Source organism: Pinus tabuliformis, chromosome 5_2 (genome assembly GCF_031772625.1).
Source record: "Pinus tabuliformis cultivar Carrire ecotype Pingquan chromosome 5_2, CPIR1, whole genome shotgun sequence".
Taxonomy (NCBI): domain Eukaryota; kingdom Viridiplantae; phylum Streptophyta; class Pinopsida; order Pinales; family Pinaceae; genus Pinus; species Pinus tabuliformis.
Genome location: NC_142306.1, coordinates 520928893 through 521000981, shown reverse-complemented (window position 1 = coordinate 521000981; position 72089 = coordinate 520928893). Strand labels below are relative to the sequence as shown.

Sequence of the window (72089 nt, the reverse complement as noted above, 5' to 3'; positions counted from 1 at the left end):
TCCAAAGAGGGGCATGATGAAGCCCACTGCTGGAAATTGCATCTCGAATTAAGGCCTAAGAAACAAAACAACAAGGGAAAACAAAAGATGACTGCTACAACACAACATGACCTTGGTTCAGATTCTGGTGATGAGACGAAAATTTCTGCCATGGTTACAACAGGAAAAGAAACTGTTGCAAGAACTAGTTCATCACATAATCAAAACAACACTCCAAATGAAGAGTCAAGAATAGAGTTGTTTCATATAAGAGTGATTTCAAATCATACAAAGATTGATGCATTATTTGATAGTGGGTCACAATCAAATTTGATTTCAGAAGACTTGTTTAAAAAAAATAAACCTTGAAACTGTACCTCATCATAAGCCATATCCATTGGGTTGGATAGTTAGCAATGCAAACTTACAGGTTACAAGGAAGTGTTTATTCAAGTTTGCCATTACTAAAAAGTTCATTGATGAAGTTGAGTTAGATGTAGTTCCACTTGACATCTCGAGAATAATTTTGGGTAGTCCTTATTTGTATGATAGGAAAGTAGTATTTTATCGCCATGAAAAAAAATACATATTGCTCAAGAACGGGGTGGAGTACATAGTGAGAGCCCATCGCAAAAAACTAAACATTTCTTTGGTTAATGCAGGGCAAATGAAGAGACTAGTAAATGCAAGTAAAAATTTTGTGCTCCTCATGATCAAGAAAAATAATGATATTGATTATGAACCTTTTGAAAGTTGTGATGATAAATTGAAATCTTATTTTTTTGATGTGGTAAGCAAGCGTGACGAGATGTTTCAGGAACCAAAGGGGTTACCTCCCGAGAGGGGAATTCAGCATGAGATTCAGTTGCAACAAGATGTTCCACTTCCGAACATTGGCATGTATTACATGTCTATTATGGAGAGCTTGGAAATCAAAAAGCAAATTCAAGAATTGTTGAAAAAAGGTATCATACGCCCATCTACTTTGCTATGTGGTTCATCCATTGTCTTGGTGCCAAAGAACAATGGAACTTGTTGCATGTGTTTGGATTTTTGTGCACTGAACAAAATCACGGTAAAGAATCATTATACACTCCCAAGAATTGATGATTTGCTTGATCAGTTGAGGTATGAAAAGTATTTCACTAAGTTATATTTACGAAGTGGTTATCATCAAGTTAGGATAGTTGAAGAAGACATTTGGAAAACCGCATTTAAAATTAAACAAGGATTGTTTGAGTGGCTTGTTATGCCTTTTGGTCTTACAAATTCTCCAACTACCTTCATGAGGGTAATGAGTGATGTATTGAGATAATTCTAGATGATTTTGTCATTGTCTACTTAGATGATATCCTCATCTTCAGCAATTCAATATATGAACATGCCATGCGTGTAAACAAACTACTTGATGTCTTGAGAAAAGAACAATTGTTTTTAAATATGTAAAAGTGTGAATTTGGCAAGACTTCTTGTTAAAATTTGCAACTAGGGCCAAAATCCATGTGGGTCATCTTATTCATGGTTGATAATATTTTTATTAGACTCCTCTCGTCGAGAGGTGTAGGATTGATCTAAAGATCATCCGATTCCAATAAGTATTTATGCAGCTATGAATTTATTTTGATTATGGAATAATTATCAAGTCTACCTACAACTCATGTAGGCTCAGAAGCCCAACAATTGCATCTATTCAATTATCATCAGATGTGTATAAATATAGGAGGACTTTTCCTCATTTGGACTCACTCAACTCATCACTTATCTCTCTCTCTCTCCAGCGCAGTAAAAGAGGCTCTTCTCTCCTGCGTAGTTGGTGACTCTTCTCTCACACGTGTGGAAGGAAGCTGCTAAACTTGAAGCTACAACTGTAGATTCAAAGTTTGACTAGCGTTGACCATCAGATCTCCTCCTCTGAACTACGCTATAGGTCCATCTGAACCTCCTCTAAAGGCCGCATTTTTTGGTGAAGGAATCAAGCCGATCCGATAGTTGGTTTGCAAGATATCGACTGCCCTAGTTTTGATGATGAAGCCACTAATGCTGATGCTGTTGATCTAGGGTTTTCTACTGCTGATATAAATCAGATTTTTGTACTATTTCTCTCTGCTGAATTATTGAAGATAAAAGAAGATTTGATCAAACGGTTTCCCCATATTGGGGTTTGTCCCTGGCTAGTCGCCACATCTTGTGTCTCTTGTCTTGGCTTGTTTTCAATTGATCGTTTAATGTTCTATTTGCACTTTACTTATGCACATGTGATTGCTAATCTGTGAATAATAATAAGAAAGAGAAGTAAATTTCTCTAAGCATAGAACATACCATAAATTAACATGGTATCAGAGCTGAGGTGAAGACAAAGCCTGAGCAAGAGCAAGAGCAATCACCGGAGAGGATTGGCAAGGCTATCCTAAAAGAACTATGGGGTCCTCAACACTCTTCCCTGCCGAAGACAAGCTCCGTGAGAAAGTTGACTATCACGGATGGAAGATGTCTATCGATCTAACCTTAGAAGATCAAGGAGTGTTGGACCATGTGAGAGGCAATATTGTTGAGCCTCCATCAAATGCACCCGCTGCTGCAAGGAACAAATGGAAAACCGGTGAAGTCAAAACAAAGAAGATCATCTGGGACTCTATCGACAAGCGCTTGGTGGCCTACATCTCCGATCTAAACACCTCCAAGGAAATCTACGATAGACTGGTGAGTTTATTTAAAGTTAATGATGCAAATCAAGTTCTGTTTCTTAGAAATAAGCTGAAGGAAATTAAGAAGGGCAAAGATGAGAGTATGCAAGCATACTTCTTAAGGATCATCGAGATCAGGAACAATCTCCTATCTATTGGGGAGACTATTACTGATAGGGAAATGGCACTCACAACTCTTGGAGGATTACCATACGAATGGTACGTGTTAGGAATACTCTTCTGAACAATAATGTAATTCTTGGTTTCGAGGAATTAATGGCTAGATGCATTCAAGAAGAAACAAGAGTAGAAGAGCAAGAAATGCCCATGCCTAAAGGTCCTCTTGCTGCCTTTTCTTCTCATGCTAAGAAAATAAATAACTCCGGGACTAAATCAAAAAGAAAGGTTGGACCTAAGTGTGGAAGAAAAGGATGATGTTACATTTGCGACAAACCAGGTCACTATGCGAAGGAGTGCCTGATAAAAAGATCGCACACTGGGACAATGATCAAAATTCCTCTCATGGCAATCAAAAGAATGGGAAATCTAATACCAAAGGTAAAAGGAGTGCTAGTAATCAAGGCAGAGGACAACCATTCAAGAAGGTGAAAAAAAAAAATTCCAGGTATCAATCCAATATTGTTGAAAATAAGCAGGATGAATATTATTTACCAGCTGCTCTATCTACCTCTGCTCCTTCAGAGTGAATGGGAATTTGGCTCATTGATAGTGGTGCATCAAGGCACTTCATTGGTTACAAAGAAGTTCTCCATAATCTAATAGAGAAGGAAACTAACTTGGAAATTGTCCTTGGAGATAATATGAAATATCCCGTGAAAGGTGTAGGCAATGTCTCTCTTAAATTGAATCAAGGAAATACGATCCACTTACAAGATGTATTATATGTACCTGAACTTAAGAAGAACCTAGTGTCCATCTCAGGAATGGAAGACAAAGGCTACAAGGTGACCTTCAACGATGGCAAGGTATGTATATGGAAAAATAATGTTAAAGATGCCTTCACTCTTGGGTTTCGAGTTGATTCATTATATCAGGTCGGTGGACGTTCGCTAGGTGTCATGTCTTGTGACACATCTATTCAGTCTGAACTTTGGCATCGAAGGTTTTCCCACCTTCATTATAAAGCTCTACCCAATGTAAGACAAATGGTAACAGGGATGCCCGAATTCCGAGTAGAGAAAGAAGGTGTATGTCCAGGATGTGCTGAAGGAAAGCTCAAAAGGGGACCATTCCCCTCAAGCCAAAACAAGACCTCTGATATATTACAATTGGTTCACTCAGACATATCTGGTATGATGCCTGTGAACTCCTTGGGAGGATATTTATATTCTCTTACTTTTATAGATGAGTATTCTCAAAATACTTGGATATACTTCTTGAAAAGGAAGGATGAAGTGTTCTCTTGGTTTCGACACTTCAAAGCCGTGATTGAGAATCAAACCGAAAAGAAGATCAAGATCTTAAGGACTGATAATGGGATTGAATATGAGTCTAACAAGTTTCATGACTTTTGTAAAGAGGCTAACATCAAGAGGAAGACTACTACACCATATACTCCTAAACAGAATGATGTGGCGGAAAGGAAGAACCATACGATTGTGGAGGTTGTTCGTGCCATGCTCTATGATCAAAGAATTCCGAAGTTTCTATGGGCCGAAGTTGCAAACACCGCCATATATGTACAAAACCAATGCCCTCAACAAGCATTGGGTTCCAAGACTCCTGAAGAAATGTTCACCGGTAAGAAACCTGACGTATCTCATTTTAGAATTTTTGGAAGCCCTGTATATTTTCATGTGCCGAAGATGATTCACTCTCTTGTGGGATAGGATGATTCGCTCTCCTGTGGACAGGATGATTCGCTCTCCTGTGGACAAGATGATTCGCTCTCTTGTAGGACAGGATGACTCGCTCTCCTGTGGGACAGGATGATTCACTCTCCTATGGACAGGATGATTCGCTCTCCTATGGAAAAGATGATTCACTCTCTTGTGGGATAGGATGATTTGCTCTCCTGTGGATAGGATGATTCGCTCTCTTGTGGGACAGGATGATTTGCTCTCCTGTGGGACATGATGATTCGCTCTCCTGTGGATAGGATGATTCGCTCTCCTGTGGACAAGATGATTCGCTCTCCTGTGGGACAGGATGATTCGCTCTCATATGGACAGGATGATTCGCTCTCCTGTGAACAAGATGATTTTCTCTCTTGTGTAGCAGGATGATTAGTTCTCTTGTGAGGTCTGGATGATGTGTTCTCCATGACAAAATGTAGCAGGATGATTTGTTCTCCTGTGAGGTCTGGATAATGTGTTCTCCATGACAATTGTAGCAGGATGATTAGTTCTCCTGTGAGGATAGGATTGATTAAGTTCTCCTGTCGAGGCATCCTACCCATGTAGTCAGGGACTCATGGGAAGTACCTCTCATCTGATCAATGAGCAGGGAAATGAAGTTAGGGACCATAGGAGTACCGATGGATGCATTGTTGTATCTACCGCACTCCCTATGCTAGGATGACCTTAATTGATTTGGGATCAATGATACTGGTCAGGGACCAGTGGTAGGAGTGGTACCTACTATGATGCTGACTTTGGGTTGGTTAAGACTGGTCTGGGACCAGTGGTACGCACTCTGAGATTGAATTTGAGTCAATGGAGGATGATACTGGTCTGGGACCAGTGGTAGGAGTTGTACTCACTATGACGCTGACTTCGGGTTGGTTGAGATTGGTCTAGGACGAGTGGTACATACTCTAATACTGACTTTGAGTCAGTATGATGCATCCTCCATCATTTCTTCTTCTTCATAATTCTGACAAAAGCAGAGCAGAAGATAACAAAACAGAGCAGAGTAGAACAGAACAAAGCAGAGTAGAGCAGAATAGAGCAAAGCAGTGCAAATCAGTACAAGGTAGAACAAAACAGAGCAGAACAGGATATATCAGTACATGGAAGAATAAGGCAAAGCAGAACAAGCATAATAGAGGAGAGCAGGGCAAGGGTCAAGTTGTACCCGGCAGTGCATTTGATGGATGAATAGTAGCGACCGATAGACAGATTGCAGATGGAGTTCTCCCAAGTTGAGAGGGAGTGTTAAAATTGGCAACTAGGGCCAAACTCCATGTGGGTCATCTTATTCATGACTGATAATATTTTTATTAGACTCCTCTTGTCGAGAGGTGTAGGATTGATCTAAATATCATCCGATTCCGATAAGTATTTATGGAGATATGAATTTATTTTGATTATGGAATAATTATCAAGCCTACCTGCAACTCATGTAGGCTCAGAAGCCCAACAGTCACATCTATTCAGTTATCATCAGATGTGTATAAATAAAGGAGGACTTTTCGTCATTTGTACTCACTCAACTCATCACTTCTCTCTCTCTCTCCAGTGCAGTAAAATAGGCTCTTCTCTCTTGCGCAGTTGGTGACTCTTCTCTCGCACGTGTGGAAGGAAGCTGCTAAACCTGAAGCTGCAACTGCAGATCCAAAGTTTGACCAGTGTTGACCATCAGATCTCCTCCTATGAATTGCGTTGTAGGTCCATCTGAACCTCCTCTGAAGGTCGCATTTTTTTGTGAAGGAATCAAGCTGATCTGACGGTCGGTTTGCAAGATATCGACTGCCCTAGTTTTGATGATGAAGTCGCTAATGCTGATGCTGCTAATCTAGGGTTTGCTACTACTGATGTAAATCAGATTTTTGTACTATTTTTCTCTGCTGAATTATTGAAGATAAAAGAAGATTTGATCAAAGGGTTTCCCCATATTGGGGTTTGTCCCTAGCTAGCCGCCACATCTTGTGTCTCTTGTCTTGGCTTGTTTTCAGTTGATCATTTAATGTTTTATCTGCACTTTACTTATGCACATGTGATTGCTAATCTATGAATAATAATAAAAAAAAGAATTAAATTGCTCTAAGCATAGAACATACCATAAATTAACACTTCTTTGGTGTATTTGGGACACATTGTTGGAGGAGGTGAGATGAAGATCGAACCCTGTAAGGTTGAGGTCATTCTGAATTGCCCCAAGCCCAACACAGTTATAGAGGTAAGAAGATTTTTAGGGGCAACACAATATTGATGCTATGTGATTCGTTCTCCACATTTCACTAGTTTCAATCCCACTTCTTCACCCCTGTGAGCATCACCCGATGCAATGAGTGCTAAGTGAACTATTCAAAAATCATGAGAAATTAGTCAGTTACGACTACCTCTCATGGAAATGGTCATACGTTTGAATGACTTACTTAACGCAGTTGAATCCCAAAAATGATATCTAATATAATGCACTGCGTAAATCCCCCATACTTAAATTCAAAAAGAGTCAAGGGATCTCTACTTGAATGGTTCATGAGGCACAATACTTGCTAAGGTTTTGCAAATGGGGTAGCAAGCTAAGTGGGCTTGATTGTGGGAAAAACTCCACAGTTAAGCGCGCTTGAGCCAGAGAAGTTCTGGGATGGGTGACCTCCTGGGAAGTCCTGGTTACCGGGTGCAAGCCCCGGAAGTGATGATTGATGCTATGTGATTCATTCTCCACATTTCACTAGTTTCAATCCCACTTCTTCACCCCTGTGAGCATCACCCGATGCAATGAGTGCTAAGTGAACTATTAAAAAATCATGAGAAATTAGTCAGTTACGACTACCTCTCATGGAAATGGTCATACGTTTGAATGACTTACTTAACTCAGTTGAATCCCAAAAATGATATCTAATATAATGCACTGCGTAAATCCCCCATACTTAAATTCAAAAAGAGTCAAGGGATCTCTACTTGAATGGTTCATGAGGCACAATACTTGCTAAGGTTTTGCAAATGGGGTAGCAAGCTAAGTGGGCTTGATTGTGGGAAAAACTCCACAGTTAAGCGCGCTTGAGCCAGAGGAGTTCTGGGATGGGTGACCTCCTGGGAAGTCCTGGTTACCGGGTGCAAGCCCCGGAAGTGATGATTGATGCTATGTGATTCGTTCTCCACATTTCACTAGTTTCAATCCCACTTCTTCACCCCTGTGAGCATCACCCGATGCAATGAGTGCTAAGTGAACTATTCAAAAATCATGAGAAATTAGTCAGTTACGACTACCTCTCATGGAAATGGTCATACGTTTGAATGACTTACTTAACGCAGTTGAATCCCAAAAATGATATCTAATATAATGCACTGCGTAAATCCCCCATACTTAGATTCAAAAAGAGTCAAGGGATCTCTACTTGAATGGTTCATGAGGCACAATACTTGCTAAGGTTTTGCAAATGGGGTAGCAAGCTAAGTGGGCTTGATTGTGGGAAAAACTCCACAGTTAAGCGCGCTTGAGCCAGAGGAGTTCTGGGATGGGTGACCTCCTGGGAAGTCCTGGTTACCGGGTGCAAGCCCCGGAAGTGATGATTGATGCTATGTGATTCGTTCTCCACATTTCACTAGTTTCAATCCCACTTCTTCACCCCTGTGAGCATCACCCGATGCAATGAGTGCTAAGTGAACTATTCAAAAATCATGAGAAATTAGTCAGTTACGACTACCTCTCATGGAAATGGTCATACGTTTGAATGACTTACTTAACGCAGTTGAATCCCAAAAATGATATCTAATATAATGCACTGCGTAAATCCCCCATACTTAAATTCAAAAAGAGTCAAGGGATCTCTACTTGAATGGTTCATGAGGCACAATACTTGCTAAGGTTTTGCAAATGGGGTAGCAAGCTAAGTGGGCTTGATTGTGGGAAAAACTCCACAGTTAAGCGCGCTTGAGCCAGAGGAGTTCTGGGATGGGTGACCTCCTGGGAAGTCCTGGTTACCGGGTGCAAGCCCCGGAAGTGATGATTGATGCTATGTGATTCGTTCTCCACATTTCACTAGTTTCAATCCCACTTCTTCACCCCTGTGAGCATCACCCGATGCAATGAGTGCTAAGTGAACTATTCAAAAATCATGAGAAATTAGTCAGTTACGACTACCTCTCATGGAAATGGTCATACGTTTGAATGACTTACTTAACGCAGTTGAATCCCAAAAATGATATCTAATATAATGCACTGCGTAAATCCCCCATACTTAAATTGGAGAAATTTTATTGCTAATTTTTCTTCCATTGTAGCTCCATTACATGCATTGATAAGTGTGAATAAAGTCTTCCATTGGGCAGATGTACAACATAAATCATTTGAAGCTTTGAATCAAAATATAAGGTCAACACCGGTATTGGCGCTTTCGGATCTTAGACAACCATTCGAGATTCAAATGGATGCAAGCGATTATGCCATGGGAGCAGTTCTATTGTAGCATGGTAAGCCTATTTCATTTCATTATGAAATATTTAATGGAACTGTAACTAACTATCCCACATATGACAAAGAACTTTATGCATTGGTACAAAGTGTTAAGAAATGGAAGCACTATTTGATGGGGAAGGAGACCATCATCCATACCGACCATCAACCATTGCAGTATTTACATTCACAGTTAAAGTTGCAGTATTCACGACATTTCAAATGGATGGGTTTTCTACAAAAATTTCATTTGGTTATCAGGTATAAAAAGGGAATCTACAATAAGGTAGCTAATATGCTTTCAAAGCCTATTGTAAATTCATCTGTTATACTCAAGCATAATTATGCTTTGTATGAAAGTTATATAGAACAATATGCAAATGATAGTGACTTTCAAGAAGTATATGCAAGCTTGAGTCAAGGAAATCAAATTGAAGAGTTGGATTATCATGTACATAACAATTTGTTGTATCACTTGGGAACGTTGTGTATTCCACAGGGAGAAAGAAACAATATCATAAGGGAGGCGCACACTTCATTGATTGCTGGACACTTTGGTGTAGGCAAGACAATAGCGAATCTTCATAGGTATTTTTATTGGCCATGCATGTTGGATAATGTTTCTCATTTCATAAGAGGATGTTCTTTATGTGCTACAAGTAACTCTAGCTATAGGAAACCTAGTTTATACACTCCACTTCCAGTACCTTCAAGTCCATAGGAGAGTATCTCAATGTATTTTGTAGGAGGTCTTCCATTGTCAAGGAAAGGTCATGATTACTTATATGTAGTTGTAGACATGTTCAACAAGATGTGCATACTAACGCCATATAAAAAGTAAATTACAAGTGAACAAACAACTCATCTTTTCTTCCAAAACATTTGGGTTCATTTTGGTATTCCTACTTCTATTGTAAGTGTTCAAGATTCTCGATTTGTTGGGAATTTAGGTCAAATTTGTGGGACATGATGGACACAAAGTTAAAGAAGAGTACTGCCTTTCATCCACAAACAGACGGAGAAATTGAGGTGGTCAATCGAATAGTTATTCATCTTCTTAGAGGATATTGCAACAAACATCCTAAGTTGTGGGATGAACAGTTGCATTACATACAACATGCATACAACAGAGCAAATCATTATTCAACAAATACATCGCCATTTGAGGCATGTAATGGGAACTTGCCAAGATCACCTTTGGACTTCATCTTTGAGAAAGATGTCACCATTGATGGTCACAGTGATATCGATAAGGCAAGGAAGTTCATAGAGCAAATTCAGTTGATACATCATACTGTGCAAGAACAACTTGAGAAAAGCCAAAGAAGCTACAAGGTAAGGCATGACAAACACCAGGTTGATCATAAATTTCAAGTTGGCGACAAAGTTTGGTTATATATTAGCAAAGAGAGACTTCAAGGGGAAGGTGAAAATCTTAAACCAATCCGTTATGGTCCTTTTAAAATTCTGGAAAATATTGGTAATAATACATTTAAGCTTGATTTACCTCCTTATATGCAAATATAATCTATTGTTAATGTTGAGAATTTGAGATTGTTTGAGCCTCCTTTGATTGATGATTAAGGAGAGCATGTTCATCTGCCATCAATAGATGATTTTTCACCAGAATATCTTGATGAACTTCAACATGATCTCATACTTGACAAAAGAACTAGGACTTCAAAGAGAGGGGATGTCGAATACCTTAGAGTGGGACTCAAGGGATAAAAGCTTTCTCAAGCCAAATGGTTGCAGACCAAGAAGGTGAGGGAGTTGTACCCTCACCTGTTGAACAATTGATATTATCTTTTGGGGTCCAAAAGGATTTTAGTGGGGAGGAATGATAAGGTGCTCAGTGTTTAGCTCAAAAATCAAAGTTCTTAGAATGAATCAAAACCTGAACGCCCATGTCTGTCTCGAAAAACAATCCTAATGCAGCTTGTTTCATTGAAAACTGAGTTCGCATAAGAAAGTTATTGTGTTTTGATCGCTTTGCTAAACATGTGAAATTTGCAAAAAAAATGGCCAGTCACTGCATAATGAGCAGTCCATACTATTGACGTGGCAGTGACTAGGCATGGTCAATGCTGGTCAATGGAGAATCAGGGATGGACAAGTGGCAACGTTTGGTTGGGTTGTACAAGTGATGTGTTGCCATGTTTCTATTGGTTTAATTATTGACCAATGGAAGAATGACACGTGGCAAGCCTAGAGGCCGCCACGTGGCACCTCCCAAAGGTCTGGTTAGAGGTCTATACAATGGAACAAAATTATGGTTGGAGGTTGGGTCGAACCCGTGACCTCCGGCTTACCGTCCCCGCGACATTACCAACTCCTCTACACTATGTTTCTTAACCAATGAGTTCACGGTTTATATTTAAAGACAAGTGGTTTGGAGGTTGGCTATTAAGGGAGGGCCAGTTTGTAGGTTAGCCCTCCCCCATGTGAACGTAATATTTCAAACCACAAATAGTTTGCGTTAACCCGATGGCTCAGACAAACTGTTACCGCGATGGTTAGCAGTCTCCACATGTGAACGCTATCACTATAACATCAAACTATCAGCACTCCAATGGCTTTGCTCCAACGGTTAATGCGATATTAATATTGCATGTGAACAACCCATTAAAACAACCAGATATAACGTTATAGTTAACACTGAGAGCATATTTATGTTAACTAATCTAGGTTTATATTAATTAAGCGCAGTTTAACAACCAGTTAATCCTTAGTTTAATCTGGCAAAGGTTTTGGCGGTGCCCCCAAATTCAGGCCTGCCTCCAAATTTAGCGTGCTAACTTGATTCATTCCATATTTAGGAGAGATTTTCTAGGAAAAGACTGTACGAGTCATAGGGAAGTCAATTTGCAACCAAATTGAGCTCAAAAAGAGGTGTTCTTGGATAATTTGGACATTCTGAACACATTGGTGCAGGTATCAGGAGCCATAGATCTTTGTAAAACAAAATTTTTCCACATTGAGCTAATATAAAGGCCCAAACCACGGAAGCTGGACCAAGGAGATGTAGCCTTGGAAGGGTGAAGTCCTTCATAAAAAAACTGTGTTAAAGTGTCTCTTTGATGGTTTTCTATACTTTGAATGTTTGCTGTTCAGTACTTGTTTTTGAAGCTATTTTTTTCATGAATGTCATTTTAAACTTAAGGAAATTTACTTGATTGTATGCACAAACTACTGAGGAAACCCCAGTACAAGAAGCAATAAGAAAGCACCTGTTTAGAAATATGTAATTGTTATTAGCACAACAACACTAATCATACAAAAACAGATCAATTTTCTTCTCAGATCTTATGGTTAATGCAATATACATATAGTAGGGGTTTTTAGCTGAGGCTTTCCCTAGAAAATTATTATGTTATGTGTGATAGAAATTCTTCCTTTTCTGCTTCGTGATTTCATCGATCAATTTTTGTTTCCACTGATGAGTAGAGTAGATTCAAGTCAGTTGTTTTAGCATATCACAATATGTAGTTTGAATCTACAACAAAATTCTACATTGAGGAACTTTAGGGTATGACACCAACAAATAATTGAGAGATTTCCCCTAGTCGTCTCCTTTTAAGTGACAGTTCCCTCCAAATGGATCAATCTTGATAGCATTATAGTAATATTGAATTAATCACAAATTTACTTTGAAAGATATATAGCATAGCCAATAAACATAAACTATAAAGTCGACACCAAAGCTTCATAAAAATAATTTCATTTTGGCAAAATGATATCAATAATTTACAATGATTTGGGAGGAGAGTGAGCTCTCTATTTATTGATGAGGCCTTCAACATATCTCCCAATTTTTATCCTTAGTAACATTTATGAAACTTCAAGAAAGATTGAGTTTTCATCCAAAAAAGGCTCGGAGGCTATGTCATTACAAATAATTAGCTTTACATTGCTTCAAACCCTCATAAGAGAGGTGATTAAGTCTTCCAAAGGAGGTAGCACCTTTAAAAATAATTCCAATAAAAACTCAAATAATGCTTCTTAATCTTCAAAATATGTCTCAAATGAAGGCCCATGCATATAGCACAAGTCAAGGAACTTCCATGAAGCATGGGAGTGAATTTCCAAGTCCAAAATTGGGTCAAAACCCCCCAAAAATAAAGTGATGTCAAACATAAAATAATGAATGATTTGGCTTGAGCATGCAATGTTCCCTTGAAATATGGCTTGAGTTGAATTGGAGGAAAATTATGTGTCCTTAGGAGGCCCAACACTCTCCTTAAGATGCTCATTGTTCCTTGATCTTAACCTTTGACGTCCCAATGTCTAGGAAAAGGTGAACGCCTCCTTGCTTTTGGTCCAATCATTGTTTTATTTGTGATTTACAACTGAGTTTTCATATGTTTGAATTGGCCTTGGTCCATTGGAGTGACATTGACTTGAAGTGACCCTTCCTTTTCTCATAAGATGTTTCACATTCTTTTACCCCTCATGGCTGCCGCAAGAGAAATCGACCCCCCTTTAATGAATAACTAATGCTTATAATGGTGTTTCGAGACAAGTATTTTAAATTTTTTGATTTAGAGAGGATTTGGACCTCCTCCTTGCCTTGGAGAATGTGGGATGTTGCCTTGGGGAGAGAAAATGCATCGTGAACTGTGAGACTTCCATGAAAAACAATGGCCATGGCCATGGCCAAAGAGGTGTGCATACATAAGAGAAATTGTCTTGTTAGTACACATTCCGACATTGCTTGTAAATAATAGTATCTTTAAAAAATTTGCAATAGAAATCAATTAAACATTTAGGAAAATATACTCTTATGTCACTAGTGAATATCCCTATCTATTTGGGTTGTTTGATGGATTAGTGACCAAACAAGTTTGTAAAATAATTAACATTTTAATAAACAGAATGATATTGAGAAATCAACTTTTTGTATGGAAAATAAATAGGTAGAAAACGCATTTAAATGGCATATTTTTTGTTGAAAATAGCCCAGAAACTTTTATTAAATCTCATAAGATACCATTGAGACAATGAACAAACCTAAAGAGATAGAATAGATCATTGCCAAGCCTTATTCTACAAAGGCCAAAAGGCTCACTGCACGAAGATGACTATTGCAGAACCATAAAAATGATATTTAGACACAATAAAATAAAAGTTAGAAGAGCGAAGAAAGAAGGAATAATGGAGACGAGAGTAATGCTGTTGCGTGTTGAAGACAATGCAAGAGTTAATATGGATCTATGTTGATTCTTAATAATATTATTTATGTTTATATTGAATTTTAAGACATTAATACATCATATTATGACCCTTTGTTTTATATTATTCCAAGAGGTCTCCTAGACTCCTCATGACTATTCATTTTCACTAGTGCTTTGCACCTTCCACATAAGTGAATATTCCAAATTTACATAATACCTAATGATTATGTTTCCAACCTTCCATCTCATAATCTGAAGGGGTTGTATATGAGTCCAAAGAGAGAGTTGAAATATAGAGGTGGAGAGAAACTAATGGTTGTATATGCTCTCTAAATTTAGTGGTTTAAGGAAGACCATAAATTGAATGGGGTAGCAGAAACTAAAGTATTCTACTGGTGGTGGTTTAAGGAAGATCACAAATCAAAAGGGTAGCATAATCCGAAATATACTACTGATGGTAGTTTAAGGCTGACCACTGACTCTGGAACTTGGCTTGAAGCAGTACTTGGAACATTTTCGAATATGGCTAGAAGCTGATGTATTCTGCAAAATGGAAGTCCCTAATGATGGTTTAAAGATGACCTCAAGCTATTGACATGGTGGGTTGAAGATGACCTCAAGCTGTTGACATGGTGGTTTGAAGATGACCACAAACTATTGTATAGCATAAATAATAAGTATTCTTATAAGTGGTGTTTTATGGAGGAGCAAAAACCAAATTGTGCTCATGGATCATGAGTCTATCTATTGTGACAACTTTGACTCTAGCTCCACGTGCTGGCTGTTGGCTCTGATTCTGGATGTGGCTTAAGCTCACTTGATATGACTTCAAAACTAGTATCTAGCTATCAATTTCCACCTTGTGAGATATGTGAAGATGATAATCTCTCCATTGCAATATGTATTGATATAAAAGAATGAATTGTACAAGATGGCTGACATAGCTTCTTGGCTATTGAAGAACATTGCCGAGAAGTGATCCATTTACTGTGAATCTTTGCTCTTGCATGGTTCTTGTCATTGGAACATCTAATTAAATGATGATTATGATTTCTACTATGCTCACAAGTGTTGAAGAATGTAAATAGTGTTAGTCTTTATAATTGAATTTGAGTCATGTATCTATACAAAGAAAGAAAAGATAAATTATTTATAAAAATAAAATTTATTGACTTATTAAAGCATGGGTTTCATGCTTGAGTCAATGGTATAAAGGTCAAAGCACCCATTGAGTTCTATAGTATTTTTTTGTTTAAGTCAAAGTCAAATTTATTATGTAAGAAACCCTTCTTGGGTTCATGGAAAGAAATTTATTTTTTCATATCAAACCCTCCATCCATCAAGTCGGCCTCAATCTAGTTTCAACCTCATGTTACAAGTTAGATCCTCCTAATTATTCATGTCGACCTCATTTATAGTCAGAAACAACTATAAATACCCATGTGAGCTCGACCTAGCTGAGATAGAGGACAAAAGTTCAGATATATAAAATATGTCAGTGAAGTTAGGATTATCTATAGGATCAAAGTAATGGGTGATTACAGGATTGAGGCCCTAAGTGATTGCAAGACCGAGGCACTAAGTTATTGCAGGAATGAAGCATGACGTAAATACAAGACCAAGGCATGACAATATTGCAGCACTGAAACATGGCATGAATACATAACTGAGGCATAACAAGACCACAAGATCAAAGCATAACATGACTACAAGACCAAAGCCTATTATGATCATATGACCCAAATAAGGTACAACTGCAAGATTAAAGTATGATATGACTACAAAATCGAAGCATTATGTGTCACTTAGGAACAAGGTTGACTTGATGGATGGAAGGTGTCCTTGGTCTAGGTAATAAGGGTCTTAGTCATCTCAACTTGATTTAAATCTTCTGAAGGAAGAGTTCTTGACTGGGTTTTCCCCTGCATAGGGGTTTTGCCTTGGCTGAGTGCATACATCTAGTGTCTCATTGTTTTTATGTTTTTGCTAGCTGTTTGATGAATAATGAAATAATAACTATAAGAAGAAGAATAATTTAATTAAGAAAACACAAGCATCTATCAAAAGAAAAGAGAAATCAATATCTGATCTCATTGCCCTAGATTTCTCAACATGGTATCAGAGATTGGTTCATTTACTAAAGGGAAGAAAGGAGATCACAAGGTCTAAAAGTCACGACAAAGAAATTTGGTCCTAAGAAGAAGAAAATCTAAAATTTGAGAAATCTAAAAGAGATCCTAGACTACACTTTTGGACATAGGAATAGAAACTAAGTATTAAACAAGAGCCCTATTTTGGAGAACTATGAGGTTAGATACGTATCCCTCTCAAAATCCAAGCATCCTAATAGGAAAAGAAAAACATTGATATAAGCATATAAAGCTTGTGAATATAATGTATAATACTTGCAATTAAGAAGAATCATATTAGTGAGGATTCAAGAATAATTACAATCATCAACTACAAGAATATTTACAAGCTTGAGTAGTCACATAAGAAGACCAAGGCCTGTGCATTGAAAGGCTTGCAAAACAAATTATTTAAAGAGGCTTGTCTACAATTCTCGTCCAAACAAAGAAGAAGAACCTAAGAACCAAAAATAATAGTCATCTTTGAGCACATCCAAAGTTTGGAAAATACCCTATCTTGAAGCTTCCTCGATGTTTGACAACCTCATTACCTATAGAATTAAAGAAAAAGGAACTCAATGCTTGAAGAACCAGATCGAAGAAATTAAGTAAGTTTGTTATTGCTCCTTATCTAACAAATGTGTATGCAATGTATCATCGAAAAAAAGTTATGTAAGTTTTGAGGTATGCATAACTTGCTTATTTTTTGAAGTTGTTTACTAGTATGTTTCTAGGAATGACAAATCCTCATTAAAGTTTGATAATATCTTGAATAGTACGTATGATAGTCACTCTCTCATTTACATGTTCTTAGAAACTTGATCTCATAATGGTCAAGGGATAGTCCATAATATATAATGATCCTTGACAATAGTAAAATTAAAGGTGTCTAGATTTTGTAGCTAAAAACTCTCTCTAAATTCTAGATAACCATTACACAATTGTACTTGCATATTTTGGTTGCATTTGTCAAGAAACATTGCGGGGACTTAAATATAGATGCGATCATGTTTAAAGAAGGAGTTATTTCATTAAGGATAACCTACCAGGTTTGTAAAATGAGTAGCTCAAGGTATGTATAAATATTTATAATAAAATTTTCTTCATATTACAAATTAAGGTCATTTTGAAAATTCGTTACTAACCTTTTCATGTTTAGGTTTTTTGAATCATAAGAGATTCTTAGGGAGATTAATCGTTAGATTGAATGTACCCTAGTTATATTTTTTATTTTTTGTGAAACCTTAACCCTTAGGGTTAACTGTAAAATCCTAGGCTTTTTGTGTTTAGCGTATTTTGAAACCATAGTCCTCTTAGGGTTGTTAATAAAGTCTAGAACCAATGATGAATTTCTCTGTTTATGGTTTTGGTATTGTTATGGAAAAAACCCTTATGCTTTAGGGTTTGATGTTATTTTCCAAGTTGTAAACGGAAACCTTAGATCTTTAAGATTTTTGATAAGTTAGGGTTTTCTATTTATAAGTAAAAAATCTATATTTTCAGGTTTTGGTAAATTAAGGTTTATAAGAAAAACCCTTGTTATAGCTAAAATGAGATCCTAGGAATGAAACCCTAGGTATGTATTCTTCCGCATAATCAAAACCCTAACTTGATTAAAATTGATGTATATCTAACTTTGATGTATTGATGATTGTGTCTTGGGTTTACCTAGTAGGTAATATGCACATTGAATATGTATGCTAACATAATTGTTACTCGTGCTTTAGTTTGTGAAATCTAGGGTTTTTAACAAAACCCTAATAGAGATTGATATTGTTTTGTGATTTTGATAGAATCTAGGGTTTGCTACTAACCCTAGTAAATTCTGACATAAAATCATATTGTTGAAATCTTAGATGAATAGTAGGATTATTATTTGATTGAATTTTTGAGGCTTTGGGAATCGAAGATGAAGTCTAAAGTTTATGACAAAACCCTAGCAAGAAGTTAAAGTTTAGTATGTAAAAGAATGTAACCTTTGTTGATTATAAACCTAACTAGGTTTAGGTATCTGATGTCTAAAGTTTGAATGTTTTGATGCTTCCATTATAATAATATGACTTTGATATAGTTAAACTTCATGTTTGTATTTTGGTTGTACTTGCTATTAAAGGTTTTGCAGGTACATGATCTTCAAAATGTTGAAGATATTTGTAATTGAAGATATATGATAGTAATGATGAGCATGATGAAGGAATCTATAAATGATGATGATCAAGATGACCTTGATTCCATAAGAAAGAATGAAGCATTGAGAGGTTGAAGTTTCTTCAATGTTATAAAACCTATTGATCTCCCCAAGTTAAGAGGGAGCCTGGATAGAAGAAAAGATATATCTCCCCAGTTGAGAGGGAGGGCATATTGTGACAATCATAATATCAAAGTAAGAATGAAACTACAAATGAATGTTCATGAAAAGGACTTGAGAAGTGTTGAGACTGTAGTTAGTGCTGATGAAGAAGTGAAAGAAGAAGAAAACTTCTGCCAAGTTGTAGTTGGATACTTGATGACGATATAAGAAACATTAGGATGATTTCAGACCCCAAAGGTTTGTGTTTACTTTTATATATATTTGAAAGTTTATTACTAATTGGGGTTGTGTAGGTACAAGTAAATCTCTCCATAATAAGGTTGAAAACTTTGGAAGCATGCTTGGATAAAATGGATATATATGATTTATTTTACTAGGGAGATATGAAGGATATAATGCCAAGATGCTTGGGAGGACATATGGCTGACGTATGTGTTGATGTCTAGATCTCGAAGAGGGAGGGTGGCGTTGGTCATGGAGCTTCGACCTTGGATACACACCTAGATCCCTGGGTTGGTGGTAGATCTTAAAAGCCTGCTGGTACCTAGACTGGCTAAAGCTTGAGTCCCCTTAGTCCCACCCAGATAGAATACCCTGGTCAAGTATTTAGTCTGCAACACTGAGTGTGCTAGAACTCTTCGTAGTTCATATCATTTTGAGATCTTCCATGTAATGGATTTGAGACTTCTGCAATCTGCATTATGTGTGGTTGTATCTTCCAGATCCATCGCATTTTATTGTTTTTATGCATCGACGTTTCGAACCATCCTCTGTGGTTCATCATCAGGATTTAGATTTGTGAAGAAGTCAGAGAAGGATGAGGATAAATAAATAAACGTTAAGATAGGTGGTGTAAAGAGCCGACAAGTTTTGTTTAGAATGAGGTATATTAATTAATTTATAATTGATCTAATTTAATTTCAATTTGAATTTGCATCTAATTATGATCTTTGTTTTTGAATTAATATGTTTTCATTTAATTTATTTGATTCATATAATTTAATGATTAAATTTAATTCAATTCTATTTATTTAATTTATTATTAATTTGATTTAAACAAAATTTTATTATGATTTAATTGTGTTAATTTAATTTTAATATAATTTATTTTAATTTAATTTAATTTAATTAATCCTATTTTGATTTGATTTTTATTTTTATTGTATTTTATTTTAGTCAGATTGATTTAATTTCATTTTTATTTTCAATTTAATTTATGATTTTATTTTTATTTTCCATTTAATTTTTATATTCTGGTTAGGCTAACTAAAAGGATTAGAAGTTTTAATTTATTTTAATTTTAATTTGTTTTAATTTCATTTAATTTTAATTATATTTTAATATAATTTATATTAAATTAAATTAAATTAAATTAAATTAAGTTTTAATTTTAATTTTAATTTATTTTATTTGAATTTAATTTAGTTAATTAATTTTATTTTATTTTATTTTATTTTTATTTTTATTTATTTATTTATTTATTTTTAACTTAATCATGATTTATTCTAATTAATTTAGTTATAATTTGAATAATTAATTAATTATATATATAAATGTTTTGTTTAATTTAATTTACTTTGATTTAATTTAATTATGGATTTAGTTTAATTTAATTTATATTAGTTTCATTAAATTTTGATAGTGAATGAGCTTAATCTGATTAAAGATTTTAAGGAGAGAAACAGGAGGACCAAGAAGCCAAGGGGGGGTCGGGATAAGACTAGGAAGTGGTGGAATCCTCTGTTAGCGTGGGAATCCAATTATCACTTATTTTCCAACCGTCATCACGATTTAGGTTATTGGGGTGTTTTCTTATTTCGATAGCTTCTCTAAATTTCCTATGGTGGTAATGCTCAATTTTGGCCATAACATAGGAGTTTTCGATGCAAATGTGATGATTGGTTTTACTAGAGTGCTCAGCCAAAGCTGAGGTTTTGGAGCGGTTATGGTTGATGTCAGCAGCATGTTCTTGAATCCTAGTTAATATAGATCGGCTGGTTTCACCAATGTATGTTTTGCCACATGAACAAGGGACCAAATAGACCCCTTTGTGGTGTTTAGGGTCAATAGGATCTTTTACTGATTTAAGACATCTGTTAATTGTTTTCATAGGTTTGAATGTGGTTCTTATGTTATTCTTTCTTAAAATGTGTGAAATCTTATTAGTGGTGCCTAGAATGTAGGGAAGGTGTACTATACCATGTACTTGTATATGCATGTAATTATGAATATGCCCCTAGTTAAGAGGGAGTGTTGAAAAATGTAACTAGTGTTGATATTCATAATTGAAATCAAGTCATGTATCTATCCAAAGAAAGAAAAGATAAATTATTTATAAAAATAAATTTTATTTACTTATTAAATCATGGGTTTCATGCTTGGGTCAATGGTCTATAGGTCAAAGCACCCACTGAGTGCTCTAGGATTTTTTTTTTAAAGTCAAAGTCAAATTTATTATGTAAGAAACCATTCTTGGGTTCATGGAAAGAAATTTATTTTGTCATATACAACCCTCCATCCATTAAGTCAACCTCAAATTACAAGTCCACTCCTCTTAATTATTCATGTCAACCTCATTTACTGTCAGAAACAACTATAAATACCCATGTGAACTCGACCCAACTGAGAGAAAAAATAGAAGTTCGGATATATAACACAGGTCAACGAAGTTAGGATTATCTACAAGATCAAAGTAATGGGTGATTACAGGATCAGGGCACTAAGTGATTGCAAGATCGAGGCACTGAGTTATTGCAAGACCAAAGCATGACATAAATACAAGACCAAGGCATGACAAGATTGCATGACCAAAACATGGCATGAATACATAACTGAGGCATAACAAGACTGCAGGATCAAAGCACAACATGAATACAAGACCAAAGCTTATTATGATCACAGGACCAAAATAAGGTATGACTACATGACTAAAGTATGATATGACTATAAAATCGAAGCATGATGTGTCACTTAGGAACAAGGTTGATTTGATGGATGGAAGGTGTCCTTCGTCTAGGTAATAATGGTCTTGGTCATCTCAAATTGATTTGAATCTACTTAAGGAAGAGTTCTTGATTGAGTTTTCCCCTCCATAGGGGTTTTTCCTTGGCTGAGTGCCTACATCTAGTGTCTCCTTGTTTTTGTGTTTGGTAGCTGTTTGATGAACAAAGAAATAATAGCTAGAAGAAGAAGAAGAAGAAGAAGAAGAATTTAATTAAGAAATCACAAGAATCTATCAAAAGAAAAGAGAAATTAATATCTAATCTCATTGCCCTATATTTCTCAACAACAAGGTTGAAGATCGTAACACTAATTTTTTATGTGGTTAACTTGGTGACAATGTTGGCATTGGAGAATTTGATGTGGAAGTGGAGCAAGTGAAGATGAAATTTCTTGAAGGAACCCAACAATCTAAAACTAGATTGGTTTGCAATAGTTTGGAATGTGAAAGGTCACTTCCTTTTTATATCCATGACCAATTCTATGCTTGCTGTTTATAACTTCTTCCCAAGGTATGATGATGAGCCTGGGAAGTGCAACCTGAACTTTTGTATCTACATATGAATCTTCTCCTGACACGGAGTCATTGATTTGATCAAGTGATGGTTGCTGATAGTAATCAATCTTAAACACATAATTGTTCTTAACAAGAACTAGTTCAGAATGTTGATTCCTTTGCTATAGTTCATCTTGATGGAGTTGTAATTGAAGCTAGAGAAACTCAATCTTTTCATGTGAAAATTGTAAACAAGTTAGAATTTAGGTGAGAGCGCCTCTGCCAATTTTGATTATGTCATCAAAAATAGAGTGTATCAGAGCATTTAATAACTTTATTAGTTCATCAATTTGAGCCATTTTTCAACAATTCAATCCTAACAAATAAAGGGTGTCATATTCTACTAGAAATGCACTTGTTTACAATTCAAAAAGTAAACTTACAAAATGAATATTTGCAGGTTATGATTATTAAAAAATATCCTATGAAAATACCACCAAAACTCTCAAGTTGAATCAATTCATTTTTCATCCTTGGCAGAGAACAAGAGACTCACAAACTTCCCTTTAGATTTCCCTCACACAAATTCTCTCACGAACAACTTCAAAAAAGCAATCAAGATTTCAATTTCATATCACTTCTCCCTTGGAAAAAAGGCTCTGAAAGGGGAGAACATGGCATAGGAGTATCCCCCTCTCATTTTTAATCTTTCTTCAACGCTTTAGAGTTATAGGAGCAAACACTGTGATGCATTGATTGGATGATATTCTTGAAGCAATGGCAAGTTGCAATTATGCATTGAATAGAAGTAATCAAAAAATTTGTGGGTACCAAATAATACAAGATTGCTAGGAAAATTGGGGAATGAAACCATAAACGTGAAACACGTTGCATAGGGTGCCAAATAATACATGATTCTTAGGTAAATTGGGGAAAGAAACCATACAAGGGAAACAAGTTGCATTCTTACTCCTGATAATCCTTTTCAAGTAATATTTTAGGTTAATGATAAATCAAAGAAAACTATCTAAAATATCAACAAAACACAATGTAGCAAATGTGAAGCACATGGTACTATAAAATCCAATGTGCTGTAGGGATATTCCAATTACTTGACTGGTAAATTAACATTAAAGAAAACCATAATTCGGTACAAGGAAATTCACTATTTTTCAAGTAACTGAATGTGAGCCCTGTTAAATTTACCAAACTTTGAAGATCACCATATTTCCTACCTAGAATCATGGATGCACCAAGCCTTTATGGCAATTCACAATTCCATGGATTTATCCCATCTATCCCCATTCAAAAGGAATATCATCCAACCTAAAAATCATTAAATTGGATTTTCAACCAACTGAAGATTTGTATAGGTACAAACTCGAGATAAGATAAAATTTTTGCATGGACATTGAAGTTGTGCAAACAAGAAACTGAGCCTGGGGACCTTAGGACGTAAGAGGCTGTTCCTAGGAAGGAACATTGACTCCCTCGAAATTATTCTTTCAGTCTGCCATATCAACAAATTTTTGATCTCCTAAGCAACCTTTTAGCTCTAGAACCCATTTAATATCAACATATGGCACAAAGTCCAGAATTTTGGAAGAGTTTTTAGCATCAATTGTTTAGTTCAAAAACTATGAATCAATAATTGAAGAGCCCACAATATCAGAGTTTCTCATGAAATCCAATTCTTTAATCACCTCATCAAAATGAATCATCGTTAAGCACAACCATGTATTCAAAGTACAAATGGAGTCTTGTAATTGAAATGTATATAGGCCACCACCACACAAGCATTAGGTCACCACAAGGGCATTGGATATGAGTTTTCCCTTGTTAAAAATACCTTCAATTCACGAGGTGTTCTACAATTTCTATACCGTCTTATGTTAAATTTAATAACCTAATAGCTATTTATTTTAACAGACTTGTGATGGATTCGGCTTGTGAAGGCCAGAACAGAGAAAGATAGGTATGACATGCTCACATAAGAGGTAGATGTGACAGACTTCTGAGCAAGACCTACAGTGTTCTGATACCACTATTAAAACACAAAAAAATAGAGAACAAAGAAATAAAGTGTTTGATCTACTATCATTCATACGATACATTAACATATCATACATTAATACATAAATACATAAGATATGTTAGAACCATTAATCATGAATGATACATTAACATATCCTACATTAATACATAAGATATGTTAGAACCATTAGTCATGAATGATACATTAACATATCATACATTAATACATAAGATATGTTAGAACCATTAATCCATCATAGATTTAGATTTTTCATAACAGATGCACACATGAATATTCCAAATTTACATAATCCGTGAGAATTACAATTTCAACCAAATATATATATAGAGAAATACCCACATCAGAAAATAGTATTTTTTTAACATGGCATAAGAATTCATTAAGTGGGTGAAAGATTCCTTAAAATAGTTATCAAAAGAGCACGAAGAAAAGTCCAAAAAATATTATTAAAGTGTGAAATAGTTAAATACGAAAAGGAATATCTACTTTTACCTATGGGTGAAGAGTTAAATATGAAAGTTATGTGCATTTTTATTGGCTTAACTTTGAAACCCATATTAAATTTTTAAATTATTAAAAATGTTAAAAATGAGATTTTATAAATGAAGTTTTCTTATAAAAATCAACTATGGTTCAACATTGTGGAAATTTCAAAACATTATTTTACGGAAAAGATGTTAACATTTATTATTAAAGTGTGAAGAGTTAAATACGAAAAATATGTCTATTTTTATTGCTTTAACATTGAAACCTAAATTAAATTATAAAAAATGTTTAGAATGAGATTTTATGGTTCAACATTGTGGAAATTTCAAAACATTATTTTACTGAAAAGATGTTAACATTTATTATTGAAGTGTGAAGAGTTAAATACGAAAAATATGTCTATTTTTATTGCTTTAACATTGAAACCTAAATTAAATTATAAAAAATGTTTAGAATGAGATTTTATAAAGTGAAGTTTTCTCAAAAAAATTATATGTTAACATTTTTATGGGGTTATATAATTAAAAAAATACAAAAAAATGTTTAGAATGAGATTTTATAAAGTGAAGTTTTCTCAAAAAAATTATATATATTAACATTTTTATGGGGTTATATAATTAAAAAAATTACATTAGAATAATTAAATGTGGAGTATAATTGAAAAGATAAATTTCAGCAACTATCATATTTTAATTTAAAATTATATTTATGTTAAAAAAACTGTGTTAGATATAATCATTATTTTTATGAGGTTATATAATAAAAAAATACATTAGCACAATTAAATGTTGAGTATAATTGAAAAGATAAATTTCAACAACTATTATGTTTTAATTTAGCAATATATTTATGTTAAAAAATGTATAGTAATTATTTTTATGGAGTTATAAAATAAAAATATATTTATGTTAAAAAATGTGTTATATATAGTAATTATTTTCATGGAGTTATATAATAAAAAAAATACATTAGCATAATTAAATGTTGAGTATAATTGAAAAGATAAATTTCAGCAACTATTATATTTTAATTTAAAATTATATTTATGTTAAGAAATGTGTTAGATATAGTTCTAGGTTTAATTAGATGGAAATATTGATTTCTTTAGTGTTAAACACATAGAATACATATTTTATATTTTCCTATAAGAAAATAAGATAACATTGTAGTCCTTTACAATGAATTCATACTCATAAGCTCCCCATCATGAGACCTAAAAGATGTATCAAATGTGATCCCTCATAATAAGTAGAAGTCACAAGAAAAGATGTAAATATACCTTTGACAAAATTGTAGTTAATGAAGATGATGAAATTTCTCACCCTAGAGATCATAGTCAAAGTTTCATCATACAAATCAAGAAGATAAAAAAATGAAGAAAAGATGCGCTAGGAAAAATTAGAACAACTTATCAACAAATATTCATTAATTGACAAAAAAACAATGGTTGATCCAATTGAAGTAGTGATATCTTCAGATGTCGAAGTATATTGAATTGCTATACAAGCTTGAACAAATTTAAGTGTCTCTACTAACAAAATCTCAATGATGAACAAATCTACAAAAGTGTACGAAAAATATATAATACTATAGGTGGATTAAGAAGCTTTAAAATTATGATAAGGAAAGACCATTTTACAAGGACCACTTATTGATGCTCAAATCACAAGAGATGAAAATTTAACCAATCATTATATCAACATTTCTTTAAGCAGTGGAAATATTTGACCGATATTTTGAAGGAGATCAATCCTAGTGAATTTTGGTTTCAAAATAACAATCATTCATGTAATCACAATCCAAAAAGTTTTATCTAAGAACCCAATAAACACAATTCCACTGTGTCAAATTACGGTGGATTGACTCTTCAATAATATGATAATTTTGTTTCGTGCTTCAAAGATCATACTATTGTATTTATTCAACTATTACATCATCAAGAATAGAGTATCATGTGAAAGTATTACAAACAAGAACAAATATATAACTTTTTTATGCTTTGAGGACAAAACATCCTTGGAGGAAGTAATGTAATAAACATAAAGAACATATAATAATAGTAATAATAATTAGAAAATTGATGGACATCACGTATTCACCTTTAGTTGATGTATATAAGTATACTGCCACTAGGCTCATTGTAATATTAACTCAATCATTCATTATCAACGATACATATTTAAATCTTATATGGACTTTTTCATATGTTGGATGTTTTCTAGTGTATGAACCATTCTTCATTACATCCTCCAAGTCAACAATGTCATTTTCTACATCTCTCATCACATCCAATTTTATAGAAGAAATATTTGATAGATCACCAATGAGATGCATGGGAAGAATTGGATTGTGAAATGTGTCATTTCTTGGAAGAGGAAAATTGCAATGAAGAACTTGTTCATCTACAAGAATGATGTGAACTATCTTGGCCTTTGAGATGACATCTTTGTAGGGGTCTTATGGAGGTAGAATGGTTCTTTGGTGTTGGGTGTATACCCCCTCGAGGTCTCATGGATTGGCATGTGGAGAAAATGATGCTATCAAATTGCCGCTTGGTGCCCTTGTTACAAAATATCATTGGGAATAAATACATGATCATTTGGAGGCATTTTTCAATGAGGGGTCTTGTTAAAATTGGCAACTAGGGAAAAACTTCATGTGGGTCATCTTATTCATGGCTGATAATATTTTTATTAGATTCCTCTCGTCGAGAGGTGTAGGATTGATATAAAGATCATCCAATTCCGATAAGTATTCTTGGAGATATGAATTTATTTTAGTTATGGAATTGTTATCAAGCCGACCTACAACTCATGTAGGCTCAGAAGCCCAATAGTTGCATCTATTCAAACACTAACGCTGTGTATAAATACAGGAGGACTTTTCCTCATTTGGACTCACTCATCTCATCACATCTCTCTCTCTCTACTGCGCAGAAAAGAGTCTCTTCTCTACTGCGCAGAAAAGGGTCTCTCCCTCACATGTGAAGCTGGAAGTTGCTGAAACTGAAGCTGTAACTGCAGAAGTAAAGATTGACCTGCGTGGACTAGGAGATCTCCTCATTTGAACTGTGCTATAGGTTCATCTGAACCTCCTATGAAAGCTGCAACTTTTGGTGGTGGAATCAAGTCAATCCGACGGACTATTTGCAAGATATCGATTGCCCTAGTTTGAAGTCGGAAGCTGCTGAAACTGAAGCTGCAACTGCAGAAGTAAAGATTGACCTACGCGGACTAGAATATCTCCTCATCTGAACTGCACTGTAGGTTCATCTGAACCTCCTATAGAAGCCGAAACTTTTGGTGGTGGAATCAAGTCGATCCGACGGTCGGTTTGTGAGATATCGTCTGCCCTAGTTTGATGATGAAGCCGCTAATGCTGATGCTGCTGATCTAGGGTTTGCTACTGCTGATATGAATCATATTTATTGTACTATTTCTCTCTGCTGAATTATTGAAGATAAAATAATATTTGATCAAAGGGTTTCCCCACACATTGTGGGGTTTGTCCCTGGCTAGCCGCCACATCTTGTGTCTCTTGTCTTGGCTTGTTTTCTGTCGATCGTTTAATGTTCTATCTGCACTTTACTTTATGTACATGCGATTGCTAATCTGTGGAATATAATAAGGAAAAGAAGTAAACTGTTATAAGCATAGAACATACCATAACTTAACATGGTATCAGAGTTGAGGTGAAGACAAAGCCTGGGCAAGAGCAAGAGCAATCACCGAAGAGAAGATTGGCAAGGCTATCCTAAAAGAACTATGGGGTCCTCAACACTCTTTCTTGTCGAAGACAAGCTCCGTGAGAAAGCTGACTATCACAGATGGAAGATGTCTGTTGATCTAACCCTAGAAGACCAAGGAGTGTTGGACCATGTAAGAGGCAATATTTTTGAGCCTCCATTAAATGCATCCACTGCTGTGTGGAACAAATGGAAAACTAGAGAAGTCAAAACAGAAGATCATCCGGGACTCTATCGACAAGCACTTGGTGGCCTACATCTCCGACCTGAACACCTCCAAGGAAATCTACGATAGACTGGTGAGTTTATTTAAAGTTAATGATGCAAATCAAGTTTTCTTTCTTAGAAATAAGTTGAAGAAAATTCATAAGGGTAAAGATGAGAGTATGCAAGCATACTTCTTAAGAATCACCGAGATCAAGAAGGATCTCCTATCTATTGGGGAGACTATTATTGACAGAGAAATGGCACTCACGGACTTTTGGAGGATTACCATTCGAATGGTACATGTTCAGGACTACTCTTTGAACAATAATGTAATTCCTGGTTTCGAGGAATGAATGGCTAGATGCATTCAAGAAGAAACACGAGTAGAAGAGCAAGAAATGCCCATGCCTAAAGGTCCTCCTAATGCCTTTTATTCTAATGCTAAGAAAAGAAATAATTCCGAGTCTAAATCAAAAGGTAAGGCTGGACCTAGGGGTGGAACAAAAGGACGATGTTACATCTACGATAAAGCAGGTCACTATGCAAGGGAGTGCCCTGATAGAAAGGACTCACATCGGGATGATGATCAAAATCCCTCTGATGGCAATCAAAGGAATGACAAATTCAATAGCAAAGGTAAGAGGAGAGCTGGGAATCAAGGAAGAGGACAACCATTCAAGAAGGCTAGAAATTCCAGGATGTATTATATGTACTTGATCTAAAAAAGAACCTGGTATCCATCTTGGCAATGGAAGACAAAGGCTACAAGGTGACCTTTAGCAATGGCAAGGTATGTATATGGAAAAATAATGTTAAAGATGCTTTTACTCTTGGGTTTCATGTTGATTCATTAGATCAGGTTGATGGAAGTCCGCTAGGTGTCATGTCTTATGACACATCTCTTCAGTCCGAACTTTGGCATCAGAGGTTTGCCCCCCTTCATTATAAATCTCTACTCAGTGTAAGACAAATGGTGACAAGGATGCCCAAATTCTGAGTAGAGAAAGAAGGTGTATGTCCAGGATGTGCCGAAGGAAAGCTCAAAAGGGGACCATTCCCCTCAAGCCTAAGCAAGATCTCTAATATATTATAGTTGGTTCACTTAGGGATATCTGAGGCTGGCATTAAGAGGGAGACTACTACACCACATACTCCATAGCAAAATGGTGTGGCACCGTACAATTGTGGAAGCTGCCTCTATGGGTAGATGATGTAACAATGCCTGATGTGGAAGAACCGATGGATCCTATTTATCCACCTGAGCCTTCCTCTTTTAGGAAGAGGCCTTCATGGCCTAGGGGGATACTTGATGGTGCTGAAGGACATGCTGCACCCGAGGAACCTTTCGTGAAAGTAAGAAACCTAATAGGTATCAGGGATACCTAACCATCATGAGAACGATCATACAAAATGAGCCTTCATCATTCTCAGATGGCATCAAGCATCAAGTATGGAAGGATGCTATGACCGAAGAAAATGAGTCTATCATGAAGAATGATGTCTGGGAAGTAGTTTCCAGACCCCAGGACAAGACAATTGTTACTTCAAAATGGCTTTACAAGATAAAGCTGTAGCAGATGGAAGTACAGAATAGTATAAGGCTCATCTGGTTTCTCCCAGAAGGAAGGTATAGAATATGATATTTGCACCTGTTTCCAAATATGCGACCATTCACTTGATCATAGCCCTTGTGGCTTCACAGGGATGGAACCTACATCAGATGGATGTCAAGACCGTGTTCTTGCACGATTCGATCAAAGAATAGGTCTATGTGGAGCAACCCGAAGGATTTGAGATTTATGATTGAAAATCTCATGTATGCAGGTTGAAGAAGGCTCTCTATGGGCTGAAGCAAGTACCCTGAGCATGGTATGAGAGGATCAATAGCTACTTGATTAAGCTGGGATTCTCTAGGAGTGAAGCTGATCCTAACCTTTACTTTAAGGTTGAAGATGACAAGCCTCTCATACTGGTGTTGTATGTGGATGACCTCTTTCTAATAGGTGCTTACCCTCTCATTCACAAATTTAAGAGGGAGTTGGCTTCTGAATTTGAAATGAAGGACCAAGGACTTGAAGTGTGGTAGAAGCCAAGGGAAATTTTCCTATCTCAAGGAAAATATGTGTTGAAGATTCTGAAAATATTTTGTATGATGGACTGCAAGCTTGTGACTACCTCGAGGATCTTAACTTTCAGAAGTTATATGGTAGTGATGTCGGATCAGATTTGGGAAATGCCTCTGAGTTTCAAAAACTCATTCACGTTGATGTTCTTGGTGAACCTCTGTCTGAACATATGTTTTTCAATTAGCATTGTGAGCTCATATTTGGTTGAGCCTCACTAGATTGGTGCCAAGAACCTTCTGAGATGTCTTCAAGACACAATCTCTCATGGATTGAGATACACTACTGGAAATATGAAACTGCATGATTATTCGAATGCTGATTAGGCAGGTAGTGTGGAGGATCACTGGAGCACTTTTAGTGTTGTTTCTCTTTGGATTCTACTTCGATATAATGGATGAGCAGGAAGCAGAAGTCGGTGGCCTTGAGCACCGACGAAGCAGAGTATATTGCTGCTAGCATGGCCTCTTATGAGGCAGTTTGGTTGCGAAAGCTCTTCAGTGAGCTGTTTGGATTTACATTGGATAGCACTGTGATCCTTTGTGACAACCAGAGTGGGATTCGTTTGTTAGAGAATCCCGTATTTGATGATCACTCCAACAGATAGAAATCATCTGGGATATGGTAAGTTAATGGGCAAGGAGGCTCCATCGCATTAAGATGATGTACAGGTCAATACACCTTGTTAAAGCCCCGAGGAAAGATCTAATCTGTGATTTTTCCAAACGACTTGGAGTCATCATGAAACCCTTGTACAAGGGTCCTACATGTTGCATACATTGAGCTCTGGGAGCTCTGAAGGCTTGCGGTTCATACTGGAGCAACATACAACCACAAGGTGACTTACCCTCCCCTGGTGGTGTGCACTCGAACAAGATGATTCACTCTCTTGTGCGAGAAGATGATTCTCTCTCTTGTGGAACAGGATGACTCGCTCTCCTGTGTAACAGGATGATTAGTTCCCCTGTGAGGCTTGGATGGATGTGTTCTCCATAGCGATTGTAGCAGGATTGATGTGTTCTCCATGGTGATTGTAGCAGTATTGATGTGTTCTCCTATGAGGACAGGATTGATTAGTTCTCCTGTCGAGGCATCCTACCCATGCAGTCTAGGACTCATGGGAAGTACCTCTCATCTGATCAATGAGTAGGGAAAAGAAGTTAGGGAGCATAGTAGTACCGATGGATGCATCGTTGTATCTACCGTACTCCCTACGCTAGGATGACCTCCATTGATCTGGGATCAATGATACTGGTATGGGACCAGTGGTAGGAGTTGTACCATACTATGAAACTAACTTCGGGTCGGTTGAGACTGGTCTGGGACCAGTGGTACATACTCTGATACTGACTTCGTGTCAGTGCAGTATTGGTTTGGGACCAGTGAGAGTGGTACATACTATGACACTGACTTCAGGTCGGTTGAGACTGGTCTGGGACCAGTGGTTCATACTCTAAGACTGACTTCGTGTTAGTGTAGTACTCGTCTGGGACCAGTGAGAGTGGTACATACTATGATTATGACTTCGGGTCGGTTGAGATTGGTCTGGGACCAATGGTACACTCTCTGAGACTGCGATACTGGTCTGGGACCAGTGGAGTTGTACTCACTATGGCTCTGACTTCGGGTTGGTTGAGACTGGTTTGGGACCAGTGGTACATACTCTGAGGCTGAATTTGAGTCATTATGATACATCCTCGATCATTTCTTCTTCTTCATAATTTGGACAAAAGCAGAGCAGAATAGAACAAAGTAGAGTAGCGCATAACAAAGCAGAGTAGCGCATAACAAAGCAGAGCCATACAGATCAGTACAGGGCAGAAAAAGACAAAGCAGAAAAGGAAGAATAGAGTAGAGTAGGGCAAGGGTCAGGCTGTATAAGGCAATGCATTTGATGGATGAATAGTAACGACTGATAGATAGATTGCAGATGAAGTTCTCTCTAGTTGAGAGGGAGTGTTAAAATTGGCAACTAGGGAAAAACTTCATGTGGGTCATCTTATTCATGGCTGATAATATTTTTATTAGATTCCTCTCATCGAGAGGTGTAGGATTGATATAAAGATCATCCAATTCCGATAAGTATTCATGGAGATATGAATTTATTCTAATTATGGAATTATTATCAAGTCGACCTACAACTCATGTAGGCTCAGAAGCCCAACAGTCGCATCTATTCAAACACCAACTTTGTGTATAAATACAAGAGGCATTTTCCTCATTTGGACTCATTCATCTCATCACATCTCTCTCTCTCTCTCTACTGTGCAGAAAAGAGTCTCTTCTCTACTGCGCAAAAAAGGGTCTCTCCCTCACACATGTGAAGCCGGAAGCTGCTGAAATTGAAGCTGTAACTGCAGAAGTAAAGATTGACCTACGTGGACTAGAAGATATCCTCATCTGAACTGTGTTGTAGGTTTATCTGAACCTCCTCTGAAAGCTTCAACTTTTGGTGGTGGAATCAAGTCAATCCTACAGACGGTTTGCAAGATATCGACTGCCCTAGTTTGAAGCCGGAAGCTACTGAAATTGAAGTTGCAACTGCAAAAGTAAAGATTGACCTACATGGACTAGAATATCTCCTCATTTGAACTACGCTGTAGGTTCATATGAAACTCCTCTAGAAGCCACAACTTTTGGTGGTGGAATCAAGTCGATCCGATGGTCGGTTTGTGAGATATCGTCTGCCCTAGTTTGATGATGAAGCCGCTAATGCTGATGATCTAGGGTTTGCTACTGCTGATATGAATCAGATTTATTGTACTATTTCTCTTTGCTGAATTATTGAAGATAAAAGAAGATTTGATCAAAGGGTTTCCCCACACATTGTGGGGTTTGTCCCTGGCTAGCCGCCACATCTTGTGTCTCTTGTCTTGGCTTGTTTTTTGTCGATCGTTTAATGTTCTATCCGTACTTTAATTTATGTGCATGTGATTGCTAATCTGTGGAATATAATAAGGAAAAGAAGTAAACTATTATAAGCATAGAACATACCATAACTTAACAGGTCTACTTGTAGAACTTGAGTTCACGAGCCTCCCTCATGAAAAAGGTTACACATATTTCATTTGGATACTGAAAGGTGTTGGAAAGGGAGTTCTATATTCCTTAAAAAGAAAGTTGAATCATTCCCTAATCTCGTATTACAAGGGACAATGAAATATGTGTTAGAATTTTGGGTAGCTCGGAAGATATTTCCTAGAGGGAAAACCCACCTAAAAGAATTGGTTGGGAAATTTACCCAAAGGTGAAGTTTTGGACCCAGATATGTGGGTTTAGGACCTAAAGAAATAAATTATTCAAAGGGTTGAGAGGTGAAAAACCTAAGATATCGAGGTTTCCTAAGTGACCCAAAAGAAAAGGATAAATAGAGGATGAGCAAAAGGAGAGGCTCATTGTGTGCAAGAGATATGTGACTTCTCTTGTGCAAGTTTTCCCTAGAGGAGGGACGAGTTCTGTTCATGAAAGAGGTTGAGGATTTCTATTGAAGCATGATTGTGTTCTTTTTGTGCAGTGACCACAAGGAAAGAAGTATCCATGGTTGATAATGGCCACAACAAAGATTAGGGTCCTAGTCGTAGCATGCAACGATGTGTATTGTAGCATGAAAGGGCCTACCTTAGATGTGAAAGACCTAATCTGAGGTAGCTTTAAGGAGTTGAGACCTACATGACTTAGATTTGTAGGCTGAGGTTTAGATCAAGGTGTCGAGTTTGTGGGCTAGGCTGAGAGATTATAAGGCTATAGGCAGGAGGATGTGAATAGGAGGGATGCTGAGGGATGGAAAAAATGGTTTGAGGAAAAAATATAAGTGGTTGTAGGGTGGTTAGAACACCTAGTATGGCTAGACATTTCAAGGATTGGAGGAGCTGAGGCTTGTATTAGGAAATCCGAGGGGTAGATCTGATGCTTAAGTATGTAGTAGAGGCCTATATTAGTTTATACTTAGATTTAGGAGGCTTAGTTAAGGAAAATCTCAAGTATAATATTGAGAGGTAAGACTGTTGCGGAAGCCATGGATTTGCGGTGGACAAAGGAGAGTCTATGGCTCTGATAAAGGGTGGTTGAAGTGCCCATATTGGCTAAGTAGAACATGAGGAGTAGATCAAGGGTAGTTTGGTGAAGGTTGAGATACGACTGAATTGAGATTTATAGGTTGGCCATAGTTTGGTTAGCAAGTGATCTCTATATATTCAAGAAGCCTGTTCATTAAAGGAGTTATGAACAATGAGCTTGAAAGCTAAGCATTATTGATGAAGTCTATTCACAAATGAATTTGTGAACAACGTGTATTGATTGCTAGTTATGTAGTCTTATTGAAGGACTAATAGACTATGAGTTTTTGAAGTGATTTGAAGGCTGATATGTAATGTATTTTATGGGATAAACACATTATGAGTGGATGGGTTTGACAAAGATATGAAAGGAGTCAGGTCAGTAGATAAAGAGGACTAAAAGTGATGAAGTAGAAGGACTTATAAATTAAGTAAGTCAGGTTATTTATCTCTATGTTTTGTGGGTAGATTGAGGATTAAATGGATCTAACCTCAAGCCCTAATCTTTTGTATGCTATGTATATTATATGTACTAGTGATCTGAAGGGCCATGATCCCTGGTACAAGAGCCCCATGATTTTTTTATTTATGGACTAATAAAAAACTGAGCTTTGGGTTCAATATGTCTCTATACTTTATTGATTTCACTACTATAGATTTCCGCTGTACAAAGTGCTTGTAAGTTGGGGATTTCTAGTCTGTTTGTGTGCCTAGTTAGCCATAGAATGGATCTAGGGCCTATGGAGAATTCAAAAATATGAAATTATTCTTAGTCTTGGTCTCTTAGATATGGAAAACCAAAATATATTGATAAATGTATTCAATATAAGTAATTCTAACGAAATCTCAAAACAGAAGAAACAGTGTCACATTCACAAAAAAATGTACATAAGGTATACCTTTGAAACCCATAATTTTTAACATCACACACACACACAAACACAAACAATACATGTGTGTCCTTGTAAGAAGTTATAGGTTAAAATTTATCGGGGATAAACTATGTACACCTCCATAGAATTTAATAGTCAAATAGCTATGTGGAATGGGGTCTCATACACCAAATGGTGTCTAGTTTAGTTGTGATCTTAAAATTATTATTATTATTATTATTGTTTTAATATTATAAACATGTTCTATGACATTGCGAATGTTTGGTGTTATGATTAGTTCAAGAATTACCATCATGTATATTTTTAGTGTTAATAAAGTCCCATAAAGGTTTGAAGAAACTTGTCGTTTGAGATTATTCAACCACATTTCATACAAAATCATAAATGGTGATAATACATATTGATCAAGTTAGCATTTAATGATTCAATCAAATCCTTACATCGCTTAGTGAAGGATTTAAAGTAAAATCATACTTATCTATTACAACTTGAAATGGTTAAGCATAATTCATGGCTTCTCTCTCTCTCTCTCTCTCTCTATATATATATATATATATATTTATATATATAATTTGAAGTATTTGGTGTTAATTTATTTTTTTAATTCTAGTTTCTCTTGGGAAAAATCTTAATATTTGAGGAGGATGGAGCTAGCCCCATGAAGTTAGCTCCCCATGAAGTTTTAAAAATAAATGAACGCTAGGAAAAAATGGCACAAATTTAGAACTAAATACCTTAATCCATAATCCAAAAATATCCAAGGGGGAAGATGATGTAAACCATTATATAACAAAATGTAATATCCTTCCAAACTCACTTGATGCATAAAACTCACATGGGCCTACCTTCAAAATGTGATGCAAGGATTAAGACCATATTTGATTACTTACACAATCACTGGAAGAGTGGTTAATACAAAACCTAGTAACAATGATGAAAATTAGTGGGTTAAGGAGGATGGAGTGATTGAAAATTTGGATTCATGGTGAATTTTGATAGCTTACTGGGTTACATTTCTCTAAGGATGAAGCCTCTTGAAGACATGAAGAATGGTAATGAAATCCTCATTATGGAGATTAATACAAGGCCATTAGATATGAAGTGCTATATAATCATATAATATGCTAAAATATCTATGGTAACACGAGGACATAAATAAGACAATAGCTATTCATGCAAGGATGTGGAGAAACTATAAGTGATCAAATTAAGAGAATAGTAGTGCATTCCTTGAAAATACACATGAAATGAAGTTGAAAATGAAAGAAAATATATTTTAGCATAGTATAAAACCACCTCGTAAGGAACATAAACCTATTATTATATTGAGATGATGAAAACATAAGTCTAAAGAGAATTTTTTCTTAAGAAATGAAGGAAAGTTTTTGAGTTTGATTCCCAAAATTGTAGTGCATATTTTGATAAAGTTACCTAATATAATAAAGGAAAAGGAGGAACTTGTAAATTTTATAACTAAGATAACAAATGTTAATCCTCATAACTATGACAACTTAGAATGAGGAGATGAACATAAAAGATTACTAGATAGATATTTAAGGCGAGTAAGTGGAAGGCTCACAAATAAGGATAAGAAATCAATAAGGTGTAGGCTATCTAGAACATGATGTAAGATTTTGGATTAGGAAATTGTCATGATGAATTTATTTAGCACTTTGATGGTATCTCATGCATGTATAATCTTGTGGAAAATAATTACGAAATTGCAGGAGTATTTTGATATAAGAGCATGGTAAGGATCACTGTAAGGTTTAAATAAGGACAATTACTATTGAAAATAAATTATTATTAATCAACCAATGAATATGCAAGTTATTTTAAGGAACTATAGAAAGTATGGTGACATTAAACAAAAAATGTAATAAATCCATGAGTTCCTATAGGATGGGAATGAAGAAGGCAAAAAAAAAATTGTGAAATTTTCATAAGTAGAAAATAGGGGAGAACCCCTAGCATAAATTATAATTAAATAATGATAGTTGAGTAAGGTGCCCAATTGGAATAAAAAAAAATGGAATTGTTAGGATTAAATAACTTAGTTAAAGATTTGAAGACTCCCTTGATATTTACACCTAATGGATAACATTTATGTTCTATGCAAATGCTATAAATCTTAGAGAAAATGTTATGAAACCAGCTCACAAAAGATAGAAAAGATAGATCAAAGAATTCAAAATAAGCCTCTTCAAGGGGACAACCTCCTTTACATTACACAAATGAAAAAATCTTGGCTGATACAAATGACAAGACCTCCTTTCTATATATAGGAGTCTAAGGGGTACCAATACAATTAGAGCCTACATAACAATAATATTGTAGGGGCACAACAATAACAATAGTGGGCTTATATGGGGCATAATAATAACAACATGGGGACTATATGGGCACAATAATACAATAAGGGGGTTGCATTAATAACAATAAGGGGTTACACTAGTAGTATAGGGACCTAACATTCCCCTCCCCTTCAAAAAGTATTGTCCTCAACGCTTGAGTAGTTATGGATGCTTCTATATAAAATTCTCATCCTCCCATGTGGAATCTTTAGTGGGTAAGTTCTTCCACTTGATGGGATACTCTAAAATTGATTGATTATGTACCTGTCAATTTCTTGTTTTTGTGACTGCTTCCAGTTCCAATATGAATTTTCCCTTCCTCGTCAAGTTCTGGAAATATTGTTTGAACCGAGATCTTCTCACCTATAACCTTATTTAAGCATGAAACATGGAAAAATGGGTGCACTCGGGAAGATCCAAGAAGCTCCAATTTGTATGCCATAGTACAAATATTTTGTAACACCTTGTACGGACCACAATACTTTGGTGATAATTTATTATCCTTATTATCTTGCTTGAGGAACATTTGTTTGTATGGTTTTAGTCATAGAAATACCCAGCCACCTACACCAAACTTCCTTCCCTATGATGTTGATCTGCCTGTTGTTTCATTCTATTCTACGCCAAAGTGAGGTTATTCGCCAAGAGTTTGAGAACTTGTTGTTCATGCTCGATGTGATCTTCCACTGCTTGCACCTTAGAATTTTCTTTTAAAGATGATGTGATGGGCGATGGATGATATCCATAAAGTGCCATAAATGGGGTCATTTTTGCTACACTATGGAAGGAAGTGTTATACCACAATTCAGCCAGAGGCAACCACTTGACCCATTGTGTCTGTTTATCAGATACAAAGCAACGAAGATATCCTTCCAATTTTTTTTTCACTATCTCAGTTTTCCCATCAGATTGAGGATGATAAGATGAGCTATGAGCTAACCGAGTACCCAAATATTCCACCTCTTGTACTCCAAAGAAACATTTGGATCTTTTTCCATATAATTGTTTCTGCTCCAATAGTTTGAGCACCTTGTCAACATGTTCAACATGATCCTTCCAAGACTTGTTGTAGATTAGTATATCATCAAAAAATGCTAACACAAATTTTCTAAGGAAGGGTTTGAAAATGGAATTCATCAAACCTTGAAATTTAGAAGGTGCATTGGTAAGGCCAAAAGGTATGACAAAAAATTCATAATGACCCTCATGAGTTATAAATGTTGTTTTTGGAATGTCTTCAGTATTCGTTCTGATTTGATGATATCCTGAACGAAGATCCAACTTGGTGAAGTAAATTTCTTCATGTAATTCATCCAATAGTTCATCAATGGTAGGAATGGGAAATTTATCTTTAATAGTAAGCTTGTTGAGCTCCCTATAACCGGACATATGTGCCATGATCCATCCTTCTTGTGTACCAATACCAATGGAGCAGAGAAAGAACTTTGACTAGGTTGAATTATACCAACCTCTAGCATTTCTGCAACCATACATTCATTTCACTCTTTTGGGCATATGGATATCTGTAAGGCTTGATCTTTAGGGGAGCACTTCCTAGAATCAAATGAATAGCATGATCATGATCACAAATAGGTGGGAGGCCTTTGAGAGTCTCAAATACCTTGGAATGATTGTCCAAAATGTTTTGGAGATCTGGAGAAATAGATGATTTCGATGTGGGAACCTCTAGTGAACATAATTGTGAAATTACGCCCCGTTGTTCTTTATTTAGAAGATTTGTCATGCTATTAGAGTTGATTATCTTTCTCGGTTTCCCTTCGATACCCCTTAATTCAACTTCCTTTCCTTCCCAAAAAAATTTCAAGAAACATTCTTGAAAATTAAAAGCTATCGTACCCAAAGATTGTAGCCATTGGACTCCTAGTACTAAATCTGTACCACCCGTTGGAATGGAAAGCATTAGACTATTCAAGACATATTCTCCCATGTATAGCTTGATATTATGGTACTTTCTAGAGAAATTTATGGTTCCTCCATTTGCAACCATTACTTTACACTCTGGTGCTGGATAGAGGAATCAATTCAAGTCCTTGGCTATCTTACAATGAATAAAATTATGGGTACTACCCGAATAAATTAACATTATTATTTTTTTCTTCTTGATATGCCCTTCTATCTTGAGAGTTTGAGGAGTGGTAATTCCTAGCAATGCATTACAAGATATGGTAAAATTCCTTTCTTTATTTTGGATTGGTTCCTAGTGTATATCCTCTTGTTTTGACGTTTCTTGTTCCTTTTCTCGCTCCTCTTCCCCATCTATGTAAATTAATTACTTCTCAGCACACTTATGACCTTTAATGTATTTTCTGTCACAATTTTAGCAAATCCTTTTTATATTTTTTCTTCCATTTTTTGTGGTGCGAACCTTTTAGGTGGTGAAAGGCTAGGAGAAACAACACTTCCATCTTTATAGTTGTGAGTGGTAGGCTTCCTTATTGCCATAATTTTGCTTTCCATTTTTCTTGCCAACCGAAATGCATTCTCCAATGAATCAAGTTCCCAAAGGTGAACGTCATGTTGGATGTTATCCTTTAAAGTCCCTATGAACACATCAATCCTATGCTCCTCTGGAATAATTTTTTCCCTTATATTCAATTTTTGAAAGTCCTCAATGTGATCTGCCATTGAACCCTTTTGTTTGAGATTTATCAATTGGCTAAAGAAGGTATTTCTCTTTGTATCCTCATAATGTGCTATCATTTCCTCCGTGAAAATTGACTAGGTGACAAGTGGTTTACGAGAAAAAAGCCCTTTATACCATAAAAATTGATTCGGTTCTAAATATAAAGATGCAATACGTACCTTTTGTAATAGTTGCACATCATGTGGATCAAAATATTTCTCCATCTATAGTATCGATGTTATGGGATCCTTGCCATCAAACTTCCTCATATAGATCTTTGGAATATGGTGGATATTCAATCCAATGTTAGATTCTATGAAATCATGATTAACATTTATTTTTTTCTCATCATGAGTTTCCTCTACTACCTTTTCATCATTATGAGACCTTTCTTGTAGCAACTTTGTCCCACCTTCCTTCAAATCTTCCATGCCTTTCTTCAAATATGCTTCCCTACCATTGATATTAGCTTCCATGACACATATAAACTATTTATCTTAGCTTTGATCACATTCTTAAAATCATCCATCCAATTTTGCTTACTAGGTGTTTCTATTTTATTGATTCGAGTAAGTCATTTTCTTACTTTTAGCAGCTCGATATTGAATATGTTGTATCTCTGAAATTTCAGATCGCCAAGGTTTAAAATTGTGACCTGCAGTATCCATCTGTATCCTATTTCCAATTCCACTAGTCTGATCGAAATTGGATTCTTCAAGTAAGAGTTATGCCTAATCTCCCATGATGACCTAATTATATAATTTTCCAGTAGAGCTAAATTGTACGAAGTTCCACGTGTCACTGTTTTGACCTTAGGATATGAAACCAATAGAAATAACACTATAGTCTGTCCTCTTTCTATAAATTTTTAAGAAATTTCAATCTGATGCTCAGAGAGAAAGTTATGATGATTTTCCCCAGGTATCTTGTTTGGGATGTAATTCGGGAGCATGCAAAAACCCTAAATGTCTTGGACCATATCTCCAAAAATATAGATAAAAAAGATATGAAATTTGGGCCGAAGCTTCATCAAGATTTAGGCTCAAATGGGTTTTCATTTTAGAGCCTGAACCTTTGTAAAAAACAAATTATATTGAAAATGTCACGATAACCTGTTTGCGATGGAATTATGGAGCTTGCAAAAACCCTAAAATTCTTAGATCATATCTCAGCAAATATAGTGAGACAAGATTTGACATTTGGACCCTAGGTTCAGAAGGATTTTGGATCAATTTTATTTTGTTTTTAGCTTCTGAAACATTGCAGAAAAAACGTTATAGCGAAAATGCCACGATGACCTGTTTGGAGTAGCAAAACCTTAGAATCCAAAACTCTGATACCAAATGTTATGAGATTAGCTCACAAAAGATAGAAAAGACAGATCAATGAATTCAAAATAAGCCTCTTCGAGGGGGAAACCTCCTTTACATTACACAAATGAAAAATTCTTGGCTGATACAAATGACAAGACCTCCTTTCTATATATAGGAGTCTAAGGGGTCCCAATAGAATCAGAACCTACATAAAAATAATATTGTAGGGGCACGAAAATAACAATAGTGAGCTTCTATGGGGCATAATAATAACAACATTGGGACTATTTGGGCACAATAATATAATAAGGGGGTTGCACTAATAACAATAAGGGGTTACACTAGTAGTATAGGGACCTAATTTGGTCTATAATTCCAACGTCGGTTCTTTTATTTGGTGCAATGACAACTATTATGAGGCTCCATCTTGTAGATGATAAATTTTGTTGGTTTGTTATGAGGCTCTGTCTATTTCTTTTTGGAAGATTATTTATATCATAACTAGTCCTTTTGTTCTTGCAGTCCAGGATTCATAATATATTGGTCTACTTGTGTCTTGACTGACTGATTAGATGGTATAGCAACTCTCTGAGCCTTGTTCTTCTTGCAGAACTGTTACTTTGTAAATATCCTTGATTCAATATAATGAATAGTAGGACATCGTTTAAAAAATAACTTATATAATGCTATGTTTCTTTTAAATTTTCTTGTATCATTATATAATATTTATGTTATACTACTAATTAAACATTTTAGTTAAATTCTAGTGGATAATCTAGTGGTTATTCATATACATAATTAAAACTGTAAGAATTAAGTAATTATGTAGATAGACATATTTATTTCAAAACATTACTCACAGAATTTTAATTTTTTAATAAATAAATGATTGAAATTTCACCTCCAACAAATATTCTTCGTTACATAACCAAATAAATTGATGTTATTGACTTATGATCCTACTATTACGCATTATCGAATAATTTAATATTTTTTATTTTTCCATCCACTTGCCTCCATATTCCATCGGCTTGCCTCGCCATCACATAGTGTGGCCACATTACAAATTCAATTCACTTGTCATTTTGCATAAAAATTTCCTCCTCCATATTCCATCCTCTCCCCTTGCCATCACCTAGCAGGCCACGTTACAGATCAATTCATTAGTAATTTTCCATAACAATTTCATGGTGATTAAGACATTAATCGATTTTGATTCATTGCCATGAGTGAAAGCGCTAGCTGGGAGCGAAGTTGAGGTATCGACCTTAACCACTTGATTTTTGGTAGGTAGAGTAGGCACGTTTGGAATTCAATTCACTTGTCATTTTTAATAAAAATTGCCTCCTCCATATTCCATTCGGTCACCATGCCATCACCTAGCATGACCACTTTATAGATTCAATTCAATTTTCATTTTGCATAACAATTTTCAAGACATTAACAAAAAGTGTAAATAGAGGCCAATATTTCTTGGAAAGCCAAAATTCTTATTGCTCAATTAAGGAATGATTCTCATCAACTCCATTTTGAAACAGGGCGCTGGAAAAAGGAAAAAGAAGTGTGGGAGGAAAGAGTATGTATTTTTAGTTATTCTGGAAAAGTGGAAATAGAAAAGCATTTCATTTTAAAATGCGAGGCCTTCAAAGACAACAGAGAAATTTATGCAGATATTCTGGCAGCTAGCTCTTGGGATAATCTATTTAGTGAGGGGTTTTTCAAGAAGATGGGAGCATTTATTATGAGGCTTCATAGGAAAAGGGCCGAATACATCAACCAGATGAAGAATCTATTTTTCCCATAGGCTATCTTCAGCCTTGTGGATGTTAAAATAATTTATATTTCTTTCTTTATTTCTTGTCATTGGCACGAGTGAGAGTACTAGACGACATCTTTAAGTTTCTCCATTAAATTTTCCTTTCACGAAAAAGCTCGAGCTTAAGAATTTTTTTTTGTTGTTGCAATTTTCAAACAATGTGGGAAAAGTTGTAGATTACATTGGTTGAATGATATTCATTGAGATATTAAGCGATGAAATATTTCCCCCGAGGAAGAGGAACTTCTTGTTAGATTACACTATGTTTCTGGCAATGGGAATGCGAGTGATTTTTTTTTTTTCAATTTAAGGATGTTCACTAATCTTATTTAGAATGTTCACATAAGAATTCAAACGAATTTCATACAATGATTTTGAAGGACCATTAATACCAAATGGTATTTTGCAGATGGATGTTGATAGCAGGGAAACTCCTTGGTTGAACAAATAATGAAATAAATAATTACCAGAATATTCAGTTAAGAAAGGGGGTTCAAATGGATGAATTCGAGCCCAAATTTCAAAATCCATTTAAAGAAAGAGCCATTCCTTATCCCTCAAAATACGATAAAGGAGTCATTATACCTGTCAAAGTCTACCCTTGAAAACAAGGGTACACAAACATTGTGGAAAGGCAATAGTAGATGGAGACAACCTTTAAAGATAGAGTTATGATCGTGTTCAAAATACCCATGATAGTATCATTCAAGAAGAAGGCTTGAAAGAAACAATTGATCATGCTATGGAAATATATACCTTCAAATCATGGTGCCAATTATTGTTGGAGGATTGAATGAGAGATTATTAGTATGACTGATTGAAAACGATTAATGGCCTTCAACTAAATAACATAATACACACCATCAATGGAACAAATGATCATCACTAACCCCACTCCCCTTCCCTCAGTCAAAACATAATATTGCAGGAAAATCATTCTTCTTCTTCTTCTTATAATTTGATGCAACAAGGATCCCCATATTTTAGAGATTTAATTTCCTCATATTTTGCTAGTTTCTTAGATTTTGGCAAGAAGTCTATCCTTCTTCTATATATTACAGTAAGTCATGTTATTAGGTAGTGCACTAAGAATAGAGTTTTCTTTGATAAAACACGTAATGCCTGTACCCATTCTACATCTCATAAAGGAATAGTTGTAACAATAAAATAGGTTAACCTTTATAATCTGTTCTAAGATTTTGGCAAGAAGTCTATCCTTCTATATATTATAGTAAATCGTGTTATTAGGCAGTGCACTGAGAATAGAGTTTGGTTCTCATAAAGGAATAGTTGTAACAATAAAATAGGTTAACCTTTACAATCGGTTCTAAGATTTTGGCAAGAAGTCTATCCTTCTTCTATATATTACAGTAAGTCATGTTATTAGGAAGTGCACTGAGAATAGAGTTTGGTTTGATAAAACACATAATGGATGTACCCATTCTACATCTCATAAAGGAATATTTGTAACAATAAAATAGGTTAACCTTTACAATCGGTTCTGCTTGTAAATGGTTTTATGTTATATATGGATATATCTTGTAAATATTTTATGTTGCCCAAGCTTTCTCAAGTAACGTATTATCTCACTTGAAAATGAAAAAGTAAGGAGCATATTTATAGATCCATTGAAATTTTTGACCTTTTAAAAACGTGCATATAATGATTCATCACACCTTTTTATGAAATCGTGAATGGGGGACAACAATCAGGGATGTATACTTGCTAGGTCTTCATCATTTAGATTGGCAAAGACCATGTGTTTTGGTTACTTAATGCTCAAACTTAGACTTATATATGGAAGCTATTTTACTTCATTATTTTAAAGTATAAATAACATCCACAAAACTAAATTTGTTTCTAAATACAAAGGAGATGTATCATCACTCATTTAACAAGCCATGGAAGTAAGATGACCAGGATGTGAGTTTATGTGCAGAGGTACAATCTATGCAACAGATCTATTAATAAACAGATCCATACTCAGGACAAAATATCACATACGCAAAAGTAATGGTTTGGGTATGTTACAGGTCTATTTGGGCACATCACTCCTAACATTCATATCAGTGATTTTAGGGCTCATCAAACCTTAATTCAATTGTTACATGCCCTAGAGAAGTCAGCTCATTGAATGACTCCTTCTATGAAAGTTTCATGGTCTGAAGCCCTCCTGAAATGCCTCCTAAGGACACCAGCGTAGCCCAAGCCTTGAGACAGTGCATTGCAGAGAAGGCAGGCCCACTGTGGTCTGCACTACAGTGCACTTAGGCCCTCTTTAGCCTACACTGGGCGAGATTGAGCAAAATTTGCATAGGGTTTTGGGAACATTCGTTTATTCTAGATGATTCTAGAAGGTTCCCATCTCTTATCTCATCCTATGAGCTAGAAATTGGATAGGCTAAGGATCCATTAACCTCCTATCCTGTCATCCCTTGCTCCATGGAAACTAACTCCAAGATTGGAAAGCCATTCAATACCCTCATTTATGACAAAAACACCTCCATTTCCTATAAATTGAGCACTCATCATAGTGATCAAGGGGGCTATAATCTGAAGTTTGTAAGGAAATTCTGTTGGTTTGAGGATTGAGTTTATGTTAAGAAATGTTATGCTGCTGGAGTTGTGTGCTTTTGGTGTGGCGAGGGTTGAACTGAAGCTGTAGGAGTGGCACATAATCGAATTGTATTAGGTGATACTCTTATTTCTACATTAATAAAGAGCTTATTCCTTTTCTCATATGATTGTTCATATCTGTGATCATTATGTGTTTTAATGTCTTCGATTCCATTGTTTTACAGTAGATAGATCATGTATGCTTTGAGCGTTTCTTGTTTCTGTTTCTCTCGATGCAGGTACCTTTTGAGCAGATTTAGTTCAAGTGGGAGTGACGAGAGTGATTCAAAAGAGATATAGGAAGAGAAAGACTACAAGTAAGTTCCTCTATCTCATCTATCTTCTATATGAAAAGGTTAAACTCCTTTCTTTTTGTTATTCTAGGTGTAGTCACCCACCTAGGGAAAATGTGTTTATTTGTAGATGAAATTGCATATAACAAATTCGCGACTCTGCTGGGGAACGACTGTCATTCTTGGTGGCTTACCCTCATAATATTACACCCTAGTAGACTTTTCTTGACTTTATTGATCTTATTTTAGTCTTTTTGAAGTGTTTTTAGTAAAAAAATGTGCTTGAATGTCCCTTGGATTGACTCTCTGGAACGAGCGCAGTGTTGGTCTTGACATAGTGCGCTGCAGAGTAGCCCCTACCTTAGATACAGTGCATTGCAGTGCACTGTCTCCCTCTCTGGCCTGCGTTGATTCTTCTTAGGCTAAAAACCCACCTTTGGTTTGATTTTTCCAAAGTTGCTTATCTTATTGTTTGCTAAAAGATCAATGATTCTTGTGGTTCTGAAATCAAGTTGTATTTCTCCTCCTATCCCTACTTTGGCCTTGATTGTTTAGTGTTTCTTAAATGATTTCTTTATCATTATAGATTCATTGTCAAAGTTGGCTTATAGTTGATTAATATTTTCTGAAAAGGAAGTGTTGTAAAGTCTTCATTTCTTTAAAAAAGGAACTGTCGTAAAGTCTTCATTTCTTGCAAAAATATTGATTGATTGTATGTGCATTAGTTTCCTTTTGTTCATCTAAACATTAAGGGAATTGAAAAGAAAAACTTGCATTATGCAATTAAAGGTTTGTGTGTGCTTATAGGAATAGTTTAGGGAAATTGCATTAGATGTGATCTTTGTTCTTTGATTAAACATTTTGATTGCTCTATCCCTTGTAGTTAAGTTTTTCATTGTTCAAAATCAAATGAGAAGAATGTTTCTCACCATAGTTGCATTCTAGGAATTTCAAAGACATCATGCAATGAACTTGAAAGACAAACTCTTAATCAAGATCAACTTAAAAGTTATCTCAATTAACCTAATGGAGCATTGTCACCTAACGAATAACATTTAGAGGTTCTAGTCTAGAGACGTGTTTTGGCGTCGTAAAACATAGAAGCTGTTGTTAATTATCTGTGATACATTCTGAGTGTGATACCTCATTCCACGTACGTAAGTATATCGTAGCTCGTCCACGTACCTTCAGGTATATAGGGCGATGTTATAGTACGAAAAGTATAAAGTAATTATCTCACTATGCAGTTTCACATTAGATAGCGCTAACATGGATTGGGCCTCCACGTACTTTTGGGTATATATGGGAGGACTACATTAGGTTGCTATCCATCCTTAGGTAATCGAGTCGGCTGCCTTGTACATTGTGATACACTGAACACAACATTCGGGGAGATTGCCTGCATGTATGTTAAGTCCTTGGTTTACTGAGGCAGTATATTGCAGTTCATAGTTGCTTGGTAATCCTTTTGCCTAGATTACCCTCTTTTTGTTTATTTATTTTTGTAATAAAATCAATCAACAATCGTGGAGGAACATCAACCCTTACCCCGTCGTTCATGGAGGATAGCGAGTAAACCACCTTTACCCCCTGAAGCTACACCTAGTCGGCAAAAGCGGTCTCATTTGACTGAATCCAGTACATCACAAACTTCTGGTTCTTCATCTGAATTACCAGAGTCACCTATACCGGTAAGTACTGTGACCCCAGTTACTCCTACAATTACTGGTACATCTGTTACTGAAGTGGAATCTCCACAATTACCTGAGGACACTAAAAGTGAACCTAGTGAAATGGTAACCCAAGTTGTCCAACAAGAAGTTGATTCTCAACCCAAAGTTGTTCAACAAGAAATTACTTCTGAACCTGAATCTGTTCAACCAGAAGTTGATCTTGAACCTATCACAGTTCAACCAGAAGTTACTTTTGAATCAGAAGTTGTTCAAGAAGCCCAACCTAAACCTATTGTTCTTTTACTAGAACACTTGGATCTTGAAGTTGAACAATCAGAAGTTGTTACCATACCGAAAGATGATCGACTGGTTTATCCTCAGACATCTGTAACTGTTGAGACTTCCCCTTTACTGCAGGAACAAATACCGGAAATCTATTATGGACTTGACGGTGAAATCCTTCCACTTGGTTTGATTTCGATTGAAGAGGAACCTGAGGAAGAAACACCCAGAAATCCAGTTCACTTTGGACCCGGAATTTATCTTTATCTTTATCGTCATACTCATTTTACTGCTCCTTTTGATCCTGATTATTTTCAGACTCTCGTTGATTCGTTAGGAAATTTATTAGGACATTTGACTATGGTAGAATCAACATCCCAGACTGTACCATCTGTTACAGTTGCGGCAGAATCCTCTGTCGCTACCTCTTCGATGTTTACCACAACACTTGAGTCACATTTGTATGGTGTTTTGTCCATCCCACCGGGTTACCAATCTTTATCTGGAACCCACTCAGGTGTTGCTTCTAGTCCATGGTCTTCACCCATGTCCTCAATAGGAATTTTACCTAGTTCTTCACTTACAGATACTGAACAACTTGATCCATCAAGTCAATATCAAGCTGGTTCATTTGGTTACCATCCAATGTATCTGCTTTACACTGGATTACCCCCATATGGAGAACAATATGCACAATCTCCTTATCCTCCATTTTTTAGGGGGAAACCATATGACAATATGCCGTCGTCTTTAGGTCATCCCGAAATGACTGTTTTCCAGTGGCAGCCAACAATACCCATTCAACCAAGGCTTTTGTATCCATCACAACTAATGAAATCTGTTTCATCCATACCTAGTACGCTTTTTGTCACAACTTTACCACAATCGCAAGCTCAGTTAGTTATATCTCAACCTTTGCAAGCTGGTCCTTCAACCTCTGACCCCCAAGTTTCAGGTTTACAGATTCAGTCTTCTCAGGCCATTTTATAACAACCGTTTGTGCCTAGAATCCAACAACCTCAAGCCAGTTTACCATTTACTAGAATGACTCAGAATTAAATTGGTTTAGTATATTCACAACCTGGTCAAACTTACATTGGTGGGAAAAAACTGTTAATCAATAACCATGGCAGCCACAATATCAACAACAAGAATTCCAACAATACCAAACCTATCCTGGACTTGGTCAACAAGCCTATGCTGGGTTTGGTCAACAACAAGTTTACCTAGGTCTTGGTCAACAAGCTTATGTTGGGTTTGGACAAAAACAAATTTATCCTGGTGCTCAACAACCACCTTATACTAGATTTTCTCAACAAACTTACCCCTATCAAGGTTACCAGTAGCAGATGCCTTATGCTGGTATGCAAAGGTCTACTGCCTAGGAAATTCCATCTTACCCTGGTTATGCTCAACCTGACCTCAATAACACTTGAATTACCAGATCTAAATCAGCTTACCAATGATCCAATTCTTTATGCACCATGGTGGCTGATGATTCCTCATAAATTGCCTTTCGATATTTCAAAATTCAATGGAAATCCTGGAGAAGACCCGTCCAACCATGTTATGACTTTTCATTTATGGGGTTCACCCAACTCCTTGAATGATGATACAGTTAGACTACATATTTTCCAGCGAACACTTACTGGTCCATTCTGCAAAGTGGTATATTGAGTTACCATGAGCTTCATTTGATAACTTTACATCCTTAGCTACCATGTTTTTAAACCACTTCCAGTTACCCATCTGATATGAAACTAGAATGGAACTATTGACCAAATTTAAACATACTACTGCTACTCACATCTATGATCATATTCATGAGTGATGTCAGCGTTGTCAAATGGTAAAAACTTATGTTCCTGATCATATTTTAGCTGAATGGTTTATAAAATCCTTGTTGCCATCTATCACTGAGGATATGGGTAAAGGAGGAGTTGTCACTGAAGAGAAAGTAATTTCTTGTGCCCAATACTTAGACTTGATTTACACCTACTCTGGCATGCTCTATGACAAAATTCCAAATGCACCCAGACCATATTTTACTATTCCTCCACCCCCATTGAGTAAGGACTCTCATGCCGATGATGGTGTGATTGGTTCTTCGAGCACATAAACAGTAGGTAGACCATCTAGTCAAACACTTGATATTTCCAATCAAACTTCTACTGCATCTGATAATACTCCTGCTTCTGAAATAAATGCCATGTCATCTGACAAAGGCAAGAATGAAAAGCAACCTGGAAGCAAGAAGAAGGGGAAAGCTAAAAAGAAACAAAACCCTCCCCCTCAAGAGAAATCATCTGATTCCTCTTCTCTGGCTAGGAAACCTCGTTATCCATGTTTGATCTGTAATGAGGATCATTTTACGTGAGACTGTCCTCACCGCTCTGAAGTCTCAAAACTTCTTAAGACTTCTAGTGCATCCGTAGTATTGATAGATCCTTTTCCAAATCCAGAGACTCATTTGGTTGCTACAAATCATGCTTCCACTTCACAAGTGCTTATGCTATCCGCCTCTAAGCCTAAAATTGATGTTTTGGTGTCTACACAAAGTAAAGATTATGGTAATCCATCATCGTTGTCAAATAACCAGGCTTCAGATCAACCAAATCCTTCGACTTTGACTTCGTCTGATCCTATTCCACCACCTATTGCACCAGAGTTAACAATAAAACCACCTAAAGGAGTTGTACATAAGTCTACATTCAACCCTCGAGCTTGAGCAGTGAAAAACTATAACATAGTAGAAGATCTGGCTCAGTCACCTTCTACTATGTCGACGCTTGAGGTGCTTCAAAACTGTCCCTCCCAAAAGCAGGCTTTATTGTCAACAATTGGTGGAATTTATCCAACGGATTCTAATCTTGTGGTTTTCAATGATGCTGGATATACCCCACAATTACCAGATCAGTTAAATTTCCTGATCCAAGTAAAGGCTTTGAATAAAATCGTTCACCGAACCATCGTTGATAAGGGTGCATCTACTTATATCATGTCGATGAGTTGCTAGAAAACACTTGGCTCCCCACCTTTGTCATGGTCACATACAACTTTAAAAGCTTTTGACAATCACACATATATGCCTTGTGGAATTTTGAGTATCCTGCAGATAGAATTAGGGGGAAAAACTATAACTGCTGAAGTTGAGGTCGTTGATGGACCCATTGAATACAACATTTTGCTAGGAAGACCTTGGGATTATGCTATGGCTACTGTGGTTTCGACATACTTTTGCATGATCACTTTCCCTCATAAAGGTGGAATCACAGTAATTGATCAACTCAACTTCTTTGCCTCTAGTTCATAGGCTACTGGAAGCATTCTGTTAGTTCACGGACCCCTGATATCTCTTCAGAATGTTGGAGTAGGTCTCTTCAAAGATCCCTCCCTAATGGGTACTTTTTTCGCTATTGTCACCATCACAAATGGCGGAAGTTGCAAAAGTTGAGACTTGCAACATGATAGCTTACACTTCATTTGATTCATGAAAGATTCCTAATAATTCTGAAGATGATATGCATAATGATACCATGTTGCTAAGCCCCATTAAACTTGCATAGCAATCAATTTTTTTGGCTTGTGTGACAAACCCAAATCCATTATGACCAATTGTATGGGTTGATCGTTCGTTAGAATATGGTACCTCCTCTGATCCTTTTTCATGTACATTTTCTACTGATGAAGGAATCATCCAATCAATGATGACAAAAGAAGAACCATGGGAAGATTGTCATCATCGATACCATCTTCCAAATCACATAGAAGATGTTTCAAATGAACCAAATCACCTTTCAATTGTTGATTTCCTTTCAAATTCTGTATTTATAAACACAGTTGATTCTGAACAAAACTTGTCAAATATTGAAGAAACCATTTCTATCGACATTTCAACCAAACTTGGAATTGTAAAGAACATCCATGTTGGCAAATCTTGTTCTCTGTCCGAACTTGAAACTTACCGTTCTCTTTTCCGTGAATTCCGCGACATATTTGCCTGGTCATATGAGGAAATGACAAGAATTGATTCTATATAGTTAAACATGAAATTAAAATGTATCCTGATGTTAAACTAGTACAACAATGCCTCCGTTCTATTCTTCCATAGAAGGTTGCTGCCATTAAAGCAGAAATTGAAAAACTGTTACATGCAGGTTTCATTTACCTTGTTCCTCTTGCCGATTGGGTTTCCAATCTTGTTCCTATCATGAAGAAACAAGGAACAATATGAGTGTGTGTTGATTATAGGGATGTTAATAACGCTTGTCCAAAAGACAATTATCCCACTCCTTTTATCGACCAGATAATTGATGACTATGCCAGATGTGAAATATTCTCATTTATGGATGGTTTTTCTAGCTATAATCAAATCAATATCCGCCTAGAAGACCAATATAAAAATGCTTTTATTTGTCCCCGGGGCACATTCGCATATAGGAAACTCCCTTTTGGTTTGAAGAATGATGGGAAAACTTTTCAGAGGGAAATGAATTATGCCTTCCATGACATCAAACACATTGTTCAACCTAGATGATTTTCCTGCTCATTCACGGGAATGGGTTGATCACCCGCAACGTCTAAGAGCTATATTGTTACAGTGCAAACACTACAAAATTCTACTCAATCCACATAAATGTGTGTTTTGTGTTGGTTCTGGTCATTTTCTTAGTTTCGTAGCATCTAAAGAAGGAATTCGGCTCGACCCTTTGAAGGTTAAGGAAATTCTTGATCTGCCTCCACCTTCCAATTTACTACAGTTATAGAGACTACAAGGGAAGGCTAATTTTCTAAGGAGGTTCATTCCCAATTATGTTGAAATGGCTAAAGGATTTACTCATCTTTTGAAAAAGGGGATACCCTTCCATTATGATCAGGTTACGCAAGCTTTCTTTGATGCTCTCAAAGATACCTTGATTCAAGCATCATTAATGTATGCCCCTAATTGTCAAAATGAATATTTCTTGTATCTCACCGCTGCAGATATAACCATTGCTATGGTTTTATTCCAAGAAGAAGATGGGACTGAACATCCGATCTATTATTTGAGTCGCAATCTCAATGATATGAAAGTTAAGTGCTCTTATGTTGAAAAGTTAGCTTTGGCTATTGTTCAAGCTATATAGAGATTTCGCCATTATATCCTGCTTCGAAAGACCACTGTCATTTCGGATTGAAACCCAATGACATACATTTTGTCACGTCAATTTCTGGGGGGCAAGTAATTGAAATGGATTGTCATTTTGTAGGAATTTGACTTGGAATTCATCAAATCCAAATCAAAGAAACCTCTAGTCTTTGCCGAGCTTCTTTGTGACCTTTCCTCAACTGATATCGATTCAACAACGGAACCATCAATTCCGGATGAGTCTCTATTCTTGATTTCATCATCTGACCCGTGGTATGGAGATATACTAATTTATCTCCAGACCCAAACTTTCTGGGCTGATACCTCTCACTCGCAACAACGACGTATTTGTTACCGTTACAATTTAATATTATTTGCGACACCCTTTACTGTTGTGGTATCAATACGATTTTATGAAGGTGCCTCACTCATGAGGAAGCTGAGAAAGTTTTGAATGATTTCCATTCTGGTGCTTGTGGTGGACATTTATCTAGTTATGCTACCGCACAGAAGATTCTCCGTGCTGGTTACTTCTTGCCAACTATATTCAATGATTTCATTATTGTTGTCAGAAGTTGTCATGCATGCCAGATTTTTGACCGCAAAACATGATTACCACTTGCACCATTGCATCCTATCATCACTGTTGGACCATTTGCAAAATGGGGCATCGATTTTATGACATGTAACCCTACCTCGGCTGAGGGGCATGGGTATATAATTGTCGCCATGGACTATTTTACGAAATGGGTCGAGGCCATGCCTACATTAAACAAAAACAATGAGATGAATGATATTTTTTATTCAACCATGTGGTTGCACGGTTTGGTGTACCACAAGCTATAGTTATAGATCATGGGTCGCATTTTCACAACCATATGATGACCGAATTGACTGCCAAGTTAGGACTTTCACATGATAGTTCTACTCCTTATTATCTGCAAGCTAATGGACAAGTTGAGGCCATCAAAAAAATCCTTAAGTGAATGCTCCAACGAATGATAGGAGTTCATAAACGAAACTGGAATTTAATCCTGTACTTGGCTTTGTGGGCTTACTGAACCTCGGTAAGAAATGCAACCAGATTCACACCTTTTCAATTGGTGTATGGTATAGAGGAAATCTTGCCTGTACAATGTGAAATTTCATAACTCGCGATTGACCTATTACCCAACACTTCTGAAGAAGAAGCACATTTCTTAGAGCTCATCCATCTAGATGAAACTTGTCGTGAAGCCGCATTGGTTAACAAAGCACATAAGAAACGGATAAAGCTGCAATATGACCGAAATGTCAAGCCTCACATTTTCTTAGAAGGAGACCTCATCTTGCTTTATGATCAAGAAGCTGATAAACTAGGAGCAGGGAAATTTGAACCATTATGGATGCCCCCCTATATTGTCAAGTGTGTTTTGGTAAAAGGTACTTATGAGTTAGTTGATTTTGATGGAATTACATTGTCGTAACCCCATAACAGGTTGTATTTGAAACATTACTATGCCTGATTTTGTGTAGTAATAAGCATTGTATATATACTTTGATTGCATGTGTGTGTGTGTGTGTTACAGTGTGAATTTTAGAGTTTTTATGTGGTTAAGTAGTCCGCTTTTCATTTGTTGCAGATGTCGAAATCTTTGGAACCATTTGTTGGCTATGCCAATGGTGCTAGTCGTAGTACACAAAACCTATCTTCTACAGCATGGGCCATATTCGCTCCAAGTGGCGATTTAGTGAGTTTTAAAGGGATTTGTATCGTTAGTTCTACAAAAAATATCGCTGAGTATAGTGCGTTGATCGAACTCCTCTCTGATGCCATTTCACTTGGCATTCGCTGAATCATCATTAGGCTGGACTCACAACTTGTCGTACTGCAACTAACAAATGTTTATACCGTCTGAAATCCAACAATTTATCATATGTTCCTTAGAGTTCATCTCTTGGAAAGACATTTTGATTACATGAAATATCAACACATTTCCAAGAACTTTAACACATTAACTGATTCATTAGCGAACTATGTGTTAAAAAGACATTTGCGACACATGTAAAAGTAAAATTTTCAATTCACATCAATAGTATAATAGGATTGCACATAACCATATATAAAAACACTGAAAGTAAAAAATAGATAAATGTTTAAAGTTTTTACAAAATTTGTGTCCAAGACATGTCAGTCATCTAACCTGAAAACTCAAAATTCATATAGAAAAACATCCTACGTAGACCTAATGATGCTCATGATAACAGGTCACAGCCTGATCTATCATGCACAATAACTCATCCAATGGCTAGGTACACCAATAGTATGGCACTGCAGCCTCATCGGTAACTCCTTGATCCGGATATACAAAATACTAAGGATTAACACCTCTATATGATCCTGTAACTCTTCCAGTGTCTCGGTCAAATCCAAATCCTTGAGAAATGATCATCTGATATTTCTCCATGCTGGTTCACCTGCCTCCTATTGATGACCCATAGGTCGAATAGTACCAACATTTGCATGCATGAGTACATTTTTAGTTTAGTCTTGGAAACATTAAAAACAAAAAAACATGTGGAAACTTAAAAAATTAAAAACACTTGGTCAATTTTTTTTTACCTATAACACCCCATTGGGCACCCGCTAGTAACTTCAAATCTAGATCTCCACGAAAGTCCATCCCTGCATATAGATGCTCCTCAATGACAAGGTGTTTTAGACTGAGCCAAATGAAGAATGTAGGAGGAAATGAGATTAATGATTGACCAACTTGTCAAGCCATCAACTCAACCCATCTCTGCATCCGTGGATCTGTAGGTTTTAACCTCGTATAGAAATTACCTGCATACGATTCTAAAAACACAGAAAATAAACAATGCAAGATCATAACACATAAAACACATATACACATAGATTTTCCCATGGATCCCAAAATCGGGACTACCACCTTGATTTTTCATTATGTTCCTTTCAATGTTACAATAAAGTGGGGTTACCTGCACCCCTCAAACCCCCTGTGACTCCCCCCGCTATGCAGTCAACGCAACGACGGGGGGGGCGGACCCCCTGGTTAACTACGTGGGCTAGTCATGGAAAGAATATAACACAACCCAACATTTTCCCACTTGTTGTTTTCTTTCCACAAGGGGCCACAAGAGAGCTTAGTCATTTATCTAGCCTTGCAACGCCCATTGTTTCTCTACACCAAGAGAACTTCTCAGAGCTCACAGATTTTGTCAATTCATTTGCAGTATTCTTCAAAGTGTCCACCTTTACCAACTACACCTTTTTGTCTTCTATCATATCCATCACAAAGTGATACTGAACATCAATGTGCTTTATCTTTGAATGATATGCAGGGTTCTTTGCCAAGAAAATTGCACTTTGGCTATCACAATCTATCCTTATAGCTCCCTGTACTAACCCCATACTTGAACACAATCTCTGCAACCAAAATGATTCCTTGCTTGCATGATTGGCTGCCATGTATTTTGCCTTTGTAGTTGATAGCGTCACTACAGATTGTTTCTTACTCATCCAACTGACTACACCTCCAAATAGGTTAAACACATACCCACTTGTAGATCTTCAATAATCCAGATCTCCGGCCTAGTCTACATCAACAAAGCCATGAATATCCAACACTGTCCAATCCTGGTCTTCCTTGGTAGCACAAATCATAATCACTAGTGCATGCAAATACCTAAAAACCCGCTTCATTGTTGTCCAATGATCCTTCCCTGGTTTTGACATAAACCTTCTCAATACTCCCATTGCATGTTCAATGTTTGGTCTAGTACAGACCATTGCATGCATCAGGCTATCGACTACACTTGCATATGGAACAGGGACATGTCCTCTTCCTCTTCTTGTGTCTTGGGACATTGTTCAATAGATAAATTTACACCTACAAGAATAGGAACCTTCATCGGTTTACTATCCTACATACTAATACTCTGCAATATTGTCTCGACATACTTCCTCTGGTTTAACTAGAGCTTCCTCTTTACCCGATCTCTTTTAATTTCCATGCCCAAAATATAGTTTGCAGCATCAAGATATTTCATGTCGAATTTGGAGGACAATTGGGTCTTCAAATCCTGGATAATTTTTTTATCATTTCCAACCAGCAACATATCATCCACATACAAGACCAAATAAATAACACGGTCACCAATTAATTTAAAATACACACAGTGATTTGCTTTGCTTCTGGTGAAGCCAAGACCCTGCATAAATGTATCAAATTTCTGATACCACATCCTTGGTGACTGTTTTAACCCATACAGAGACTTCTTTAACTTGCATACCAGTTCTTTCTTACCTTTCACCGCAAAGCCTTTAGGTTGCTTCATGTAGATTTCCTCTTATAGATCCCCATGAAGAAATTTTGTCTTCACATCCATATTTTCTACCTCAAAATCAAAAGTAGTAGCAATAGATAAAAGTAGTCTAATATAAGTTACCTTGGCAACAAGAGAAAAAATATCACCAAAATCAATTCCCAACACCTGGGAATAACCTTTTGCTACCAACCGAGCTTTGTATTTCTCCACCTTTCCTTCTTCATTTGTCTTCTTCTTAAACACCCATTTGCTGCCAATGGGTTTCCTTTCAGCTAGAAACTCCACCAGATACCAAGCCTCATTTTTGTGCAAATATGCCATTTCATCAACCATGGCCTCTTTCCAGATTTTTCCATCCTCTGAATCAACTGCTTCCTTCAGAGTTCTGGGATCATCATCAGTAATAGATAAAGCAAAATTTGAACAGAAAGTAGATGGTCTATACCTTTCTGGCTGCCTTCTTTCTCGAACTGATCTTCTCACACCCGGAGTTTGTGGCTCTTCATCTTCTGATTTCTCCTCTTTTGTAGAGTTTGATTCTCCCTCCTTTAGATCAAACTCTATCTTCTCAAGTTCCTTTGGTTGGACTTCATGTTTAATAACATCTTTCACCTCTCTGAACATCACATCTCAGTTGTACACAACCTTCCTTGTTACTGGGTTCCAAAGCTTATAACCTTTAAACGATCCTTATACCCAATAAAGATGCACTTTTCAGATTTACTATCCAACTTGGTTCGTTTCTCCTTTGGAACATGTACATATGCATCACATCCAAATACCCTTAGATGTGAAAGAGAGGGTTTCTTACCAGTCCATACCTCTTGTGGAGTCTGATCCTCCAACTCTGATGAAGGTGATCTATTGACCAGGTAACATGCTATCTCCACCGCCTCTGCCCAGAATTCCTGTCCTAACCCGGCACCACTGGGCATGCTTCTTGCCCTTTCCATCAACGTCTTGTTCATTCTTTCTGCAACTCCATTTTGCTAAGGTGTATATGGAGTAGTCTTCTATCGTGCTATACCACACTTATTACACAATTCTTCAAATTCCTTACTACAAAATTCTCCACCGTTATCTATCCTCAACACCTTTATCTTCTTCTCTGTCTGGTTTTCCACCAGAGCCTTAAATTCTTTAAACCTGTCAAAGACTTCAGATTTCTTCTTAAGGAAATATATCCATGTATTCCTTGAGAAGTCATCTATAAATGATACATAGCACACATACTTACCTAGTGATGGAACCTTCACAGGTCCAAACACATCACTGTGCACAAGCTCTACTATCTGTTTTGCCCTCTTACCACCAGAGGGGAAACTCACCCGATTCTGCTTCCCATATACACAATTTTCACAGAAATCAAAATCCAGAGAGTTATTACACATACCTTCTACCATACCTTTACCATGAAGTATTAGAAGGCCCTTCTCTCCAATATTTCCAAGCCTTTGATGCCATATCATGGTCTTCTCTCCAGAGACCACTAGATTTTCTGCTCCACTTTCAGGAACCACAGAACTGTTGCACCCATCAAAAACCATGCTACCTTGTAGCTTGTACAGAGTTCCAATCCGAACTCCCTGCATCAATACCAGTGCTCCCCAAACCATCTTTCATGTATCCTTCTCAAACACTATTTTTACACCTGCATCATCCAACTTTCTTAGAGAAATGAGATTTCTGGCCAATGTAGGAATATGCAAAACGCCCGGAAATGTTCTAACCCTTCCACCTTGCAACTTCAACTTTACTTTTCCGTGACCAACGATTCTAGCCTTCCTATCATCCCCTAAGAAGACATCACCACCATTGTATTTCTCATACTCGTAGAACCACTCTCTATGGGGAGTGAAGTGAAAGGATGCACCTGAGTCAATCAACCATGCCTCATGATCTACATGTGTACTTGAATAAGCCAAGTACACATCCCCACCTTCATCTGAGGTGGTTTTCGCCTCTACAAAAGGAGTATTATCAGATCCCTTTCCTTTATTAGGAGCTTTATATTTATAGTCCCTTTTCTAGTGCCCTTCCTTTCCGCATTTCCAGCACACCACCTTTACAGGTTCTCCTGGAGATTTAGATCTCCCACTTGATGAATTATTTTTGTTTATGTTTTGGGACTGTCCTCATACAGACAAGGCATCACCATTCTGGCTCTCCATATTTTTCTGTCTCATCTCCTCTATCAGCAAGGATGAGACTATTTCATCAAACTACAAGGTAGTTGCATTGCTACCTATTGCGATAACCAGACTATCCCACGAATCTGGTAGAGAACACAACAAAATAATGCACTTATCTTCATCTGAAATTTTAATATTGACAGATTCTAACTGACTTACCACAATATTAAATGTATTCAGATGCTCTGTCACCGAGTCTCCATCTTTCATCCTTAGGCTATACAGCTTTTTCTGCAGGAACAGTTTATTCACTAGAGACTTAGATTGGTACAAAGTCCCTAACTTGTCTCTCAAAGCCTTCACTATAGCTTCCCTTGGTACATTCAACAATACTGAATCTGAGACACACAATCATATTGTTCTCTTTGCCTTCCAATCCAAATTCTTCCATTCTTCATCAGACACTCCTATTGGTTTAGTACCCAGATCTACCATGATCCACTGATCTTTATCCACCAACAGATCCTCCATCTTGAGTTTCCACAACTCAAAACTCTGACCATTAAATTTATCGATCTCTATATTTCCACTGCTCGCCATCTTCTTTCACCACTAGAATCGATCCCACAGATCTTCCACTGAACGGGTCTACCACAGGCCCGAGTGAAACCCCTCAGCAACAAAGGCATCCCCTTGAAGCCAAAACTTGGCTCTGATACCAAATGTAGGTTTTAACACCATTTAGAAATTACCTGCATACGATTCTAAAAACACAGAAAATAAACAATGCGAGAGCATAACACATAAAACACATATACATAGAGATTTTCCCTTGGATCCCAAAACCGGGACTACCAGATTGATTTTTCATTATGTTCCTTTCAATGTTACAATGCATATTTATACATGTCGAAGCATCCAATACCATGGACTGAAAACCATCGCATCCAAAACAATGGACCGAAAACCATGTGTGAAAATCATGCACAAAAACATAGGTAGGTTCGCCCAACCTAACATAGGGTCCAAAACCAAAATTTTCCGGGGCACTACCCTGGACCCCATAAAGTGGGGTTACCTGCACCCCTCAAACCCCCTGTGACCCCCCCTACACAATTAGCGCAACGAAGGGGGGCTCTGCCCCCTTCCCAATCCCCTAGTTAACTACATGGGCTAGTCGTGGAAAGAATATAACACAACCCAACAGGATCTCTAGGACTAGTCAAACTCAGTGCCACATACTGAGGTTGCATCAATGGAATTCTCTCTAAGGTAAAGGCAATCAAGATACAACCATAGCTAAAATTCTTCGTCTTACCACTCTTTATCTTGGTCAACTTCTCTTTCATTTGAAGAGAGAACTGCCTTACACCAGTTGAATGTAGTTGGGTCAAGGCACTCAAGTGCAAATTGCATATATGATCTGTTTGCCAGATGATGTGTCACACTACATGCAAAATTTGCGATAGTGAAAAGGATTGTTCACAAAGGCAAATCACGAACATCCCTAATGTTAATCTTTCCATCCTTGCTATGTTGTGTACCTGGCTGACAGAACTGTCGAATGTAGTCCCTCTTTAATTCACCCCCATGGGCAGAACCTGAAAGAGATATGGGGGCACCACCTCTTGACAAACCCCTAAGGAAGTAAACATCATCGATCAATATAGGAATCACTTTTCCTCCTATGTGAAAAGCCTAATCAGCTGGATCCCATGAATGAACTAGGAACTGCAATAGTTATAGTTGTTACCTCAGCCCAGACAACCTGAAGTATTTGATTAACCCACAGTCTCTGAGGGCCTCAAATGTACCCAGATCATTAAGGGAAACCATATCATGTTGTTCATGCTCTCTTTCACGTCAAGTAATAGTCATTATGATCCGATCAAAGCCTACAATCAAACCATAAGCTTAGTTAGGATCCATTTGATGCAAAAATTTAAAGGATTTTTGGGTAAAATAGGAGAAATAAATTTATCAAATGCACCCAACACAACTTAGGCCTTGAGATAGTGCGCTGCAGAGCAGGTACCCTTATGTTTGGGTGCATTGTAGCACAGTTTTCGAGGTAATAGGCTGCACTGATCCTAGGGCAAAGTATATTTACCCTAGGGACCCCAAAAACCTAAAAAACTTGCCTGAAACTGCAAAAGAATGAACTTAAATTAAAGAGAAAAAGTAGATATTCTACCTAGTCCTGATGGCACAAAAAATGATCCACAAAATCTCTCGCAATCAGGTGCTGAAGTTTGAGGTAAAAATTGGTTTAGAGCACAAAATTAAATGGTAAATATCAAATGGTGAAAATGACTTGGTAAATTCTTGTCTTATGTTTATTTCATGTTCATTTAATGGATAAACTATAGTTTTTACCCATTTTTACCAATGAAACATGTATGTTTAATCCGTTTGGTGTTTCTTTGAACAGATTTATAGTTGATACAATGAATTTGATGTGCACGATCGTGAATTGTACTTTTTACCACAAAGCATACTTTTATCTCTTTTTCGATCTCTGTTAAACATAGAAAAAGGAACCCCCTCGGAGTTCTCTTTAAACTCTTTTTAGACTCTCAAAATATGAAAAGATTTCCTAGCGCTTGTCCTTTTCAACTCGTTAACGGATTGGAAACGACATCTAGTTAGTATAATTTTAACCCTTTTCTAGACTGAGATAGATTATTTATGAAAAAGGAATACGTTGATCAAACATGGCCAATAGGTTCTCTCTTGTATTATTTTACACTTTTTTCAGACTTAAGAGACAAACTTACGAAAAAGAACTTGTGGAGTTTTCTTTTTGTCCCTTTTCAAACTCTCTAAACATGAAAAGGACTGAGTTCTCATTGTCATTAAACTCGTTAAAACATCAAATAGTGACAAACTTGTCCATCATGACAAGACCGAGTTTCACCTTCGCTAGGCTCGTTAAAACATCACATAGCAATGGATTCACCTGAAGGGTGGAATTATACTACAAGAGTATGTTATCCTCCTCAAGCTTGTTAAAAATAAAGAGGTACTGGTTAGCAATGATTGGGGAAAATGGGAAAAGGGATATATCACTTTATAGTAGCAAGTCGCTCTTGAACATGACACTTTCACTTCATCTCCGTGACTATTTGGGTTGGGTTATCTGCTTGATGGTTATCATACCTATGGTTTATCACACCATCCATCACTTTGGTTTTGGGTCAATGTTGCTAATTAATTCAGTGTCACCGTGTAGAAATTTCCTACAAATTCTCTACAAATCTACCTCTGAGATCTATGTAGAAAATTTAACTGTAGATTAAACCGATAATGCAATATACCAAAGAAAAATACTATAATCTAATTCTACTATCAAACTTGTGGAAGCTTAAAGATCGAGCTGAATCAGAGTTGAACACATATAACCAGAAGCAGAATCAATGAATATGAAACACAAAAGAATACTTAGGGGAAAGCATCAGCTAAAAACCCCACTCTCTGTATTATCATACAAGGTGTAAATACATCAAGAATACAAAAAGCTTTAGCTCTCACAGCTAGCTAGCTCTCAGTACAATCCTCCTGGATGATCATAGGCAAACAAGGCTTCTCACAAACCTTCTCTTCAGCCCTCCAAGCCTCCTATTTCCTTGCGCTGTTTATCTAGGTGATCCTGCTGTTACCAAGTGTAACACTGATCACTCACACTGATCTCACACCTTGTAAAACTGCAAAATACTCAAGGAATCTTCCCTTGACTACATGGATGAGTTTCCTTTATAGGAAAACTCATGCAACTGATAGTACACTGTCCCTGTCTTTAATCTCAACTGAATCTTTCTCAGAATAGACATACATGAGTTAATGATGAGAGAATCTTCAGTTATCTGGAGTACACTAGTTGGATGCATGCATGCATTAACTGATTGAACTCACAATTAGTTCCTCAAATTGTTTGGAACTAATTTAACTGGACATAACTCAGTTAATTAAGCTAACTAATTACAACTCAAATACAACTCATCCTTATCTCCTTAATTAAGGGATAATCTCCTTAATTTAAGGGATAACTGTTGCATGACTTCACAAAGACTTCTAGCTTGAATTTCTCCAACTAATTAACTCAATATGAATTAATTAATTATTTTTCAAGCAACTGGTGAGACTAAATTCGAATTTTAATTCTCAATTTTAATTCAAGGACAAATTAAAATTGGAATATATATAATGCTATTTTTAGCATTTCTTGTTGCTATTCTCAACACTTCCTCTCAACAAGAAAGGAATTCAACTCGATCCAGATTCTGAACCTTTGGAATGTTCTATATGCAACACTTCTCCCTAGTGTTGCTCCAACAACTCAAGAAACAAAATAATATCCAACCTGAATCCATGTGATGCATCTGTCATCAAAGTCTCTGACTACTATTGCCTCTGTCGACTGAAAACTCTGCGCTTCTGCTGACTCAGCCTTTTTGCACTATTGTCAATCCTTCTCTATGCTCTTCAGTATCTGACTGCTCTAGCCTCTGTCACTTTGATCTCTAACTGCATTAATCCCACTGATTCCTCCTGCTACTATGTACTTTTGGCTCCCGTAGCAAGGTACGATCCATGAGATAAAACCTCTCAATGGACCCTGCCTAATTTTAGCCTTCTTGAGATAATCACTTCACATTGTCCCACCTCACACCTAGAGGTATGGCTGCATGTGATCCCTCTGCCCACTTGGCTTGAAATTTCCCCCTAATGGAGGTCTTTGCATGAGTGGATGCCTCCACTCAGTCTCCTCTCAGCATCTCCAATTGTGGTTCCTCCATAATTGTCTGAGACTTCTTCTTGGGCTGTATGCTGAGAGGTAATTTACTCTCCCTCTCGACCACCAAGTCTTTAAAATTTTCCTTGCTCCTCAAGGCTTTGCATGCATCTTGAACCTCAAGAGCATACAGGTTCTTGAATCGTGAACTGATCTGCTTCACCTGTATCATGGTGATGTGTCTAAGGAAAACCTTTCCCTTACTGATGACAACATCGTAGCCTTTGTCCTCCAACATCGTGATCTATACCAAATTCTTCTTCAGTCCAGGCACATACTTCACATCTATCAAGGTGATAGAGCTCCATTCTCCCTCTGAAAAGCAACTATGCCCACTCCTAAAACACTATACCTTTCTTCATCACCCATCTCTATGCGAATCTTGAGGTCTTTCTCCTCCAAGGTATTGAATAAACTTTTGTTGCCGGTCATGTGGAATGAGGCTCCACTGTCAAGAAACCAACCACTACCCATCATCGATGACACCATGCATGCGATGAGATTAAAGTCCATCTCGAACTGAGAGGCTAATGCCTCACCTTCGGATCGTTCTAAGGATCCCTTCTTGGACTTCTTTGATGGGCAATTAATCGCATAATGACCATCTCGTGACAATTAAAGCATCTCACTTAGACTTGTGAACCTTTTTCCCTCCATGAGAAGAATTCGATTCGGAATCGGACGCCTTCCCCTTCCCTTGCCTTACTTGGTAAGGCCAGATTTTCTTCATCATCATCCTTGGATGAAGAACCATCTCGTGTGCTCCTCCTGATCTCCTCCTGCATGAGATCCAACCACAGTCGTTCCCAATTTGGCAGTTTCTCTCTTCCATTCACAAAGTCTTGGTAGCTATTCTAGCTCTTTGGAAGGCCAAGGAGAGCGAGGCTCACCATATCATCATTGACAGTAGTTATTCCCGCACTTCCAAGCTCATCTCTTCAAGTGGTGAGCTTGTTTAGATATGTGGAAATAGTATCACTGTTCTCCATCTTGATTCTTCGAAGCTTATCCTTGAGCGCCAATTTCATTTGGTCGCAACTGTTCTGGTAGAGGTCCTTCAATGTCTTCCACATTGAATATGGAGTATCCTTCCCATGGAGACTCGAGACAATATGGTCTCAAACTCCCTCAAGGATGATCCATCTCATCCTCGCCACACTCTTCTTCCACTCAGCCAACTCTTGTGCATTAGTTGAACCTGGCTTTGGGATTTCTTGATCAATGAAATCCTTCAAGCCGTTGTCTTCTAATACAACCTCCATGTGATCTTTTCATGCTATGTAATTCGAGCTGCCTTCCAAGGCATAGTCGAGTCTCAAGCCATAGAACGTCATTGTCCAACCTTGAAGTATGACATGAATTTGATTTTCTCCTGCAAACCTGAACTTCAACCTTCAAATTCTCTTCTCCATATACTCTTCATAGCTCCGATAACCTCAGCTCTGATACCATGTAGAAATTTCATGCAATTTCTCTACAAATCTATATATGAGATCTATGTAGAAAATCTAACTGTAGATTAACTCGATAATGCAATATACCAAAGCAAAATACTATAATCTACTTCTACTATCAAACTTGTGGAAGCTTAAAGATTGAGCTGAATCAGATCTGAACACATATAAATAGAATCAAAATCAATGCACATGAAAAATAGAAGAATACTTAGGGGAAAGCCTCAGTTAAAAACCCCACTATCTATATTATCATACAAGGTGGAAATACATCAATATTACAAAAAGCTTTAGCTCTCACAACTAGCCAACTATCAGTACAATCCTCCTAGATGCTCATAGGAAAACAAGGCTTCTCACAAACCTTCTCTTCAGCCCTCCAAGCCTCCTATTTCCTTGCAATGTATTTGGATGATCCCGCTGTTACCAAGTGTAACATTGATCACTCACACTGATCTCACACCCTGTAAAACTGCGCAATACTCAAGGAACCTTCCCTTGACTGCATGGATGAGTTTCCTTTATAGGAAAACTCATGCAACTGATAGTACACTATCCTTATTTTTGATCTCAACTAGGTATTTCTCAGAATAGACATGCATGAGTTAATGATGAGAGAATCTTCAGTTATCTGGAGTACACTAGTTGGATGCATGCATGCATTAACCGACTGAACTCACAATTAGTTCCTCAAACTGTTTGGAACTAATTTAACTGGACATAACTTAGTTAACTGAGCTAACTAATTACAACTCAAATACAACTCATCCTTATCTCCTTAATTAAGGGATACTCTCCTTAATTTAAGGGATAACTGTTGCATGACTTCAAGATGAATTAATTAACTATTTTTCAAGTAGCCGGTGAGACTAAATTCAAATTTTAATTCTCAATTTTAATTCAAGGAAAAATTAAAATTGGAATATACTGAATGATATTTTTATCATTTCTATTTTTATAATTTCTTGTTTCTATTCTCAACACGCTGACATGTTCAAGAGAAGTCATTCAGTAAAACTCATCCTTTGCAATACTCATAAACCTTCATTTTCATGACCGCCATTCCTGAACCTTGTGTTACCAGTCACATCATGTCTCCAAAATCATTACACTCATTTCATGTCATTGATGTGGGATACATCAAGGCCCTCCTGCGATGAGTCACTTTTTGTCGATGTCAGCACATTATCCAGGAAGTTGACTTAGAAACACCCTTTCTGTACCTTGGGGCTTGCATACATCAATGGAAATTTTCTCGCTTCTGATGACAGGTTGACATCACTAGCCTTCGACCGAAAGACTTTGTATGGTGTTCGACATCAAAACATCTATTCACACCATGAAGAATGTACTGTAGTACCTTGAGAATCAATATCATTATCGGTGATCTCTCTCGCGTCTTTTAATGGCTTACATGATTGGCTCTTAATCAAACGGTGTCTTCCCATGTTCGAATTCAAATAACATATTCACATGGTTAGACTCATACTTGAGTGAACGATTGGATGAGATAGAAGACCCTAGATCTAGTTTCATCCATCTGGGTTGCGATTTCAGGAGAGTACTAAATCATCTGTATGATGGATTTACACTGATGGTCATCCCATCATGGGTCTATATCTGTAGACGACTATCTATGTACATGTAATGAAAATTTTATATGCTGAGTATGGGTATGCCTTCCCTCAAAAATTCATGAAAAAATCCAAAATATCATGATGTTATGTATTGTAATCGATGCAGGTCACCGTTCACTTCAGTTCCTCTCCGTCACATCATAAAGCATATCACTCGACATTATCATTTTTGACTTCACGCTTTAGGGGGCAATTGTTACAGGTATATTTGGGCACATCACTCCTGAGATTCAGATTAGTACTTTTAGGGCTCATACAACCCTAATTCAGTTGTTACGTTCCCTACAGAATTCAACTCATTGAATGCCTCCTTCTATGAAAGTTTCATGGCCTGAAGCCTTCTTGAAATGCCTCCTATGGACACCAGCGCAGCCCAAGCCTTGAGACAGTGCACTACAGAGCAGGAAGGCCCATTGTGGCCTACACTATAGTGTACTTAGGCCCTCTTTAGCCTACGCTGGGTGAGATTGGGAAAAATTTGCATAGGGTTCTGGGAATATTCCTTCATTCTAGATGATTCTAGAAGGTTCCCATCTCTTATCTCCTCCTATGAGCTTGAAATTGGATAGGCTAAGGATCCATTAACCTCTTATCCTCTCATCCCTTGCTCCATCAAAACTAACTCCAAGATTGGAAAGCCATTCATTACCCTCATTTATGACAAAACCACCCCCATTTCCTATAAATTGAGCACTCATCATAGTAATCAAGGGGGATAGAATCTAAAGTTTGTAAGGAAATTTTGTTGGTTTGAGGATTGAGTTTATGTTAAGCAATGTTATGCTGCTAGAGTTGTGTGCTTTTGGTGTGGCGAGGGTTGAACTCAAGTTGGAGGAGTGGCACAAAATCGAGCTGTATTGGGTGATACTCTTCTTTCTACATTAATAAAGAGCTTATTCCTTTTCTCATATGATTGTTCATATCTATGATCATTATGTGTTTCAATGTCTTCGATTCCATTGTTTTATAGTAGATAGATCGTGTATGCTTTGATCGTTTCTTGTTTCTGTTTCTCTTGATGCAGGTATCTTTTGAGTGGATTTAATTCAAGTGGGAGCGATTCAAAAGAGATCTAGGAAGTGAAAGACTACAAGTAAGTTCCTCTATCTCATCTATCTTCTATTAGAAAAGGTTAAACTACTTTCTTTCTATTGTTCTAGGTGTAGTCACCCACCTAGGGAAAATGTGTTTATCCATAGATGCAAATTCCATATAATAGGTACCATCCCCATCCATTTCTAGGTATAGGGAAGATCATTAACTCAATTAGTGAGAAATACTGACCTCTACATAATTGACCACTCAACATAAATACATAATTGACCACTCAACATAAATATGCCTGGATATATTAATAAATAGAAGTCATACTCAGGATGAAAACTCACATACACATGAGTGGTGGTTTGGGGTCCCATCCCCTCCATACTCAGTATTATACTATGCTTGGGATATTCTTATATAATAGTGTAACCAATCATACCTATTACATTCTTAGAAAAGAGCATTATTAAATTATGGAACTAATAAAAAAAATAATGAGACTTGCAGAAAGGTAATAAAATCAAGGTTTAGTAGTTCATCGGGGTCTTGAATAGATGGTGATTAGGTGCCCTGTTAAGGAACTTCTTGATGAAAGTTACCGGTTCAATTCCTCATCCTGATCGAGGTGATATATTGAACATGATAAAGATGTAGTCTTACCAAACTTACAAAAAAAGTCAAAGTTTAGTAAAAAATATTACTAACTAGTTTTTAACAAACTCACAACAAGCTGTGAATAAAATCAAAGTTGAGTAGACACAAAATATTAATAAACTAATAAAATGTTGAGGAAAACAAATCATTAATAAATAACATAATTTATTTAATTAAAAATAATTAAAAAAACAAAATATGATATAAGAATGATAAATGACTTATATAAATAGATTCAAAAAACATAACTCTTAGAAAAAATCAATAAAATATGATAGAGAAACCATGGATGACATGAATGAGATTTATTTTTCATTAATTTATGTTTTCTTTTAAAAAATTAATATTTTTTAAAACATTTTTAAAATCAGTTGGCTTACCATAATTTTGCATGCTAATTAAAATTCTTTTCTATAATGTTTATTATTTATTTATTTTTATTTCTATTTTTCAGATGAAAAAAGCGATATATTCATTCATATTTAGTAATTACATATTCTTCATAGCTAAGTATCCCAAATAGCAACGCTTTAGAGATAGTATGTCGGTGCATTTTTGCTATCATGCATTCATACAATTGTATCCCAATAACCAGTCCGAGTAGCAAAAACTGATCTTACAATTGTGGATATCAGATAGTTCAAAAATAGTAACAACATGTGTGGCTGATAATAGGCAATAATATAGCATATCTGAAATTTCGTAACTATTAAATCAAAAAGGAAATAACAGAAGGGATCTATGTGATATCAAAAAGGAATTATTAGGATTAGTAAGTTATCCTAGAAATGGCATAATCCCGGCCTCGAACCAAGTCTCGCCCATCTTGATCTCTATGTGAAGACCATCCAAATTGTTTATGACGCCTTTTTTGGAGAGACAGTCTGCTTCAATGTTGAAATCCCTGCTAATGTGTTGAATGGAGGAGTGTTGAAGTGAACTCTAGAGTGTCGTGATTTGTTGTAACCAGCCTTGAATGGAGGATTTGCAGATGATAGCCTTGCTGCCAACATAGTCTATGATGACCTTTGAGTCACCATAGATGTGGACAGATTGAATATCCAGAAAATGAACAAACCTGAGAAGTCCCCATAAAGCCATAGCTTCAGCCTTTGTATTGGTGCCTCTACCCGCCCCCCAATGAACATGATATGTCAGCTCCGGTGAAAAGAGGAGAATGAATCCACATCCACATATGTTGTGTTGTGATGCACCATCGAAGAACCTAGAAGGGTAAATGACCTTAGGGTCAGTGTTGGATTTAGTGTATATACCAACTTGTAATTCAACAAAGATTTTGCTTCTAATTCTTTCCAGCACCAGAGCACAGTTTTCTCAGTAGTCGTTGAAGATAATATTGTTCCTCCATCTCCAGATCTCCCAAATGAAAATAGGAGGTATATAGTGCCATGAACTGTGTTGTTTACTCCACCATTCAAGACAGTCAGTTATGCAAGTGAACTGCGGGAGTTGGAGTCCATATGTGGCATCCAGGTTTTGCCAGAATATAGAAACCTCAGGGCACTTGATGAACATATGCCAATTATCCTCTTCCGCATTCCTGCATAGAACACAATACCCAGGTCCGGACCAGTTTCTTTTTTGAAGGTTTTCCCATGTCAAATTTTTGTTTCTCCAGACTAACCAGAGAAATAGAGTGTTTTTTGTAGGAATGTGGGAGTTCCAGAATTTTGAAAACCAGCTAACCTCAGGTTGATTGTCATCCAAACAACAAAGTTTTAGATATGCATCCGCCACCATAATGTTGTTTGCCTTCATCTTGCCGTGCCATGTGATCAAGTCACTTTCCGAGTCCCTGCGAATCCCAGTCAGCTGAAGTTACGTGCAGACATTTTCCCACTCCACAAAATTCTGTCCATATAGGCCCATCTCCATAGAATGATTCCAAATAGGGAAAATTCTATGCCAAGTCATAATGACTTGTTGCCAAAAGAAAACGCCTGAGTCATTAAGACCCTGAATGAGAGGATTCAAGATAGTGTCACTATCCTCTAGTCCCTAGATGCAGTCCCGACCAATAACTATGTGGTGTCCTGTGCCCAATCACCATGTAAGCAGTGAAAGAAATAGATGATGAATCTTAGCAAAACTGCGCTAGACCGCAAGGCTAGAGTTACAACCAATACAACCCTTACAAATCCAGACCTTAAAATCAATACCTTTCAAATATTTATGATTTATAGTTTGACTCCATGTACCAGCTCCAAAGTTCCCATGCCATAATGATTTAAGCAGAAGAGCATGACCAAATCACTTCAAATGTAGG

The 72089-nt window shown here is 36.6% G+C and overlaps 1 pseudogene; it reads left to right on the top strand.

Moving 5' to 3' along the window:
* The first annotated feature begins 28968 nt into the window (after nt 1-28968).
* Nucleotides 28969-44849, top strand: LOC149159976 (uncharacterized; annotated as a pseudogene).
* The last annotated feature ends 27240 nt before the right edge of the window (nt 44850-72089 follow it).